The sequence below is a fragment of the Phragmites australis genome, chromosome 10 (genome assembly GCF_958298935.1).
Source record: "Phragmites australis chromosome 10, lpPhrAust1.1, whole genome shotgun sequence".
Classification (NCBI taxonomy): domain Eukaryota; kingdom Viridiplantae; phylum Streptophyta; class Magnoliopsida; order Poales; family Poaceae; genus Phragmites; species Phragmites australis.
Genome location: NC_084930.1, coordinates 29,775,423 through 29,844,163, shown reverse-complemented (window position 1 = coordinate 29,844,163; position 68,741 = coordinate 29,775,423). Strand labels below are relative to the sequence as shown.

The following is a 68,741-nucleotide window of genomic DNA, read 5'->3' as shown; positions in this document are numbered from 1 at the left end:
CAAAAGTCGTGCTTTTCTGCAATTACGACTATGATCAACAATGGACTATACTAGAAAAGAAACAATTAACACTAAATGGAAATAAAAATGAGTTCTAATGGATATCATAATGTGACAGATGAGTATATGTCAATTTTAGAAGAATTTTGGCGAAAGAATCACTGAAATCAGAACCAAAACGGAGAAGTTATGACTCTCGAAAATTTAAATCAAAATTGAATCAGAAAATTACCAAAAGTTACTATTCATAGTGGGATCCATGGCAACAGTAAATGGGGCCCGATGAACAGTATATCAAGGGGCCCACATGAACAGTGATCGGATGGGCCGAGTTGGGCTTAAATGGGTATGAATGGGTTGGATCCGAGCTTAGATGGGCCTGGGTCGGGCTTGGATGCACAGTACTGGCCCGCTCGGGTCTTGGGCTGGTGGCTAATGGGCTAAGGAAGCTGGGCTGGCCCATGGACACACAGTCTTTGGTAGCCGGGCTGGCCTGGCAGCCGGCCATTGGGCCGAGCCATGGCCCAATCGGCCAGGCCGAGCCACAGCCGGAGGCCGCTTCAAGCGCACGCGCGGGCACTGACGCTGGGCGAGCGACGGAGGGGAGGGGGAAGTTGGCCGGACGCGAGGAATCGACGATGGCACACACTGGGAAGCTCACCGAAGAAGTGCTCCGACCGGGGTTTCACAAGAACGAATGCACGCTGGCCTACTACGTGATACGGTGGACTCGATGGGAAGCTCATTGACGGCGACCGGCGACGAGAACGGCGCCAAATCACAGCCGGAGAGGGGCAACGACACAGGGAAAAATGGGCAGCACCTCTCCTGCACGGGGAGGGGGCAACTTGCAAAGAAAAGAGGCTTAGCGCCTCCAGGCATCACAGCACGATGACCGGATCACACCATAGAGCAGAATCACACCGTCGGCAAGCGCAAGCATGGCGGCGGAGACAAATACACGGTGACGCGCGACAACAAGCTAAGAGAGACACGAGGGGGGGGGGGGGCTGGGAGGCTCACCAACGTCTAGGTCGAAGGAATGGGAAGGCAGCTGGCGGCGAGAAGCACCAGCAGTGACAGTGTTGGCTTGGCTCTGTGCGCGGACGGCTCCCGTCAGGCTTCCGGCAGACAAGCGGTGTTACAGGGATGACGATGACTCCCCGGTGCTCCTTGGCAGCACGTCAACAGCAGGTTAATGATGGCGAAGTCGTAGCGGTGACAATGGCGATGATGGTAGCGCTGCAGCCTGGCGAAAGGGAGAAAGAGGGAGAGCGAGAGAGACTCGGGCTCTATTTATAGAGGGGAGAGGGATGGAGAGATGAGCGAGGCGGTGCGGGTTGCTGGTGTCACGGGAGGTCAGCGGTGAGGTGGCGGCCGACACCCACCTTATTTTCCGGAGCATGGGCATGCTCTGCGCCGGCCAAGCACGTGGGCCGCGAAGTCACGGCACAGAGGCATGGGCAACAGAGAGAGAGAGAGAGAGAGGGAGGGAGAGCGAAGAGAGAGAGCAGAGAAGGGGGAGCCTATTGGGAGATCTTCCCAGAGGGAAACGGTGGCTGGCGTGGCGTGGTGCACTGGAAAGGAAAGGAGGGAGAGGAGGCACGTGGAACGGAGGCCAGATCAGTGATGCATGGACGACTGAGGGCGCGCGGGCGTGCGCGAGCGAGCTGGGCCGTCCAGCGTGGCTAGGCTGGGTGCGGCGTGCGGGACAGATTGAACGGATGGGTGGGCCACATGGCTGGGCTGCATGGAAGGAAGAAGGGAAAAGAGCCGGGCCAAGAATGGGAGAGGAAAAAAAGAAAACCGGCCCGGGAGAAAATTAGGAGAAAAAGAAAGAGAGAAAGAAAAAGGTTTTGGAATAATTCAAATTGGAGAATTTGAATTTAGATCAACTTCATTTGGAATATTTGAACTTGGATATCGAGACCTTCTAAGATGATTTGCAACAAAGGATTCGAACTCAAATTGGATTGGAGATGAATATAATCTAAGAGTAGATTTGAAATTGAGAGACATTCAATTTCAAACCTCCACACAAAGAACCATAGAAATCTTAAACTAATGCATATGAACCTACTTAATGCAGAGACTATTTTGAAATTTATTCTAGTGCACCTTGAAATACTTATGCAACTTAGCACTACTCATAAATATGAATATATATATATATATATATATACTGGTATATATACATCCACATACCTATTTTCTTAACCCTTAGCTAGCTTAATTAATCCTAAAAAGTTTTAATTTGGAGAAAATTTTATAATTAATTGGCATGCTTAAACTCAGGATGTTACAATAGGCATCGGACATAGCCTGCCACAACTACACGCACGTTGACCGCATGCTCCCCTTGTTGATGCTCTCCAGCTCGCCCTTGTTCGTAATCACCGCTCCACCTATGCCACCCCACCATAGCTTCTCAAATCACTCGATGCCAGAGAGGCGTACAGGGCTACATAGGCACGCAAGGAAAAGGAGGCATGCCGCGACAGAGGGTGTGAGAGAGCACCTAGCTTGATGATGCAGCGGACCGAACGGGAGGTCGTGGGGCTCGGTTGCTTAGACGAAACCTCCTCCGCCATGAAAGCTTCACTCCTGGGGTATGCAACGACCGAAGCAGAGGGGACATGAAGGCTATATTTTGATGAAAATGTAGGATCATTATACAATTACAATATGATACTGTTTTTATAGTAACTGACCTATCTTATGGATCGTAACTATACTGTTTTGGGATCGTAACTAAGGATATGCGCAAGGTGAACAAGCTACGATCACATGAAAAAAAGCACATAATTATGACTAGGGAAGGTACCGAGTTATAACCAGAGAAGGTGTCGAGTTACGACCATATATTTTTTAAGTAATTAACATATCTTGTGGATCACAACTATGTTGTTTTTGGATCGTAACTGCGAGTACGCGCAGAGGTGAACAAGTTATGATCACATGACAAAAAGTATATAATTACGGTTACAAAATGTACCAAATTACGATCATTTATATTTATAGTAACTAGCATATCTTGTGGATCGTAACTATACTGTTTTTGTGATCATAACTAGGGGTGACATAATAGTGAATTACAGTGTGACTAACTACATAATAGATATAGAATATATATATTACATATGACATTATATTTTTTGGACTTATTTTTTTACTTTACATCATTGCTAATCTCTGTTTAGTGATATTTGATACCTCTTTGTGCTGTTTGAAACTCATACAGAGTGCATCTCTATGGAGAAACTGATAATAAAATACAATATAGCATTATTTCCTTCTTACACAATTTGGTTGTGTTGAACAACTTATGACATAGAGCCAATGGATTCTTCTCAACGCAACAAATGACTCCAGGTCCAAGAGAGGCCTATTTGCAGAGACACCGTGAATATAAAAGGATGAGATGAGATGGCACTGCACCTGCAAGAAGTAGCACTGCAGAAGCCAACCAGGGTTCAGCTTACCGACCGGAGCGCGATTACCGCTGTAACCGGTCGAATTTTTTAAAAAAATCAAACAAAATTCATTTGGAAAAATTTGAAATTTTGGGAAAAATCACGATTTTAGCCGCTCAGTAACCGGTCGAATTGGACCGGTTACCGAGCGGTTTTTGCGATTTATTGAGCGGTTTTTGCGATTTATCGAGCGGTTTTCTCGAATTTTCCGCATTGTTGGTAACTGCTCGGTTTTGTCGGTAACCGCTCGGTTTTCTCGATTTATCGAGCGGTTTTCTCGATTTTCAGTGAAGTTCAACAAAAAACCCAAAAATTATCTCAATCTTGTAACATCAATAACTAATTCATCTGAGCTTCAAATGAAGTGAAACAAATTTTGTTGATTTACTTGTAACATGATCTACATGATAAAAGTATTTATACTCATAAAAAATTCAAAATTTTCTGTGAGAAAATGTATTTGTTAAACCAAGTTAAATGCAGTTTACTCTTTGCTAATTCAAAAATCACGAAACTAATTTTGTTAGTCTTCTTATATGATCCTATGTCTTTTTAAAAATACATGAACTCATGAATTAGTTATTGTAACATGCAGGATTGTGTAAATATGTTGCGACTAGATTAATTCATAACTGACCCATCGCACCTCAAAAATTAGTGAAACCACTTTTATTAGTTTATTTATACTATGATTTACGTAGTAAAAATAATAGTAGACATGAAAAAATTAATTACAATGCTATTTCTTATCATATTTGCTTTATTCTTGTGAACTTTGTAAAAATCATAGAGAAATTAATAAAACGCTAAATAAAGTGAAATCAATTTTAAAGATCCTCTTAAGATACGTTCTACACAAGAAAAATATGTGTTTGGATGTTAAACTTTTTCTTAACATGAGTTAATAACTGAGCCGCACGCTTCAATTTTTTTTATTTTTTCAAACTTCCTCCCTATAAAATATGATGCAAACGACATTATTTTTGATTTTTTTTTCACAGAAGGTCTTAGAATCGTGTCTAGTTTTTTTAAAGATTTTTGTTTGAATTTTTTTTATTTTTTCTAATTTTTTGAATTCAAATTCGGTTACCGTTTGGTTTCTGAAACCGAGCCGGACCGAGATGGCCGGTTATTGCGATTTTTGATCGGTTACCGTCAGGTTTTTAACCCTGAACCCAACACAACAAAGTATATTCAAGTGGAAGTACATGAGGGCCTTACTTCTTTTCATTTTTCTATTTGTCTTTTAAAAAAAACAGTGACAAATGATGCTGACTTGTGCTCTCCTCTGACTGAACCTGGAGGTGCTGCATCGGTTAACCCTTTTGAACATAGAACTGTAGTGATCGGGAAGGACACATGCAAATAACTCCTAGCCATATAGACTGGTTTAGACTAGTTAGATAAGTTTACATTAGGTTCTAAACGAGTCTAGACTAGTTTAGACTAAGATACTAGATCAGTTTCTAATCAACTCCGATCAATCTAGATTAGTTTTAAAATTATTTAGACCAGTTCCTAGACTATATTGCCCTAATTTTGACCTATACTAGTTTCAAGATCAGTTAGACTAGACTAGACTAGACCAACTCTTAAACCAGTTTAGATCAGTTCCTAGATCAGTCTAGACTGGATCCTAGACCAGACTATACTGGTCTAATTTCGACCAGTTAGATCAGTCTAGACCAGTTTAGATTAGTTTCTAGATCATTCTATATTAGTTTGGACTAGGTCCTAGATCAGTTTAGATCAGGTTCTAAATCCGTCTAGACTAGTTTAGATCAGGTTCTAAATCCGTCTAGACTAGTTTAGATCAGGTCTTAAACTAGTCTAGACCAGTTTCTAGACCAGTTTCAACCAATCTAGACTAGTTTCAAAATCAGTTAGACCAGTTTAGATCAAGTCATAGATCAATTTAGACCAGTTAGGATAGTTCCTAATGACTAAACCTGTATAAAATGCAGAACCTCGAATGTTCAGGCTCAAATAGATGACTGCACCAATAACCTCGGAGCCTAGTCACCGAGTATTGCCAAGGTCAACTGAAGGTAGTTTTATAGTAATAAACAAAATTGTTGAGGGATAGTTAGCAGTAGAGATAACATGTTTGTTGTTTATGTATATACTCGTCAGGCATATATGTTCATGACCACATCTCTTAATTTTCTATATAAATACATATGTGCCACCTTTTGGCAGATTATGGAATAGGATCTCTATGATCACCTATTTTACTATAGCTCAACACAATACGTCACCATTTCTTTTTTGTTTAAATGAATTAGTTTGAAGATGTTCACCGTATGTCTCCACGTAAAAGGCATGTTAAACTTACATGTATAGAACCATCACCAGTATTTTCCACCTAGCTTGTTGACGGTTGATGATAAGATTTTATACCTATAGTGGTCGTTGCAATAATGACTGGTTTAATAGATGATTAGGGATCAGTATATCTATTGATGTACAATATTCCGACCACTATAAATAGTGTTCTAACCACAATGAACAGTGTTCCGACCATGATGAACAGTGTTTCGACCACGGTAAAATAGTACTCAGCTAGATAAACAGTAACTCTGACCAGTGAACAGTGCTCCATGAGCATGACCAGTGACTACGATTAATGGTCACGACCAGTGAGGCGATCAATAATCACGGTTTGTTTCAGCAGTTGGTCTCCAGATAAGTGGAAGAACGGGTCAGAATGAAGTACATGGATACGTCAAGCATGTAGTCGAGTCCAAAAAGGATAAGCTGCAATAAAAGATACTTAGGTAAATATATAGAAGTTTACGTGGTCGATTAGGAAATATATGTTAGTTATAGAAAGTTTGTAGATCAAAAGTCATAGCTGAATCATATATGTAAGTCTTTTTTGATTTGAATTAGGGATCATGATATCTTATGGCTAAGACCTGTCGTCTTTTAAATATGAGAGGGCCATGACTGATTGAGAAAATCAACTAATAGATCAAATCAATCTACTTTACCTTTTGTCTTTTGCCTAGTTCCCATAATCTTGTTCTCTTTCCCAATCTATATTGCTACCTGTTCTTGATCCCAATGACCAAGGACAAGTCACCTATCATCTGCGCTCCAACGGGGTCCCTCCCGAGCGTGATTGACGACGAAGGTCTGACGATGTAGTGCCACGATCGGGGTATCTTGGATGCTGCTCGCTGGATATTGCACACGATGTGCTCAGTGTGTTGGCGTGTTATCTTTTCGTGTCAACACACTTTGGTGACTCTGTTGGGGATTGAGTTATTCGGCTTTCTCCTAGCCGAATTCTTAAGCCCTAGTGTCGGTGACACAGGAACCAGGGGTCCCCGAGTCCCGAGGTCAGAACAGCAGAGTGCCACGTTGCGCCCTCCCGCGGGATCCCCTCCGCAAGGTATGAGAAGACTAAGTCCCGAGAGAGGGTGCTCGGGGCCATGAACAGTGGTCCCCGAGTACCCGAGTTCCCCGATGACCCGAGAAGACCAAGTGCCGGGAAGAGAGTGCTCGGACTGCGAACAGTGGCCCTCGAGCACTCAAGTCCCCCGATGACCAGAAAAGCCGAGTACCGGGAATGGGGTGCTCGGGGCTGCGAACAGTGGCCCCCGAGCACCCGAGTACCCCGATAACCCAAGGGAAGTCAGTTCCGGGAGAGAGTGCTCGGGGCCGTGAACAGTAGCCCCCGAGCACTCGATTCTCTGAGGACCCGAACAGTCAGTTCTAGAAGAGAGTGCTTGGGGCCGTGAACTGTGGCCCCCGAGCACTCGGTTCCCCGAGGACCAAGAAAGGGCATATCCGGGAGAGAGTGCTCGGGGCTGTGAACAGTGGTCCCCGAGCACTCGGTTCCTCGAGGGCCTAAGAAGTCCTTCGCCGGTGGCCCCCACAGAGGTCTAGTGGTGAGGTGTCAACCAGTGAAAGGCCCGATACTGTATTTAAGAGGGCACGTGGCCTACCACCTCCAACTGCTCCCCCACGCTTGCTGTCAGTCGCTACCACGTTCTGGCAGGGGGGCGTGGGGATATTTAATGCACGGGTCCCATCGCGTGACATCCGATGCGCCTCGGGATAATATCGCGAGGCCCAAGGCGCCCCGCCTGCCACCCTACTGCGTCAGACTCACTCCGACCGAGCGGGCGTGCCGGGCTGCTCGGTGGCTACTCTGTGGGCCCTCCTTGCTGCGCCCGCTAAAGAACGGTATGATGACGAATAAGACCGGATGGGGGTGCATTTTCAACCCTCCCCGTCACCTCGCACAGCAGCCCATGATGGTTACTTTCCATTTTTGGTGCCTTGGAACTCACGCCCTTCCTTTCTGGGCACGCTACCGCCCCGACGGGTATTTAAGGCGGGGCGGGCTCCCCGGAGAAGAGAGAGTTAGTTGTAGCCAAGTGAGTGACAACCCAGAGAGTGCAAGCCAGGCAAGACAGAGGTTCAATACAAGCACAGAAGCTCAGATCACCGAAGAACAAGGAGCCCAAAGCTCTAGACTAGACAAACATTCTTGTAACCTAGCAGAACCCCTGAGAGACATTCTCAGAGCATTTACAGTATACACACAGGAGTAGGGTGTTACGCTCAGCGCGGCCCGAACCTGTCTAAAAACCTCCTGAGCATTTACTACTTTCTGCACACGATCCTTCCATTCCACCTGCATCACATTTACGCCTATTTATTTCACCCACAAAACAGATTCAAAATCATCCCCCCGGCCGAATCTCAAAGGGGATCCTTCCGGATCCCTGCTTGAGGAGTTCACCCTCCAACACCTAGCCATGTCTACTTCGGAGATCGGCAAAGAAAACATCATTATGGCATCATACGATGAGTTACCGGAAGAGGCACATTTGGCAATCGATGCCGATATGGAGCAATGTCGTCAATAGATGCTCTTGCACTATGTAAAGAGTCGGTAAGGCATATCAAGAAAGAAGATTCTCCATCGCCTGCTGACCAAAGCCCTAAGGTACAAGCGAATGTGAGTTCTCAGCCCTCTCCTTCTCATTAAGAGGTTGCTATTATGATCGATCAATCTGTTGGCGCAACCATGGCTAATAATGTTATATGGCTAACAATGTTAAAAAGATGGTTGATGATACATTGGCTGAAAAAAATTCAGCCTTTAGTTTTGCAAATTCATGAGAAACAAAATCTAAAAAAAAATTTGCCACTAGTAATATTAATGCTCTAATTTTACCTACGGTTGTTGATGCATTAACTAGTGTTTCTTATGCACATTTAAATAATCCTCATGATGGTCGAACTAACCCGGATAGTGTTGCACCTAATCTTGTTCCTTCTTATGCAATTAAAACTGTTGTGACACAAAAATCATATCAAACACCATATGTTAAGCCTTATGCTTTATCTTTGGCTCAAGCTCATAGAGCCGAAATTTATCCCAATGTGTAAATACCCTATTACTAAACCATAGCATATAGTGTTCCACTTATATCAGCACAAGGATCGAGCATTCCTTATGGCCCGATACCTGAACAAAACTTCACCACACCACCTCCTATCACTTCTTATGTGCCGAACGTACCTACATCACCGCTTGAACCAGTAGCTAATCCAAATCGGCTTATGGCCGATTATACCAAAATCATGCGAGAGCAGGTAGCTACTATTTTGAGATAACAATTTGTCTTAGATGTTAGAAGAAAAGCTCGTGCATATCAAAAGCCATATCCCGAGCACTATGACACAATCTCATATCCCTGTGGTTATAAACTTCCTGATTTTATGAAGTTTATCGGGGAGGATAATAGGACAACTAGGGAGCATGTAGGCAAATTTCTTGCACAATTAGGTGAAACTAGTTTCAATGATGTGCTAAAAATTAGATTATTTCCTTTATCATTTTCTGGAACCGCTTTTACTTAGTTTACATCTCTTGCTTCTAATTCTTTACATCTCAATTAGAAGAGAAATTCCATGAATATTTTTGTAGTGCTAATACTGAATTGAGACTGTCATATTTGACATCAGTTAAGCAAAAATATAATGAACATATCACTGATTATATCAGGAGATTTAGAGATACAAAGAAACCGATATTTTAACTTGACACTTTCTGAAAAAGACTTAGATGAATTAGCTTATTCGAATTTTTTTTGTCTCATCTTAAGAAAAACCTAGAAGGTTATGAATTTCAGGATGTTAGCCAAGTTTTGCAAAGAGCTCTGGTATTAGAAAGCTGGGCTAAAGAGTCTAGGAATTTTTAGAAATCAAATGATAAATTTAGAGTTGATTGTCCTAATATTCATATGCTTGAGTATGAGTCTGAAAATTCAGACGATGATAATGCTGATGTATGTGTAGCCTAATGGGCTTGGTCTTCTAAGTCTAAATCATACGTTTGCTCCACTCTTAAGCCAATTCCTCCCAAGAATCGACAAGAGGAAATTAAGTTTACTTTTGATATAGCAAAGTGTGAAAGAATTTTTTATTATTGCTACAAGAAGGATAGATTAAGCTTCCTTATGGTCATGTGATTCCACCATTAGAAGAATTGAAAAAACGAGCTTATTATAAATGGCATAGCTCTTATTCTCATGCAACTAATCGTTGCAATGTTTTTTGTCAACAGATTCAATCGACGATTAACGAAGGATGATTGAAATTCTTAGAGATGCAAGTCTACAAGCAGTTGTTCTTGGTTAATGTTATTGATCTCCAAGACAAGAGTGTTCTAATTTGGCCAACTCAAGCCAAAATAGTTAAAGGAAAAAAAATATAATCGTTGGTGAAGATAGGCCAAAACCTTTGGTAGAAAACAATAATTTGCTAAGGAAAGTACTACTTGAGAAGACTCCCAAAAGCAATGAATTAATCAAAGTGTGGTGAACACTTCGACCCCCGAGGGGCATGGCAATGCTAGGATGATAAAACCCAAAAATCCGAAGGTTGGCAGGTAGAATATTAATAAAGCAAAGGGATATGATAAGGTTGTGAAATTCAAACCCACTTTCAAGCAACTTCTGTCAAAGTATGAAAAGGATAAGGCTGTACAAACTCATGTAAATCGGCCAAATAATCTCAAGCGACCAAGATCACCTTTTAAGCAAGAAGTGATTGATCATCATCAACCAAATGAGGATTGTGTTGCTGCTACTCACCCACCACTTGGGCTGGAGCCATGGCCATGGATGCCTCCTCCAATGTCTTTTCCTCCTTGCCCAACGTGGGGTTACAATGGTATGTGGATGCCTCCTCCTCTTGCACAATTAAATTATTTTTATTTGGGTTAGACAGCACCACATATGCCAGTTTTTGATATAATATCACGTCCTATTCATGACCGATTGGGGCATACAAATGGGTTCAGTGATATTAGACAAGCTAAGGGTGTAAATAAAATATACTAGGCCAAGGAGAGTGGAGTTTCTACTCAAATTTCAGATTCTTTGCTGAAACAAGGACCATTGTTGCTGATATTATTGAAATTGGTTCGATGAAAGTGACTACTGAAGAGCTTTGCAAGGGACCGATTGTTATTAGCAATAAATCAGTCAAATATGAAAATATATCTACTGTTGTTTATGGTTCTACAAAGGATGATAATTATGAGACAAGTAGCAGCAAGCCGGCCTTCTAAGAATATACAGCCGAGGTGGTGTCCCTCTGGCTTATCTCACACGAAAAAGAGAAGATTTCAATGGTTACGCAAGAAGGAATTAATGGAGCAGCAAGCTGAAAAGTGTGGGATGATACTTTCAATGAAGTTAAACCAATGTAACCCACGCATCAAGTGTGGAGACCAAAGGTAAATGCAATGACAACTCCTACAACAACCCCTTTGTCAGCAACAACACCGATGCTTATACAAGAAGATAAGGAAGATGATGATTTGCTTAATTATGATGATTCGCCGGGCCATAATAATGATGCTTCACCGATCGAAGGTATGGATATAAATATGATTTTTTTGTTACATTTGAAATTTCGTGCTATGGATGAAGGTGAAGTAGCTCAATTGGACTTAGTGCCAAAGGAGGCTATTTTTGAGAAGCCAAAGGAGGTAGATCGTATTTGAAGCCATTATATGTGAAGGGTCATATTAATGGGAAGCTGATTTTTAGGATGCTTGTTGATAGTGGAGCTGTTGTAAATTTGATGCCATGCTTAATTTTCAAGAAGCTTGGTAGAGATGATAGCGAATTAATGAAAACTAATTTGGTGTTCAATAGATTTGCGGGTGATTCTAATGAGCCCAAAGGGGTTATCTCTATGGAGCTCAATATTGAAAGTAAGACATTATCCACTATCTTCTTTGTTGTCGAGGTGTAAGGTAACTATAGTGTTATTATTAGGTTTGATTGGATTCATGCAAATGGTTGTGTGCCTTTCACCTTGCATCAATTTTTAATTCAATGGGTGGATGATGAGGTAGAAATAATTCATGCGGATACTTCGGCCTATGTTGCTTTGGTCAATGCTTTAGCTGATTGGAGATACGGTAATGCTGAGTGCTTGTCGGGTCTTGACTTCTCAAATTATGATTTTCTTAATGTCTCCAAGGATGAATTTGTACCTATGGTTGTAAAGCCGACTTGTGATAATCGTCTCAATGGCATGATGTATCAATGAATAAAGATAGACATTTAGAATGGCTGCATAAGCGTATGGAGCAATATCGGTCAGATAAGAATGGTATTTATGAGGCCATTGAACATTTAGATGAGTTAGACAAGTTAGGTCAAGGTTTTTCATCGGTTGATCTATTAGAATAAATTGATATAGGTGATGGTAGTATTTCAAGGCTGACGTTTGTAAACAAAAACATGAAAGACTATTAGAAGGCTAAAGTAATCGAGTTGCTTAGAGAGCATATTGATTGTTTTACTTAGGAATATCATGAGATGCTGGTACTTGATCGAGGGTTAGTAGAACATTAGTTGCCTATTAAGACAAGATTTAGGCCTTATAAATAGCAACTAGAAGGTTTAATCCTAATATGTACGATCGGATCAAAGAAGAAATAGATCGATTGTTGAAAGCAGGATTTATTAGGTTATGCAGGTATGCTGATTGGATTTCCAACATCGTCCCGATGGAGAAGAAGAGTATCATTAAGTTACGAGTTTGCATTGATTTTAGAGATTTAAATAAAGCTACTCTTAAAGACGAATATCCTATGCCTGTAGTCGACATGTTAATTAATGATGCTTCATGATATAGGATAATTAGTTTTCTTGATGGTAATGCTGGTTATAATCAAAATTTTATGGTCGAGAGAGATATGTCTAAAATAGCTTTTTGTTATCCTGGTTTTGTTAGTATATTGAGTAGGTGGTTATGATATATAGTTTGAAAAATGCTGGTGCTACTTATCAAAGGGTTATGAATTTAATTTTTTATTATCTACTTGGTGTCATATTAGAAGTATATATTGATGACATAGTTGTTAAATCGGATGGTGATGATTCTCATTTAGCCGATTTGTGTTTAGCTTTTGAAAGAATGCGTCGGTATGGTCTGAAAATGAATCCACTCAAATGTATTTTAATGTGTCGGCTAGGAAGTTTTTAGGCTTTATAATATATGAGAAGAGTATAAAGATAGATACTAATAAAATAAAAGCTATACAAAAAGTTCAGCCCCTACATGCAAAAGAGATATGCAGAAACTTTTATGCAAGGTTAATTACTTGAGAAGGTTCATATCAAACTTATTCGGGAAGGTTAATGCTTTTACACCTATACTTCAGTTGAAGAATGAGACCGAATTCACTTGGGGGGCAAAACAACAATTTGCATTTGGTAAAATCAAGAAATATTTGCTTACTTCGTCGGTGCTTCGGGCGCCTAAAGGAATAGAGATGGGTATAATCGTTGTGGATTATATTTAGTGTGAAAGGAATTTTGCAGATCCTTTCACAAAAGGAATGGCTAGAACGGTCATTCAGGCAGCGTCAAGAGGGATGGGATTACTACCCACTGATAAGGATCACACCGGCAGTAACATATCCTAAGAGATCAGAGATCACATGAACTAGGCTCTAGGAAAACAAGCTGTGTGGATATAAGAGCAAATCAATCTCATATGCTGCTTTGCTCTTCTGTAGGAGAGGGTGAGCCATTGGCTCTTAATGAATTTAGTGTCATATGACAATAGATGTCTTCCTACATGACATCTAGTATAATTCACCTAAGTGAGTGTGATTGTGGTTGCAATCATAGAGAAGTCGGGTACTTCTCTAGGTGACAATCATAAATTAAGGTACATGGATATGACCATAACGTTCAACTCGAGAGCTAAGGCAGAAGCAGCCTAGTATAGGGTGTTGCATATGAGGAGGCTCTTGCACTAAGGCTGATGATCAAGGTTTAGTCCTCCTCATCCCGTGCGAGCCAATTTATATGCGACTAGGTAATTTGTTCAAATCCAAAAGGTACTTTTTACTTAAATCCTATATATCAAACCAATTAACTCCAACATTAAAATTTGGTGAGGATTATTGAAGAAAATATGAATTTTAATGTTCTCTTTTCTTGGGCTCTTTCTATTTGGTTTTGATGGCTCATTGGTGGATATGTGGCCCAAGCCCATGACAGGTTGGTTGCAAAAATGGGGCAACGGCTGTTGCTTGGCTAGGGTTAAGAAAAATCAAGAGAAAATGAGAAAGAGAGAGGAGAGCTGGCAGCAGCTCTGGCGCAGCGACGGCAGCACAACCGCCTTCCTCGATTCATTCGGCGATTGTGGGGGGGGGGGGGGGGCTAGAGAGCGAGGCCACGACTATCAAAGGGTTGGCCGTGCATTTGGTAAGAAAGCATCAATGCACTGAACAGAGCCAAGCAAACAAGAAATGGTAGAATGATGCATGGTTGGCTGCACGTAGATGTAAAACTTCTTTTTTTGAGAGTTGATGTAAAACTTTTTAGCAAGACACACCAGAGTTTTTTTCTAACGGAACAGAAAAGAGAGCTACCGATTATATATTAAAAAAGAGGAAGAACCTGACAGGCTAAAATACAATCAGAACCGAGGAGAGTCCTCTGCGACCAGGTGGTGAACCCTGAAAAAGTGAGGGAAAAAACAGGCAAAAGAGAGAAAGACTAATTTCGCCATATGAAGCACTCTAAATGCCACCCCTCCCAGCCTCATCGAAGATGATGTTCGAAACCACCGACTTCTCCTTATTCTCAAAAGTGTGTCTATTCTTTTCTTACCAAATCTTCCAAAATTACAAGCATTGTAAACGACCTTAAGGCTTTTCTTGACAAGGGATGTATTGTGTTGTGGAAGTCCACTAGCTAATAATCGAGGAGCTATGTGCTCATGTCTCCTGGAGGATGGCAGGCTGCCTCAAGACATACAAGACTTTGTATTTAATCATATAAGTAATGTACTCTCTCTGATTGTAAATATAGGTCGTTTTAACCTTCTCAAATATTCTCTAAATATAAATTATTCTCGAATTTATATGCACTTTTTTTCTTTTTATTCCCTTCTTACCCTTGTTTAATAAATATTACCACTCTCACAAATTAATGAACTATCTTTTTCAATACAGAATAAATAAAGGGTAACAAGATCATTTAATCTACTTTCTTAATCCTTATGTACAAGTTTAAAACTATTTACATTTGCAATCGAAGGGAGTATATACTTAGTACTTGATGCAGATCTCAGTCAACCCTTAAAAGCTTTTGCTATAAATTTAAACAGATTCATACAAGTAGCTCTCACATGGCATGGACACTGAGGCTTAGTTAATTCGGCATTGCGGCACCTTTTCAAAATCATTGCGGAAAGTTTTACATTAAGCTATTATTTCTAAATCGTAACAGCATGATTTTACTGGGATCAGTATAGACTTCCGTAGCAAAGTTGATTCCGCAAAGCCGCATAGCAACCATAAACTAGCCCGGAAGCAGCGAGAGCGTGAGCTCAATACGAGGAAGTAAAAGCTAGCAACTTAATTATATGGCGCTAAACGAGAGTGTCGCCGACTTTGAACTTCTTGCCGGTGGCCCAGGTGGTGTAATCGGCGCAGGTCGTCCAGCCGGACGTGTCGCCGACGGTGTACTTGGTCGCCGCCACCGCCGAGGCGTAGCTCACGAGGAGCAGCGCGGCCAAGGCGAATGACACGCCACCAGAAGCCATTGCAGTAGCTGGGATCGACCAACCAGATCCAGTGAGCTACTCTTTTGAGATGCAGAGTCGATTGCAAGGCAAGGGCCCTTATATACATGCCACTGTGACAGTGAGCGACAGTACGTCGCAGCAGCTGGGAGTTGGTGAAGTGGCTTTCGTTGGAGTTGGTTGGGAGCAGGAAGTAGGAGCTGGCCGGACCATTGCTTTCAACCAGTTCTTTCTTTTTAGACATAAGGGTACTAGCCCAACTTTATACATAAAGCAAAAGTCTTATAAGAAGGAGAGAAAAGGTAAAGGTCGAAAATCAGCAACAACTTTACAGAACACGCACACCACCGGGGGCACCACCCCGTAACAATATCTCTGACGAGTTCTTCCAATACCTCTGACGATCTTTGATGTATAGACACCAAATGCCGTAGAGATGACTCTAGCATCGATCAGTTTTTTGTTAGGTACCTTTTGGAAAACAAGTTTTCCATGGTTGCAAAGCTTTTTGCCGCCTTTTTTCAGTTGTGGCATCTTTCTCATGGTGAACACGCGTTAGACGTTGTTTTTGCAACGACGGAGAAAGGATAACAGCACACTAATGTAACTGGTCGCTTGGCATTGTCACCAGACTGGCCATATATCTCTGTGGTTGGCCATGGATTTCATCTTTGCTGCACAGCTGGATGCCTGAGCCTGATAGCAGTATTGTATACGGTGAGTGGCAGCTTAGACAAGGACGGCAGGCACCTACTCTGTGGACAAGGACTTCTACAGAGAATTTGATGACAAGTTGCAAAGGCTTTGAGGTGGACCAATCCCTCACCTGCTGATCCAATAGACCTGCAGATTTGCAGAAAGGCAACATGTAACATGAAAGTTTGCAGATAAGTTACGTACAATATGATCGATTGGGCCATGATTTGAAGGCACCGGTTGAAGTTTGTGGTGCTTGCGTGTGGGGTTCGTTTCTTATCCAACAAGACCAAACATTATGGAACAAGCTAGCTACCGATGGATGGATGTCAAGATCTGCAACCCGATTGGTCAAGCACCTAGCACGAATGGGACGATTATGTTTGGTATAAGGAGTAGAGCTAAGGATGGCAATGGGTCGGATCAGGATCAGGTGGAGTGAGAATACACCTGATTCGAAACCTGGAACATCAAATCTGATCTGGATCCGAGATTCATATCGGGTGCAAAACCACTTCTGCCCCTGCGGGACTAAGATCCAATATGTCTACAGTTGTGGCTTTTCTCCGAAAGATTTTGCAAGCACGTCATGCTCCCATCACCCTCGCCCTCCTCGTCTCCCAACAGCCACGCACCATGCTCCCGTCGCCCTCCTCGTCTCTACTCCCAGCTAGCGTTGGGGATGGATGGATAGCCAGGCGGCTGGCGTTGGTGAGTGCAACACGGGAGAGGGAGGAGGCCACCGGGGAAGGAGGAGCTTGCCGGTTGGGGTCGTCGGTCTAGGGAGGGTGGAGGTCGCCGGTCCAATTAGGAGCGCAACACCTACAAGTGGCGGCGGCGTCGAATGTGAACTAGGGTAGTGTGGTGAATGTCTGATGCGGGGCTACGAGCTCGGCTACAATGCGGAACATGACCGAACTATGCTCCATGTAACATCTCAGGTAACCCAGAGGCACCCACGGATGAAATTTAAAATTGAATCCGATCTATCTCAGTATCCAACCTATCAAACCTATGGATGAAAAATTAAATCTGAATTCAAACCCGTTAAGCACAGAACTCGTGGGTACCGAACACACATGTCTAATTACCATCCTTAAGTAGAGCAGTGATCTTTTTGTTGCTAGTCCACGTTCCTTTGTCAAAGTAGCATGTGCTGCTACGAGTCTAGTTTAGTCTCATTCAGATTCGGTAATATGCAGGAATTTTGCCAAGGAATTCCGCAAGTAGGAGAGTTCAGAAGATTGGGCCCTAACTTGGAAGAGAGAGAGAGAGAGTAATCTAGTTCATGGGACTATTATACGATATTTTGGCATGTTGTCAGATGCCTTTTGTTTTCAAGCCATATATACAATATATTCAACGTGAAAATAATTACGGGAGCAGTAACTCGAGAAAATAGGAAAGGACCAAACACTGGATAACATTGTTTCCAGGGCTTTTTGTTATAAGCCTTCAATTGGTACTAGTACACTAGTCATTTCACGCTAAAAGAAGTATTTTATGCTCAGCTGCTACCTACATTTGGAGCGTGGATCCTTGACCCTTGACAGAAAGATCCTAGCCCCTACCTGGCTGCGGTAGGTTATTACTGTTATAAGACTATTTCTAACCATATTTTCTTCATTTCGTTCTCTTCCTGATTCCCTTCTTCCTTCCTATTCTCTTTATTTCCTCTCATCTCCAACAGTTTTCCTTTAAAAGGAATCGTGAAGGGAAAGGAGAGAGAATCCCGTCCTGAAAGGAATGACCCTGGGAATCCTGTCGTGAAGGGAACCGTGAAGGGAAACCGTTGGAGCGCTGAAGGGAACGAGAATCCCTTCACGACGGGAATCTCCCCCACGAAGGGAACCCGTTAGGTTCAGTCTAAGCATTTAACGTTGTGGACAAGGTCTAATCAAATTTTAGAAAAATTAGCTATTAATAACTTCTAAACTGATTTGTTTGGAAACATAAAAATCGTATGTGTAAATTTATCTTTAAATATACTTTTATCACTTATAAATTTATTAAATATTATAAATATATTATTATAGAAAAAATATTTAAATGTTTTTTTTCGATAAAGGAAGATTTTATTACTCTCAGAGAATTACATCCAGGTGATACAATAAGTCTGAGAAACCTTCCGGCCTCTGCAAAAAGTGCACACAGCCAAAACAAAAGACAAAGACACTAAAACCAACATAGACTAGAGATGCTATGACGACCCGATTGGCCATCTAGGCCGCCACCCATACACCTGGATAAAACAATCCTTGACCACCCTCTCCAAATACTGACAAGCCTCCATAACCATGGCCCGAGAATCTGGCTTCTGCAAAATTGCCCAGGTACGGAGACAGTGTGTACATTTAAAAATATTTAAATGTATATATTAAAAACCGTGCCATATTAAAATGTCTAATATTTTTTACCGGAGAAAGTAGACGCTTGATATCTTCTTGATGGTAATATATAACCGGGACGTGTCAAGACAAGGTTGTCTCCCTCAGCACCTGTCGTTAGATTGACAGGATTTCGTTTCTCTATCGCTGATACCAACGAAAGAGACCATGTGCCTGTTTAGAACACGGCACTACGGCAGCAATCCAAGAGATTTTGCCGAACTAGCAGCGACACTGTGCGTGGGATCTAAGGCAGAAAGTTCATCAGTTGTTTTCAGAAAACAGGAAGAAAGATTCGACTAGATTTGACGATGGCGACGTAGGATCGTTGGGATCAGAGACACGAACTAATTAAAACACGATCAAAACCACGTAACAAGACATGCAAATCTGACGTCATGGATCGCCACTCTCCATGGGGCTTGAACGATGCTTCGAACATGCAGTTCTCCTGATGCTCGAGGAGAAAAATAGCCTGAGCCATAGGCCGAGAGAGCCCTACGCAGATAGGCTGGCACCCATATATTATGTCTGCACTATTAATTTCACGTCCGATCTTAAATTTATAAATTAAAATAAAATAATTTAAATATCTAATTTTAGATTAAAATATAAATAAATAGCTCATCAAAATATTTTTAGTATATCTATAGTTTCAACTTCATAAATTTTTAAAGCTACAAATACTTAGCTTTAACTTAGAACTAGAGCTCTATCAAATATATATTTACAGTGAAACCTCGCACGTGCAGTCCTTAACAGAAAGAATGGACTAATTATCCTGCAACTGCGGATGAGCTCAACATTTCCTTAATTTGCTAGCTAATTAGAAGCTCTTCTGCGGTGTACATGCCGGCAACGATGTCGTGCACCGCGGCCGCGACGTCGCTGGCCGACGAGAGCTGGCACCCGTCCCCCATCTGCACAACGAAATGACACATCTTTCCTTAAGAAACCCATGCATGCATGTAGCCATGGCTAGCCGCTAGAGTACTAATAATGAGCTCGTCGGCCGGCCGGCCGGCGACACTGCATACGTACCCTTAAAGTGATGGTGTAAAGAACCATCTGATCGGCCGTGGTGGTGACGTTGAGGTGGAGCACGGCGAGGCCGTGGCGTTGCATCTCCATCAGGAACCTGAGCAGCAAGCACTGCCCCGGCCGCCGCGGGGCCAGCACCTTCACGGTCGCGTGGCCGTCCGACACGGCCGCCTCGACGTCGGCCACGCCCGGCCGCGTGTTGCTGGCATCGTCTACGTCGGCCGCCGCAGCCATGGAGTACTGTGGGAACGTGAAGAAGCCAGCGAAAGCCTCGAGGTCGGGGCGCCGGCCGTCGGCAGCGGTGCGGCATCGCTTGTGAGCCTGCAGTGATTGCAGGCGGTGCTCCAGCTCCCTGACGAAATTGATGGCGCCTCCTACTATGGACGCCTGGTCGCCCTGACACATATATACGTCACCAAATGCGGTGTTAGCTATTGCCGTTATGTAGACGTGTCAATTTTTTTCTTTTCGCGATTGTGACCGCACCATATCCTCGTACGGACGAACAGTGTGACGAGAAAGATTTGACGTTTGCGTAGTAACAAGTCACGACTCACAAGGAACAGTGTGATTCGTGAAGCTTTGATGGGAAGTGTAAGTCGTGTACACTGCATGCGTACCCGTCGTCCGTGCGATGGCGGCATGAGGGCGCGGAGCGCGGCGAGGTACTCGTTCATCTGCCGCCGCCGGTTGCGTTCCACGGCGATGTGGTTCAGCCGCTGGCTCTCCGCCTCCTCCACGTTCCTCTCGGCCTTCGCGGTCGTCCTCTTCCGCCGCCGCCTCCAGACCACAGCCTGCTGCACCGGCTGCCGCGCGGACGACGGCACGGGACCAACCCAGCTGGTCGCAGCGCCCGCGACGTCGGCAGTCCAGGCGGCACAGCAGGCGCTCCCGTGGCCGTGCGGCGTTTCCGCCAAGAGCTCTTCGTTGTCCTGCACCACGACGCCCTCGAGCTCACCGGTAACGACGTCGACGCAATAGCCGCAAAGGATGCAGCTTGTGTCGCGCGACCTGCAGCACGGAAGGCGTCGGTGATCTTGAGGGAACACCACAGCTTCGAGCAGCGCCATGTCTCTAGCTAGCCGCTGCTCTTATGGAGTGAAGCAGTCTGCGTCTGCTCGGCATGGCGTTGTCGAGGTGATCGAGCCGGCTTTAAAGAAAGCGGGCTATGGTCAGGATTGCGCAGAGAAGACATTGCCAAAATAAGAGGGCAGACAGCTAGTTGGGTTCCCCGGTACAGCTGAACTGCTGAAAGCTGCATTTGCACAATCATGTTACTGTTGCAACTATTGCAGGGGGGAGTCACAGAAAATAGAAATATTATTATCTCCTGCCACTTACTTCTGCAGGACCAAAAAAATGCTCTAGAGCAGTGCTGCTAGTGACCTACCGTGTGATGATCAACGAAAACCGTAAATTGGTTACACGGAATTAATCCCATCTTTGGCACTTGTTCAGGTCATGTTTGGAGGCTAGATTTCATTTGGTATGCTAGTATATTCTTATGATCGGCCAGGAGCTCTTATGATCGGCTCAGGAACGAAGGCTTGTGGAAGAATATGGGTATACACTCTCGTCACATATGCTCCAGTTCTCTTCAGTTTAGGTGCATTATTACGTGAGTTCGACGTTAATCATTCTTAAGTCTAACTCGATAGGAATTATCTTAAGTCAAGAGAAGAATTAACTGATTGATAGCTCGATTGGTAGAAACTCTAGTCAAGAGGTAGCGCACCCACTGAACTCAGAACCAACGTGTTTGAAAGTCATGTGAGTATTTTACTGAGAACTAATTTTAGCGAGTTCCCTAGCTAATTAGGTTTCGGCACTGCACTCCTTTAAGACGAAGATACGAGGTTGGTCGAGTTTTTTTAAGTCAACAAAAAGGTGAACTGGAATACAATAGTCACTGCAAGATGTCCAATTCTTACTAACAGGGTGAATAAATGGCCGCCAGTTATATGAAAACTCTTGGTAGCAATGTGAAGAATTATAGGTGACTTTGTAAGTTCAAATTCAATTATAAAATTCCGCAGCAATTTTATTGGCTGATGTTGATTAAAAACTCTTGGTAATCTGTTGTTTTTGCCGACTAACCTAATCTGGAAAGCATCATCAACATGCATGATACCCTCGGTCAAACTATATTTACAACCTGTTAGATTCTTTAAATAAAAATTGCTAAAAAAATTGACTATTTTACCATTGTGATTGGGGCCGCTCGAACCGATGATTTTTTCACTCTTGAGAAATGTTAAATATCTTATAGTCCTTTCATGACCGGTGTGAGATGAGTATAGGGCTTGGGCCCTCACCAAGACCGGCCCGGGGAGTGGGGGGCGGCCACCTCGGGATCCTAAAACTCAAGGGCCTATATGTATATGTATATGTATACTACTGTGTATGTGTTCTGTCTGGCCAAAAAGCAAATTGATATTTATACACTATGTACACTGGTATACTATAGTTATTTGTTTGATATAAAAAATATAACACTATTGCTTTGAATCACTGTGCTATATAAATATTTCGAAATTTATATTTAATAGGGGCTCCATTTTTAATCTCACCTCGGGTCACCGAAATGTCAGAACCGGACCTAGCCCCTCACCCCACCAAGACGTGGCCTCCTGTTAAACCACTCATTAACCTTTGTTCTGTCGTAAATCAAATGTTGAAATTTTGACCGGCACATTTGAAGGTGTATAAAAACAAGCCATATACACAATTTATGACTACCAACAACTCCCAGTCGCAATACAGGACATAAAATCAATCCAAGAACTCAACACTATTCATCGAAAACTCATCACTGGTGTGTGTCGGGAAGTTTCAGCTGGTCAGATATCGCTGTCACTGCCCAACAAACTGAGGAATCTTGCAAAACACTCGCCTGTCGTGAAGCCTGTGCGCAAGCCAAGTGGATCAGCTAAAGAACATGGAAAAGATGCGCACCGGCAGAATGGCGCCTTGGATGCCGCCGGCACAGGCTCGCCCCTGGCAGCATGCGGAAACTCGAAGAAATCGGTCAAATTCACTTCTGTTTCGGCGGCACTGTTGCGACCTTTTGCCGCGAGCAGGGTTACGTGCTGATGTTAGTTCCAGGGGTCCTTGCAGATCGCAACGAAGCTGTTGCTCAGCGGATAAGCTGGCGAAAAGGATGTCAGTTCGGATCGTTTGCTGAAAAGATTATACCCAATCCGAAATGCAAGATATTTACAGACAAATCCTCCGAGACGGAACCTAAGCATATTGCTTGTAGTCTCCACGAAAGATGGGGATTTGGATTAAAGTCACTTTTATCCGAATGGGCTCCAAACCATTCACGTTTCACGAGTTCTTTTTATTTTTACATTTTCTAACTCAAAAAATTAAATAAATAGTTTCCGAATGAAAAAATTTACAGAAATAGACGCCTACTATCCCTCTTAAAGGGCTGCAGCATTTTAAGAGAGCGGTAAGGATGCCATAGTAGCAAACACATGCTGAGAGGGCGGTTAGCCCTTGCAGCCAATTGACAGGGCGGGTAGGGTACTCTTCTCGTGATGAACAGTACTCAACGCTCAATTTTATGTTCATATCTCCTCTGTTCAAAATAGTGGTCTTTTATTGCTCTAAAAATCTTAATTTTTTTTATATGTTCCATAATTCATATGCAACTCGTTTTAATTGGATTCATTTAAAATTCATGTGTATAATTTAAACTAAAATTCTCTTAAAAAAAAGTACTTTATAACTTCTAGAAATTGTTAGGCCACCAAATAAATTCTCAAAAATCTAGAAAAAATTACTAATATTCTTCTTATATGATGGAATAATATACTCCACGTTTCACAGCCGGATTTGATGTTACGGCGACATACAAAATCACAAACAGTGCCGGCCGGGCCACAACATTGCGCCCAGCTGCCGCCACTCATCGCCTTTCTCCGAGCCCAAATCATCAAAAAGCACAAACAGTGCCGGCCGGCAGATTGCCGGGCCACACCATTGCGTCCGTGGCGGGAACAGCCCAACTGCACAGTCATGCCGGGATCATCGGCGACAGCTGACAGAACGCCTCCCATCTTTCCGTTACCTTCTCCCCTTTTATCCCAGAGGTGACGCATCGCACGCTCACGATGCCGATCTGCATGCCGTCGATGCACAGCGGCAATAGGAGTTCCCGGCTGCGGCAAGGGGGGCACGAGCTGGAGCACTGTGGCCTCTGGGAAGCTCGTTGGTCGATCACTTCAGTTCCGTCAGTTCTGTCACGACTCCCAAGTGCCAACAGTAAGCAAGCACGGGCGGTAGCGGTACCCACTTGTTCATGATCTCCAATCTAAGAGGAGATTAATGGCAAATTATCTGTTCTTGTCCATACTGTTAAGTGTCATCCCAGGCTACTCATCCAAATCTGGTTTGGTTAGACACGTTTGATAGTATATATGATTTTTTTTTCAGCGTTCAAAAATGTTTTTTTTTTTGCATGATTACAGAAAAAATGTGAACGTTTTATCTCAGACACCCAAGCGGGGTCGCAAACCCCGAATACCCATCTTTCCACAGCAGTTATAGTTAGGGATACAAGTTTTATTTTTTTTGTTGGATCAACCCGAAACTCACTTTTAAACTAAAGGTACACTTCCACCTACTTAAACTAAGTAAATGAACTAAGGTAGTAATACAAAACTACCTATTGCTACTCACTTGCATCCTTAGCTACATAATGCGAACTAGTAACGATTTTGCACTGGCAATCAGCCGTTGTACACAAGATAACTTCTCATTCTAGAATTCGATGGTACGAGAAATCCTCTCATTCTAGAATTCGAATGGCAATGCTGTGTGAGATCTACCCTCGTGCAGTCGCGCATAAAAGTTGGCACCAAAAGATTGCATACAATCAATTCTTCACGTTCCCAAAGGAGGTGAACTGTAGAAGACTACCAAGCGCATGCACAGTAGTGTACAAAAACAGAACAAAAAAGTAAACCTTATCCCGACTAGATCCATGAATATGAGAACTTAAATGAGAAACACCAAAATAGGTAGATAATAGAACATGACGGTACTCAGACAACCAAAAGTACATGCATAATCCCATTACCAGTGTTCAAAGACAGACAACTAAAACCCCATACCAGAAAAATGGTTCAGTCAGCAGTATGCAATCAGATAAATATAGTCATATTGAATGACACAATTTCACTTTCTGAGGCACAGATGGCCTTCTGATGCAGCCTCGTTTATACTGTTCCAGCTTAAGCCTGCGGAATGCTCATAACCTTATCATGAATAGCGAACATTTCTTAAACATGTACATACTCCCCGGGGAAACCATCTCTCAAATTATATATTACAGTTCAAATCTCCCAGCAGACCAAATAGGCATCGAGTACACCTGTGACCGAAAAGTAGGTTCCACATCATTATGTCATATAGCCTACATTCGATACTGCCAATAGCTTGTCCCAAAGGGGTCGAACTTTCATGACCTTAGCCTTTTAACGTCCCTTTCACCACGATCATAGTTCCGGTGCTCATGGACGTCCTTTCTCTTCCAGTTGTCGAGCTCTGGAGAACGGTATTCTTGGCTGTCCATGGACAGCTCACCCTCTTCGGAATTCTCTGCCATGCGAGCAGCGTTCTGCTGATCCTCCCGGTGTGCTGGATGGGGCCAACTCTGCCTTCTATCCTGCTTGGTCTTCTCATCCTCCGCAGCCAACTCCACACCATGTTCCAGCTCCCTCTCAATGAGATCATCATCATCGATGACGTCAACCTTTCTAGAAACATCACCTTTAGATTTCCTCCGCTTCTCCAGGGCCGCTTTCACCTTATCCCTGTCTATCTTCTTCATTGCGTCCATCATTGAGGATGACATATTGGGGCCTTCATTGCTATTGCCATCCCTTGCTTCATTCTGAGGTATCCTCTGTTTTGAGTTTTGCTTCTCAGGATGAGGATGGTCATAGCCATGGTGGCCTGACACGTTTTGCTGGCTCGACTGCCTGGATCCTTGATGATTTTCATGGGTAGGAGGTTCGTCAGCTGTTCCTGGAGCTTTCCCAGGAGCACGTTGATTAGCAACACTAGCAGAACTCCCTTCGGTATCATTCCCTTGCGATGGTGGTGGTGCAACACGGTTTTGCTCATAGAGCTCCAACATTTGGTTGCTAACCTCTGAAAGAGTAATCACAAAAACATAGTGTCAGCATGCATCCTTGACATTATGAGCATAAAAAGTAACAATAGAAGAGAAGAATGGACAATAAAAGAGCATCAAAATGACATTAGAAGAAAAGAAAGGACCAAAAAGGCCATTGATGGTAGCAAACAGATATAACAAAACTGGAGAAGTGACAAGGTTTAACTTAACAAAACAGTTGTACTAAAAGCTATCGCCAACCAAAATATTTCTAGTCCATATAAGTAGTGGCCAACCCAGTACAAGTCCACTCCAGTATGTTCCTGTACATGGCATACCCTTGTGCATTCCAGAATGTCTACTCAAAAAGTCAATAGATTCCCATGTGCGCAGATCCTGAAATTATGTGTCTTTGACCTAACCTAGTTCCACAATCATTTTGAGCAAACCAATAATATCCGGTTGTCCAATTTCCATGAGATCCTAGATAGCTAACCAGTGGTAACAACTGATACTGGCGATGTTGCAAAATGCGAACCCCTATGGAAAATGAATATCACAGTAGTGCAGTAGGCATGCCCTGCTAACTTTGCATCTAGAGACCAACCTTCCAACTGCCGCGGGGTTACATCAAACTCTTGCCACCAGACCTTCTCGCCATCTGATGGAAGCTTGACTTTGAGAAACTTCGCAGCCAGGAAGATTGCTCCAGCCGCAATATGGTGGGGCTTAAATTGCAGGCAAAGTGAAGTGCGGAGCCTGTACACCCCTTTTAAGGCGTAGTAAATAGGCATATTTGGGGATTACTATTTGTAACAAGAAGAGTAATTTTAGCATACCCATCGTTGACAAAATTCCAGGCAACTTGAGCAAGCGCATTTTGAGCAACCTTGAATTTCTTTATTGCTTCAACCAAGGGCTTGTAGGGATGGTGCACGTTCAAGTCAAAACCAAGTGTCACAAGAACAACACGCTCCCCAAGTAAAATAAGTTCCTTCTGTTGTTCATATACTTCCTGAACAAAACAAAACAAAACAAAATACAAACAGCCTCAATTACCATTCTTCTATGTCACAGTAATAAGGAAATAAAATTGCATTGAATAGAGCAGTCCCACCCCAAAAGGAGGGGCATGCAAACGAAAAATGGCTTCAGAAGATCATAGCAGGGGGGAAAACAGTTATATCACTGTCAACTGAAAAGAAAAAGGATTGCCTAGAACATGAATATCAAGATGTATGCTCTCATCAAATTCAAATATCTCACCTTCTGCTTAATTCGCTGAACTGCAGCAGGATCTTTTTTGTGGATGATCTCATAGGAAAGGAGTATGACATCCTTCAGAGGTCTGGGGGTTTCTTCAACTTTTCCCGCCAAGAACATACAAACTGTTGCAATTGTCTGCATGAAATTATAACTTTTAATTAGCAGTTCATGAGAAACACTCCTAGCAAGTAACAATTATGAAGCAGTGTGATGAATGGTGTATGCTACAAAGAAAAAGATATATTGTCAACCAACTTTATTTTACGATGCATATCAGAAACGAATTTTTGTAACATAATAAAACACTAGCAAGGTGCCCGTGCATTGCAACTGATCTCAAAAAGACAATATACTCTAAACACTGCTCTCTGTCCTATTCATCATGCACAGGTAATTATAATAAATCAAGAAATTCATATCATAAGCCACATGATACAGCTGTGTGCTGAAAATCCTATTCTCCACAGGGGATCCTACATGAATATGCACACAAAGATCAATCCACAGAAAATCCCCGAAGATGAATGTTGTATAACCTACCACCATCATCACCACTAACTCCATCTTTTATAGTACGTAAAGATATGAGTGGTAATAGAACAACAAGCATTGATGACTTACCACCTGCTAAGATAGCACTCACTACCATGTACTCATGTACACAAAGTGATTGCAGGTAAAAGGAAAAAATGCTTTGTTTGACATAACTACCACTTTACAATCATGGCAAGGACACAAAGAGGTCAAAAGGTCCTGCAAATATCTGCAAGCGCATACACATTTTCAATCAGACTTACCCGCCTGTCATTTTTTGCATGTGACTGCCGAAGGAAAAAACGATGACAGAACACTATAGCTGTAGCAATTGTAACTTGAGGCCTACATGATAAAGCTATTTGTTATCAGAAAGAAAAGGTAATATATACAGGTATCAAGTGGAACAAGAGAGCATAATCCATGCAACAACATAAAGGGATGTTTGCTGGCTTATCTCACAAAGCAGTTATTCTGTCCTACCTAAAAAATGATGGTATTGCCTTAAGTTGCATGCCTGAAAAGTACTATTCACCATAATGTAACCAATTAAAGGAGCAAAATCACTGCCTCAACTTATATAGGTAATTTCTTACAATCTTGTGTTTGTGAAGCATCATCAAGTCACTTATTAGAAAAAAGGAACAAGAACAAAACTGATGTGCTCAACTTCATATGTACTTAAGTAGCAACTTTCCAAACACAAAAGAGGGTGAACAGGTGTGTACTAGCACATCTATCAAGCAAACAGAAAGAACTATGGCTTGATAATTGAGAGGTTACATTAAGCATCAACATATCAAATCTATTTAGCACCAAATGATCACTAGAACCTGGTACGGAAAACTAAGCCTAGACACAAAGCTCACAAGGCATGATTGTGGATAAAAATGAATCTGAACAAATGAATAAATTGGATAGTTCAATAGCCAGATTTATAAACTACCTAAAAAAGGACATGTGACATGATTAAATAAGAACTAGTATTCAGTATGATTTACTGAAATACCAGGAGAAACCAGACAAGCCCATTCTATGCAATGGAAGCACAAATGATTAAATCGCCACTTGAGTAGTCTACTTCTCTGAATGCTTGGCTACCTACCTCTAGAAATCCATTTTATGTATCCTCAAATCTTTACCTGCTGTGCCTCCTCAAACACTAGGGACATAGATCTTGTAATATATGGAAAATTATGTGACCACCCTAATATTCTAACAAAAATTCTCGATAGTATATGTTTTAGCTATTACTCTCATTTAATCTTCCCACCAAATGTTGTGTCTATTTATAAAGGGCACGGCCTAGGAGACGTAATGTACTTGTTGTGGTGGACCATGCAAGGCACATAGGAAGGCGACAATCCCAGCATCATCTTTAGCCAATTCAGGATCAGACATGATGGATCCTCTTATCCGTATTTTCTTTATAGTTGAGATAAGTTACCTTTTATTAGGATTATATCTTATCGTTTTTCTTTAGTTTTATTGATTGTTAGCAGCCCAACTATATAAGGGGCCGGCTATTGCTGAGTAAACCAGAATTCTATCTCCCTCTTTCTGTCTGCTTCTTCTTCCTGTTTTCTTACTGCCCCCTACCAATCTAACCTATCTCCAATCCACACCCCTAGCTACCCTTCCCCAAAATTCAGTCCATAGCAGTACCCTAGAATACAAAAAAAAAATCATCTACATGTAACTGCCATGTGATTATCATTCATACTGCAGATGTGCACTTGATTTTTCCTCATATTTGTAAAATACAGTGAGCACAGCAACAGTCATAAAATCATTTGAGAAGTTCTTAACAGGAGAAATGAGACAGGAACAAAAGCTTATTAGGAAGAAACTAAGTTGCAGTGAAATAACAGGTCATACAAGCAAACTAGAAAAGAATAAGAGTTAAAAAATAGTACAGATGAGATGGGTGTTATATTTTCAGGAATACAAGTAATGATAAAATATTTGTGGTAGAATATATTCTTACACTTTAAGCCTCATCCCTAAATCCTGCAGAAAAGTGCAGTATGACTTGCGAAGATAAGACTCTTTCTTCAGATCAATGCCATCTCTCCTTGACAGGGAATTCTCCTCTATTTCTTTTCTACTAAAATACCATGAATTACCAAGTTGGCCACCTTCAGCATGTCTATCATATGGAATTCTATATGGGCTGTTTTCTACAATTCCATGATGTGAAGAGTCACTTGTCTGCATGACATCCATGTAGGATGTGCCACTTCTCTTCTCAGCAACCTGAAGTGAGACATATGGTGTTACTTCTTGCAAATTTAAAAGCTACTATGTGAAATGGTTAGAGCAGAAGAAGTGGTAAAGAGCTCAAAAATTAAAAAGAGCATGCGCCCCAACAATATGTTAAAAAGGCATGTGGACTACCTGAGTTATATCAAAACTAAACCTGTGGGACATGATAAGATAGTTGGCATCCGAAGGATGAGCAAAGCTGCTCGAGCATAAACAATAAGGGGAAAAAGACATATGTCTATGAATCTCCTATGAATTGCCAGTGATTCATAGAAGTCCAGGGCTTCAACAATCTTGTGAAACTAGGGTAATAGTAGAAAACTAATGGGTCTTCTTATTCGCACGAGCAAATATCAGAGAACTATACTTTTGTGCTCAAAATTATCGGAAAACTACAGCTTTTGAAGTCCTTATCGCAAAACAACACATACTTTGCACTTATTATTAGGAAACTACATATGTTGGCATGAGCTGACAAGTCAGGCCCACATGCCAGCCACCCTTAAGTCAGAAAAGCCGCATGGGCATGACATGTGGATCCCGGTTGCCAGTAGCTGCTATAATGTTTAGTTTTTTTAATAATACATGCAGTTTTGTGATAAGGGTTTCAAAAGATGTAGTTTTGTGATAATTTTGAGAACAGAAGTGTAGTTCTCTGAAATTCACCTCTATTCGCATTGAATCTTCTTCATTAATTGCACAACAACATGCATATCCTTCATGAAACTACAGTTAAGACCAGCTTACAAGTTGTTATTAGTTACTTACTCAAGGTGTTCTTTGGGGGGGTGGGGTGGGGGGTGTTGTCACGGGTGTACCTCTAAACTACAGTACCCGAGATCATGTAGTTTAAGTGGATGGATAGCTCCTACTGAAAAGTAAGATCATGGCATTGTCAAGCTAACAACAGGACTGACCAGAAAATATTCACAAGATTGCCCTGTTGTGGGCACCCACTTCACCTAAAACAAGTGCATACATTCAAGCAACAACTGAACAACCCCGCAAGCCACAATACGTGAATGCAATACCCGCAAATATTACATTTTAAAAATGATTTGCGAACATCTCTCAAAACTCAGTGATTAATGTGAACATCAAAAGTTCCTAAAGAAGATTCCAACATACAACTACCCAAAAAAGTCACACATTAATCTGAAGCCTAGGCCATAATTGTGAGCTTAAGACGATTTCAGGAGCAGCCATTTCAACTCCAAGGATGATAAATTCTACAAAAACATAGGATACCCCTGTCCAACTACAAAGCTTACTAGAGTCCAATAATTTCACTTTGGATTTCTGTTGTTCGAGGAGATCAAATGATTCAAAAAATTGTTACAGATGGGCAATGGTCACATAAACAAAAGATATCCTATTAACAATAACGCATACTCTTCATTCACTGGATAACTTGCACACCCATACATGAAGGGCAGTTCACCTTACAAGTTAGTATTTGGGTCATGCATATGGCTCTTATGGAAAGTTGAGAGTTGAAGCTCCCTGCAGTAATAAACAAGTAACACCCACAAAGTTGTTGTTCCTGTTAGCTACTTGTTTGACCTAAATCAAGTGAATTGGTTCGAGCTGCGCCAAAGCAAAACCCGATTCACCAAGAATCCATGAGCAATGCAGTAGCCACAACTAAATCGTGCATTATACAAAATCTCCCAAAACTCAGAACTACAAGACATGTGCTTAAGTCCATCTTTATTGCCAAGCCTCGAACCATGGAAAAAACACATTTTTAACGCAAAATCAGCTAACGGTTGCGAGATTAAGTCCATCTTAGTTCAAGGGCAGCAAAATCAGACTCCAGAACCTAGGAACCCTAGATTACTCCTGTCCAACTAAAACAGGCAACATAACCAAGAATTGCTGTCCGCAGCACCCGATCTCCCAACCAGTGAGTCTAATCATGCAACCCAGAACCGCAGAAACAAATCGGATAAGTGGAATCGGATCGGGATCGGAACCTGAGAAGCCGAGACGAATCCTCGCGCAGGGGCGCCGCTGGTGCGCGCGGCAGGGTAGGGCAGCGATGATCCCGGATAAGCGCCGCCGGAGGGGCGCGGCGGAGACGGCGGGCGGCCGCGGCGGGAGGGGGAGGCGACGGAGGCGGCGGCGCGGGGGGGGGGGGGGGATCGGGGACTGCGAGCCTGCGTGCGAGGCGAGGCCGAGTGGGGGCGGAACCCTAGCTGGCTTGGTATGGTTTGGTCGGACTTGCGGACTTGGACCGTTCCAAATCGGACCGAAACAGCTTCTGAGCAAAAGCCCATACCTATCGGGCCTGCAGGCCCTTATGTTACGCCCGAACTCAACTGTTGGCCCACCTCACCCATCATGCCGACCCAACAGAAAAGCTTTTATTTTTAATATTTCGAAAATTAAAAAAATAAAAATAGCTATTTAAAAAAATTAATTTTCAAAATATAAAATAAGAAATTCCCCAAGATGAGCGAGCTCGGCCTTCGACCCAACTTGTTGGCATCACACGTCGTGTTCGAGGAGCATCACACGTAGTTTAAATATGCAATATTTTGAAATAAATATATTTTATAAATATTAAAAGTATATAAAAAATCTCCGAGGAGGCGAGGAGCATCTCCCTCCCCAGACCCCAGTAGCCCACCCCGCCCCCACCTCCACCGCCACGCTCCTCCCTCCGTCCGCCGGCCGCGACCCGCGACTAAAAAATCGCCCAAAGCCTTTCTTTTTCGTGGATCCCTTCCACGGAATCCCGCCGCGGTAAGCAACCAAACCAGGCACAGCTAGCCCCCCTCAGTTCCATTCCTTAATTGCTAATGGCGACCGGCAGCGCCAGTGCGGACTTCGCGCGGTCGCCTTGGGATAAACTCCGAGACAAGGAAGGCATCCGGACCCGCCGCCTTAATATCCTCGTCCTCCCCAGTGGCTTTGGTCCCGCGGGTTGTGGTAGGGCTCCGGCATGGGTGGTCTTCTTGGCTTTAGCTTAGTACTGCTTTCTTGGGTGCTTTTCTCTTCCTGCCACTGTTCAGGTGAGGTGTCTTGATCAGTTGGTCGTGCGCTTTTGATGGCTTTTTGGGGGGCAAGCTTCTGTGGTTAGTGTTGAGATGCAAATTCAGAGGGAAGGCAGTAATTAGTTATCGGGGAAGTAAGTCTAAGTTAATATATTGATTGTAATTCCTCCTTAAATTTTTGGGCCACTTCAGCTATCTTGCCAACTTGTGAGAAGTTGGTTTCAGAATTATCCCTCTTGGCACAATTGCTAATCGGTGTTGAATTAGTTCATGTTCAGTGGCGCAAAATACAAGTGACCCATTATACCATTATGCCATTCATGCACATGTTACCTGCACGGGCATTGATGATTTGAGGAAATTATACTGTATTTACATGCATTTCGTAAGTCTTAGCAGGCTCTGCAGATACCATTTATCAAATGTACAATTTGATTCAGCTGCTTATACACATTGTCCATATATCTTGACTTAATTATGTGTTAACTATACCTTTGTAGTACCAGTGGTAAATTCAAATTTATAGATACAATGTGGGGAGCTCAAATAGTAAATTCCATGAATCTGATTAGAGCATGAATGATTTTCTCATATAAAAAAATGGTAGCTCAGCTTCCAAAGTCTTAGTTTGTATGGTGTTGTCCGTAAAAGTTCCCCCAACAGCATAAGATAGTATGAAATGCCACTATACCACCTTTTGAACATCCTCAATTCTTCTGCAGTGGATGGGCTGTCCAAGGTTAAGGGTGTTAACTTGGGAGGATGGCTGGTGGTTGAAGGGTGGATTAAGCCATCACTTTTTGATGGGATTCCCAATGGTGACATGCTTGTAGGTGGATTGCTCTTAGTTATTCGCTGTGGGTTCTTGGAAAACTGCAATGCTTGCAAGATTTTGATCCTGGGGTCTCATTTGCAGGATGGGACACAGGTGCAGCTCCGCTCAGTTGTATTGAATAAGTATATTAGTGTGGCCAATGGGGGTGGCTCAAATGTGACCGTGGACCGTGATGTGGCCTCAACATGGGAGACATTCAGGGTGAGGAATTTATTCTGTTGGCTTGTGGTTTACAAGGGGATCAGGCTTTGTGTAATTACAGCTATGATAGTATATCAAATATACTAGTCTGTTTTTTTTTAAAAAAAATGTGAAGCATATTGGTCTTACTGTTTTGTTTAGACTTTACAATAGTGCAGAAATGCTAAGTTAGCCCTCTCATGCTAAGACTTAAGTACGTTATAATAGACTAGCCCTTAATTTCACTCCGCGCTCTTCCATTGGGTACAATTGTCCAGTTATGTGATATATTTCTTTCCTGAATTGTTTTGCCCAGTTATCATGCATTGTTCTTGAGTTTTCGTTATGATTAATTTGATGGACATTGTGGTTTCATGTTAGGATCTATGACATGATGAGTTGAACCATTGCAAAGTTTAATTGAACGCTGAATAGTTTAGGTGAAGGATTGGCGATATATTTGTGCTGTGTGGTCAAAATGTTTGTAGGGTCAACAGTGTATTTTTTTTTACATATGTTGGCATATTTTTGCCAGTCCACATGTATGGTTGGTATTGAAGCAACTGCAACTCATCAAAATGGTGCAATGTTGTTATTTGCTTGTGCATTCTGGTATTCTAATTGCCTTTACTGGTTTTTTTCTTTAAACAGCTTTGGAGGGTGTCAGAAAACGAGTTTCAGCTTCGATGCCTTGGAGGTCAATTTTTGTCATCAGACAGTGAAGATGGTCTGATCTTGGCAACTGCAAAGGAACCGCTGTCGAGTGAGACTTTCTACATCGAAAGGAATGATGGAAGGGTTCATATCAAACCTTTGAATGGAGGCTATGTGCAAGTATTGCTTAGTCCTGAGTTTCATTTGGACAATTTTGAAGCGTTATATGTGATTGTCCCTTAGTTGCCTTCATGCATGAGTCCGTGCCATTAATAAGACATTGCAATTTTCTTTTAACTTAGGCAACAAACGATCACCTGCTTATTTCCACTTATCAATTCCAACCAGGATGGGATAATAATTTAGCGACATTTGAATTGGTGATTGTTGCCAATAACTTGCATGGGGACTACCAGCTTGCCAACGGTTATGGTTATGAGAAGGCGAAGATGGTCTTAGAAGTATGCCTGAGGGCCCTCACTTTCTTTTGAACTTTGCTGGACCAATCCATTTTTGTCTTATGCATAACATCCGTTGATTCTTCCTTTTGCTTCTTAAGGAGCACAGAAGAAGTTTCATTACAGCAGGTGACTTTGATTTCCTATCTCAACATGGAATTAATACTGTGAGAATTCCTGTCGGATGGTGGATAACACAAGATCCTTATCCACCTTCTCCCTTTATTGGAGGATCTTTGGCAGCCCTGGACCAAGCATTCTCATGGGCAAAGTATGTCTTATTTCCAAACTGTTCTTTGCGGTATTTGAGATCCCTGATTTTTCTAATGCTATAATATTAGGGTTTGATTAGTGACATGAAATTATTTCTGTTGGATTAGATATTATGGTTTGAAATGCATAATCGACCTTCATGCTGCTCCTGGTTCTCAAAATGGAATGGAACATAGTGCAAGCAGGGATGGTTCTGTGGACTGGCCCTCACCTGAATATATCACGCAAACACTGGAAGTTATTGACTTCATGAGTACAAGGTATTCTTTCGCCTAGCATTTCATCTTAAACCATTGGAATGGTGTCATCTGCATTTCTCCTGGGCTGGTTCTCTATCGTCAAAATATGTCAGCAATGGCATCTCCTCTCATGGAGTAGTTTTCTGATGTTCTTAGATATCCTACTCTATCCTTGAAATGTTATACGTAGTTTTCTTGGACTTATGGTTTGCAGGTATGGAGGCCATCCTTCCCTTTTGGGCATTGAGCTTCTGAATGAACCTTCTGCAGCTACAGTTCCTTTAGATGTTCTAGTGTCCTACTATATGAGGGGCTACCAAATTGTACGAAACCATTCATCAACTGCATATGTTATTTTCTGCCAAAGAATCGGGAATGCAGACCCAATGGAACTCTTTCAAGCTGCTGTTGGTATTTCAAATGTTGTAGTTGATTTACATTATTACAACTTGTTCGATCCAAACTTTGCCAGCATGACTTCCACTCAGAATATTGACTTTATTTACAAGATGAGAGCACCACAATTACAATATCTGAAGAGCTCAAATGGGCCTCTTGTCTTCGTCGGTATGTTTACCTACTTACGGTTCTATAATGTTTCTACAATGCCAACCCTTTTACAAAGTATAGAGAGGTCACATATACCAGTTTTCAAAGTATAGAGAGGTCACATATACCAGTTTTCTATTTTCGATGTTGGTTCCTCCGTTTTTTTAATTGTTGGGAGTTGGGACCTGTTAGTCGTACACATTCTGCATATAGTTTCTTTCTCAGATGTGATGAATAGCAGTTACTTCAAACATTTGTGTCGGAAGACCCTATTTTATGTCCATTCTTCTCTCAAGCATGCTTGATTCTTTCCATTATCCTATGTTTCATCTTGATTTTAGTACTGAATATGGGACTATCTGCCTGTATTGTTCAGGTGAATGGGTTAATGAATGGGACGTGCAAAATGCATCTCAGAGTGAATATCAGATGTTCGGCAGAGCACAGTTGGATGTTTATGAGAATGCCTCCTTTGGTTGGTCATATTGGACACTGAAAAATGACAGGATGCATTGGGACTTCGAGTGGAATATTCAGAATAAATACCTTTTATTCAGTAAGTAATTCTGCTCGTGCTAACCACGCTTGTATTTCTCTTCGCATTCCATAGTTGATCCTACTAGTAGGAAGAACCTGCCTATTGCTATATTTTGTTCCCTTTTTCAATTCTACTGCATAACACCTCAAATTCCATAGAAGTAAAGTTTGTTCAAATTTTCAATTCTGCATCATTTTAGCAGGATATCGCTTGAGAACTTGCCAAGTCATAATCCTATGGATTTTGTTTCGGTTTTCACCATTCTTACCATGGTATGCATTATGCAATTTTGGTCTAGGTGGTTCATCATTGCTGAAGACGCCAGGCTTCCTACTCCTGCTAGCACTAGGATGGGGAACTTACACGATCATCATACCAAGATAACCTGGAAGGTCCCACAGGACGTGTCGCACGTCCCCTCCCCATGCATTCTCTCATTGGCTGGCAAAATATCCATGTGGTCAGCGTGCCGGAAGATTTTTTTCGTCTTGTCAAGTACACTTTGGACGGTGTCATTGTGTTTGGATGCTCGAATTTCTAGCGTGGTTCAGTAGATATATATAATTTTAGGGAGAAATATGTTGGGAGAAACATGTTTACTTGCTCTTTTCTACTATTTTAGTTTGATCCGATAGATGTAAATATATGATTTTATCCTAGCTCAGGAGTTTAGCTTATTTAAGCTTTATTCTGTAGTCTGGCTTGATAGATGTATACTTTTTATCCACTCATACATATAGACTTATTTATCAGTGTCATAAAATCTTTTTTATACGAGCAATCAATCATAATTTTAACTTTTATATTTGTTTATATAATCTTAGATTTAAACAGCTAAACAGAAAATCAACTCAATATCAGTTCAATATATCTAAATAGATATAACCAATTGAACAATTTTTTTAACAAATGTGATTTTGTCTAATCTGTTTATATGATGTAGCTTTACAAAACTTTATTTGGAGAATTAAACAAACCCTAAGTAGCATCGTTCAGGATAGAGACAGTAGCATTTAACGTTTGGACCTCACAGAAAATATACCTAGTGTAGTTGTTGGTAGCAGTCTAGCCTAACCGGCCAGTGTTATGGCGCCGAAGCTGCTCTCAGGGTATGTGGTGGTCAAGATACAACGGTGGTCTGTAAGATTCATCTATGTTTTTTTAGATAGTAATAAAAACAACACGTATAATGTATTATTTATAAAAGTTGTATGTAAGATCCATATGGCCAATAACAGCTTATATAATTGTTTAGACAGTAGTAAGTTGTTTAATAGTCTGTCTGTTAAATACTAAATATCATTTCTCTCTACACATCACTCAACCTCGTGTGGAATCTCAACAACTGACATTGGCCTCATACATGCACTTAGGGTGTCTCCAACAATCTATATCAACTAGCTATAAAGATATTCACATCATATTTTTATCTATACAAAGGAGAGTTAATGCGAAGAGAGAGCGAAGCTAGTTATTAACGTGTAGTTAGTCTATAGCGCATTCTAATTAACATACATGTAAACTTTTAATACTTATTACATGTGGACTCAAATTAAATTAGAAGAAAATTATATAGCTAGTTTATTAGAACGGTTATTCATTGTGTTATCTATAGATTCTTATAAGTAGTGATTGACTATATTATTGGAGACACTCTTAAGGTATCTTCAACAATCCATGCCAACTAACTATAAGGATGTACACATATTTTTGTCTAGGTGGAGGAGAGTTAATGCAATGAAAGAGAAAAATTAACTATTAACGTATAGTCAATCTATAGCGTAATTCAAAATACATACAGACTTTTAATACCCTATTACATGTGAATTCATAATAAATTAGGAGAAATAATATAGTTAGATCATTAAAAATGTTATCTATAGATTGGGCTAGTGACATGTGTTGCCAGAACAGGAACGGAACGACTCCGACGGCCGTGACGCGCCAGTTGGACCGGGTCACAAACAGAATTCGCCGTCCGGTGCCTGCCCTGGTGCGGTCTCGGCACGCTGCCTTGACTGCAAAATGGCAGCTGAACTGTCTGTTATTGTATTTTTTTTTCTGGAAAAGAGCAGAGTGGTTGGCAGGTTCGATTGTTACGCTGCTAAGATAAACGATAATGAGATCACGCCATATCGCCACGCCAATGCTTTGTGAGATTGCCCAGTCGCACCGTGTGAGCAAAGTCGGGGTTCGAGAGTTGCTGCAGAACTGGGACTCTGAGTGCATCAGTCTGTGGTCTTGCATTCCTCCGGAGATCAAGAACAGACGGCCGTGGCAACCTCTTTGCTTTTGACCTCCGCGAATGCCACTGCCACTCGAACCGCGCAGTTTTCTCACGATCTCATCTGAAACGCAGGAAAAATCCAGCAGCGCAAGAATAATCTTATTGCTCCTCACCAATCGCATTACTACTCGTATATGCAGTATCCAGTTAGGTCGTCATCGATCGTACCAGTTCGTACTTGCAATTCAATAGCCTATAGTTCGTTCTCAACGTCCAACCAAATTCCAAAAGCAACAAAGACATCGTAGCACTTTTGTCTACAACCACACATCTCGAACATCTCGTCTGGTATTTATGCTTTCAATGCGTTTTTTTCCCAGCCGTGGGCGGCAAAATTTTAAAAATAGATAACAAATGTCACCGTATTATTAAAATAGATAATATATTGATGTATTTATAAATCTAACACTTGTGTTTGGTATTTCAAACACTGAAAAATCGATTCCAATATCTGAGCACCAAAAACGATAGGCTCAGCCTGTATTCAGCATCCGAGGTGCCGAAAACTCCCTGTATTCGACATCTTAAGTCGAGCATAGTGCTCGCGTCGCATCATGTCCCTGCTTTCGGCGTGCCTAGTTACATCGTGTCGCGTCGTTTTGCTTTGTCGGTTTTTAACCCACGCGATGTTGTCCCTACGTTAATTAGTTAGACCCTGCGCAGCCGTTGTATCATCTAGGTCTCTAGGTAAGTGGTAAGTGTTTTGGTGATTAATGACAACAGTATCATTGTGATTAATGTGTATGTTTTGAAAGGAATTAAATTTTTTAGTTCGCAATAATTGAATGGGTTTTCTTGGCCCTCATGGAATTTTATTGGTCGATCAAAAGGATATTTGCGTCAAGATTAAGAATCTTCTAGTTCTAAGTGTCACAAGTATTGGAGTATAACGGTATTAACACGTCATCCATCCTTGACAGCGTACAGCACGCCACCATGACTCCAACTACTCCAGGAGATTCGGTCCTCATCTGCATGCGGTGTTGGTCCTCCACCTTTCCTTAATTGTAGACTTCCTTGACTAGCGGATGATTTGGATCACCGCTCTTGTAACAAACCGATGTACATGTATTGCCTATATATAGGCTCTTGAGATTGCAATACAGGACCAAGGCGAATTGCCATTCTTCATGGTAATCAGAGCACACCGATCCTGAGCCTTCCAATTTTTTTTCTCTTTCCGTTTTGCTCCTGCGCGCAATCATGAGCTCCGCCGCTATTTCCACCGATTCCACGGCCGCGCTCATATCCGAGGTCGCCAGCGCCGCCGTCTCTGCCGCAGCAGCCTCTTCTTCGTTTTCCAATCCCACCCAGAGCGTTAACATCAAGAGCCTTGTTCCTATTACTCTTGACATGCAATCCACTTCTTTTCGGCGCTGGCGGAATACGTTCCGCATCGTTCTCGGGCGTTTCGATCTGCTCTCGCACATCGACGTCAACAATCCGCGCCCCAACGACGCCGCCTGGGTGCAGGCGGATCTCACCGTCCTCATGTGGATTCATGCCACGCTCGCCGATGACCTCATGGACATGGTCATGGAGGACAACCCGACGGCGTACTCCGTCTGGAAGCAAATCGGTGATTTCTTCAACACCAACAAAGCAAGCCGCGCCGTTCAACTGGAAGCTGAGTTCCATAGCCTTCAGCAAGGTGACCTTTCTGCCTCTGAATATTGTCACCGCCTCAAGACCCTTGCCGATGCTCTCGCCGACTGCGACCAACCGCTTCGTGGTCGCGCCCTTGTTCATCAGTTGGTTGCGGGTCTCAATCCTCGCTACCACACATTGAAGACTATGTTGCCGGCGCTTCCCCAATTTCCCAGCTTCCTTCAAGCCCGCACCATGCTGCTGGCCGAGGAGGCCTCCCAGAACAAGTCCAAGCCGCCGGCTACAACAACTGAGACCGCCCTTATCGCATCTGAGGGCGCGGTTTCTTCGGGTGCGCAATCTGGTGCTCGCCCTGAATCTGGTGACCGCTACAACAACGCTGGTGGCCGTGGTGGTGGCCGCTCCAACGCCAACACTGGTGGGCGCAACGGTGGACGCGGTCGCGGCCGCGGTCGTGGCGGCGGTCGCGGTAACTACTACAACAACGGCAACTCTGGCCGTGCGCCGTACCAGCAGCAGCAGCCCAACTGGGCGGCTTTCTTCCCTCCATGGGGTGCTCCGTGGTGGCGCGCGCCATGGACTGGTGCTACAGGTCCTGGCGTGAACCATCGTCCTCCTCACCAGGCGTACAATGTGTTCTCTCAGCCGACTACTACATCTGCGCCACCGAGTTGGGATACCTCCGGCCTCATGCAAGCTCTACACGCTGCTTCTCTTCAGCAACCCTCCACCGGCGAGTGGTTCATGGACACCGGCGCCAGCACCCATATGACAAGCGACCAAGGTAACTTGCCTATGTATTGTCCTTCATCATTGCATAATTCATCTCATATAGTTGTTGGCAATGGATCTATTCTTCCTGTTCTTGGCACGGGCACCACATCCATAAATTCGCCTAATGCACGATTCATATTATCCAATGTCCTCCACACGCCACAACTCATCAAAAACCTTGTTTCCGTTCGTAAGTTCACCAAAGATAATTCTTTTTCTGTTGAATTTGATCCCTTTGGTTTCTCTGTTAAGGATCTTCACAGCAGGAAAGAAATCATGAGGTCCAGTAGTGGTGGAGATCTCTACTCCTTCAGCCCAAGCAAGATCACAGCTCCTTTGGCTCTCACGGCCTCCTCTCCAAGTGCTGATGTTTGGCACCGGCGCCTTGGACATCCTGGCCATCAGTCTTTGACACGTTTGATTTCTGAATTTTCCCTTCCTTGTACTCATAAAACCACATCTTCTAGTGTGTGTGATGCATGTCAACGCGGACGTCATGTTCGTCTTCCATTTTCTAGTTCCAATACTTTTACTTATTTTCCATTCCAAATAATACACTGTGATCTTTGGACATCTCCCATTGTGAGCTTTACTGGTTACAAGTATTATCTTGTCCTTGTTGATGATTACAGCCACTACATGTGGACTTTTCCATTACGTAGTAAATCTGATGCCACATCCACCATCAAACACTTTTATGCTCATATTCTGAATCAATTTCACCTTTCCATACAATGTCTTCAGTGTGATAATGGTGGTGAATTTGTCAACAACGAGCTCCGTGAATTCTTTCTCACACACGGTATTGCATATCGCCTTTCTTGCCCATACACGTCCTCTCAAAATGGCAAAGCTGAACGTGCCATCCGCACCACTAATGACGTCATCCGCACACTCCTTTTGCAAGCCCACATGACTCCACAATATTGGGTAGAAGCTCTTCATACGTCCACTTATCTTTTAAACCGACGACCATCCAAACCAATACATCAACTCACCCCATACCAGCTCCTATTCCATCAACCACCGGATTATTCCCATCTCAAGGTCTTTGGATGTCTTTGCTATCCCAATATTCTTCCTACCACGCCTCACAAGCTTGCACCAAGGTCATGCAAATGTGCCTTCCTGGGATACTCAGCTGAACACAAAGGATACCGGTGCTTGGATCTAGTCTCAGGCAAAATAATCATCTCACGCCATGTCACTTTTGATGAAACTCAATTTCCTTTTGAACACCAGCCGGCCACACACGTCCAGGCCACACCGGATCCGCCTCTATCCGTTTGGGATCTGCTGCCTGCGCCTCCCCCAACAACCTCGTCCACTCCGAACCCGCAGGATTCGCCCCCGGCCAACAATTCTCTGCCACGTACACCAGACACGCAGGCGCCCGCATCTTCCTCGAACCCCACGCCGCAGCCGGCCACTCAACCAACGCCACCTAGCACGCAATCTCCCTTGCGTTCCCCGCCTACGGCGCCCACGCGTCCCCGCGTTCTGCCCCGCTACATGCACCCCACACAATCTACCCAGCATCATATGCAAACTCGAGGTAGGAGCGGAATTGTTGTGCCTAAGCGCCATTTTAATCTCTCTGTCACCACTACTCCTTCTCCCCTTCCGCACACATATCGCCAGGCTCTCAAAGATCCAAATTGGCACAATGCTATGACTGATGAGTATAATGCTTTGATGAAAAACAATACATGGTGTCTTGTTCCAAAGCCTGCAGGTGTCAATGTGGTGACCGGGAAATGGATCTTTTGCTACAAGTATAATCCAGATGGTTCACTGTCTCGCTACAAGGCACGGTGGGTGGTGCGAGGCTGTTCTCAACAACCGGGTGTCGATTATGGTGAAACTTTTAGCCCGGTCATTAAACCGGCTACGATCAAGACTGTTTTGAGCATTGCTACTTCTTCGAATTGGCCAATCCACCAATTGGACGTCAAAAACGCCTTTCTCCACGGTAATTTGTCTGAAACTGTCTATTGTGCACAACCTTCTGGTTTTGTCGATGCTTCCAAACCCTCTCATGTGTGCAAATTGAACAAGTCCCTTTATGGTTTGAAACAAGCACCTCGCACATGGTTCCTTCGTTTCAAAGCATTTCTTTTGTCCATTGGTTATCATGCATCCAAGGCTGACTCTTCGCTATTCATTCTTCATACGCCTACAGCCACATCATATATTCTGCTTTATGTCGATGACATTATTCTTACAGCTAGCTCCACAATTTTTTTACATTCTGTCATCAACAAATTGCATAGCGAATTTGCAATGAAAGACCTTGGACCTTTGAGTCATTTCCTTGGTATACATGTCACACCATGTTCCTCTGGCCTCTTTTTGTCCCAAGAACAATATGTTCATGACCTTCTTGACCGTGCTCACATGCTCAACTGCAATCCCTGCACTACACCTATAGACACCAAACCCAAACTTTCTTCCACCGTTGGTCGTTCAGTCAGCAATGCAACCGAGTTTAGGAGTTTGGCTGGGGCACTTCAATACCTTACCATCACAAGGCCAGATATTTCGTATGCTGTACAGCAGAATTGCTTGTTTATGCATGATCCCAAGGAACCACATCTCCAGCTCCTTAAGCGTGTCTTGCGCTACCTTCGAGGAACTATGTCATACGGCCTACACATCACCAAGTCTTCTTCGGTTGATATCATTGCATACTCAGATGCTGATTGGGCCGGTTGTCCGGATACACGGCGTTCTACTTCAGGCTATTGTGTATATCTTGGAGAGAATCTGGTAGCATGGTCTTCAAAACGACAAACCACCGTGTCTCGATCCAGTGCAGAAGCGGAATATCGGGCGATCGCAAATGCAGTTTCTGAAACATGTTGGCTTCGTCAACTATTACAGGAGCTACATCGTCCTACAAAGAAGGCTACTTTGGTATTTTGTGATAATGTCAGCGCTCAATACTTAGCAAGTAATCCTGTGCAGCATCAAAGAACAAAGCACATTGAGATTGACCTGCATTTTGTCCGTGACAAGGTATCTATTGGTGAGGTCAAGGTCCTGCACGTTCCATCCAAGTCACAGTTTGCTGACATTTTTACAAAGGGCCTTCCACGCGTGTTGCATGAAGAGTTTCGTGACAGCCTGAACATTGTCCCACGTCCAGGCTGAGGGGGGCTATTGGAGTATAACGGTATTAACACGTCATCCATCCTTGACAGCGTACAGCACGCCACCATGACTCCAACTACTCCAGGAGATTCGGTCCTCATCTGCATGCGGTGTTGGTCCTCCACCTTTCCTTAATTGTAGACTTCCTTGACTAGCGGATGATTTGGATCACCGCTCTTGTAACAAACCGATGTACATGTACTGCCTATATATAGGCTCTTGAGATTGCAATACAGGACCAAGGCGAATTGCCATTCTTCAACAAGGTGGTGAAGGACACTCAAAGTAGACATAAGTCTCTTTTCGTCTTTTTAATTATACTATAAAGGAAAGCTAAATATTGTAGCTTAACCTAGTTGAGTCTCACTGCAATATATGCGATTTTCGCCAACAGCTATAATGATTGTTAACAGCCTTGACGAACATTGAATTTAGATGCTTGACAATCTTGTCATGGTAGCGTTGTTGACAATACTGTTACCGTTAGGATATTCATGGCCAACAGCCGTGTCAAGCATCTGTTGTATATCTAACATCACTGTCAAGGCTGGATTCATCTGCGCCGAAGGTCACACTGTCGGGGATTAATGTCACATATATAATAGCCTTGTCAGCACTTTTCTTTGTTTAACCGCTCACTTATTTGATTATTGGCTGCAATTATCTCATATACATAATGTAGGAGAGTCCTATCGTGAATGTTGACTTCCAATATTCTCTCATGTTGATTTCAAATTCTCCTCTCGTGGTGGAATATAGGATATGGTAATTTATATTTAGTAATAAAATATTTTTTTGCAGCAACATCTAGAATAGTAGTTTTCATGAAATTAACCACTAATTTTTTTTCTTTGTATTTGTAATCAAGTAAAACTATAATTCCTTGAAAAAATGTCTCAAGGCATGTAATCACGTAATTTCCTTATTTTCCAAAAATACATATGTTCTATCAGAGTAAATTTTAAGAACCTTTAAGTATTCTAACATAGGTTGCAAAGAAATCATAACTTCTATGTTTTATGACAGAAACGTATAAATATTTTGACATCTTATTGTATAAAACTATAACTTTCACACTATATCCGTTGTTGACACTTTGGACCCACCCGTTAGCCTGTGTGACAAGTAACGCTTCCGTTTCCAAGCTGACTACCTCGTGTGGCGCTGTGCAACAAAAGCATTCCTTGCCACAACAGCTGATAGGTGGGCCTATGATGTTAGAAATGGGTCTTGCGAGAAAATTATAGTTTTTTTTCAATAAGATGTCAAAATAGTTGTATGTTTCTGCAATAGGCTTCAGAAGTAGTTTTCTACAACTCATGTCAAAATACTTATAGGTATTTTAAATTTACGTGTTCTATTAAGATCTTGATAATCAGAATTAAAAAGTACGATGGGTATATCTACGAGCCTATATTGAGGAACACTGAGGAACTCACAGCTCTGACTTGGATCTAATGTTGAGATTAGGTTTGTGCACACTAAACTTCCTCCTAAGAATTAATTGCAAGTAGTAGGTGATTTAGCGAAGTGACAAAATTTTACTTCCATTGGAAAAATATAGGCATATTCTACATATTAAAATGTCATGAAATTAATTATCCAATTTTATAGTATATACATATATGCATATTTTTTCTTTTTAAGTTTGTCCATTCCATACATAAAAAAATTACATAAAGATATGCCGATTATAAGGGTCGAACCAGGCACCTGTTAAAAAAATAATGCCTACTACTTATAACCATCTAAATCGTGGTCCTTAAGCTTTATAAATAGTTGAAAATTTGTCTTATACATTAGGCTCAGAGGCCCAGCGAAGGTGACCTCTCACGTCCATCTAAAGTCTAGAAAATAACTACTCCTAAAATACGGCACCAAGCCGCCAAAATTTTCGTTTCTCTCGTAGAATCTCAATGTTTTGTTTCCCCCTTATAATCCTAACCGCCAACAACCCTGAAGCTAGCATATCGATCGGCACCTCCATAGCTGGCCTCCTCCACGTCTCTAGTGGATCAAATTCTACAATAGCCATTCCTCTTTCCAATTGTCAAGCTCTGCCGTCGCTGCCGCTTTCATGCTTCCATCACGCTGCTGGCATTCAACTACAACAAGCCACAAGTGATATTTGCTCTCGCCTCTCCCATCTCATCTATGCCCTTCCTACACCAAGGAATTTGTCTCTTGCATCCAAAATATATATCCTCTAGTCTAATGATGTCTCATGAGTATGGATCCATGGTGCTCTGTTTTCTCTTTCGAGAATACTATGTACTTGTACAAAGTTAACTAGGGTCATTATAGGGGAACTAGATCAATCTGGTTTAATCAAAATAAATCTGATACCACAGTAGAGTTGATTCCATAGGGAGCCGATGTTTTCTGATGGGCTACACTTTTTATGTTTTGCTCGCCATTGTTTTTATTTTAGGCTTTTCAGTACATCTTGAATTTTGCTTGTCTTCAATTGGTATAGCCATGAGATATCATACTTGTTTTTTGGTCAGTCAAATCCTCCTTCGTTGATCATTTTTTTGTTAGAAAGAGTCTGAAAGCCAAGCCTTGTAGTGGTACGGCCATGATCATACTACACATGTGACTTATTATCTTCTTGATACACACTACTCTAAATTTCTATTATATTTTCTGTTATTGTTTCAAAATATTTCTCATGGACTGGGACATAATTTTTATATCAATGAACTACATCTGTAATCATTAGTTCTCATTTCTGTCAATAGGGAGAGGACATAGTTGTCCACCTTGATACTTCAGCAAGCTGTTCCAAGGTTACAAATCAACATGTAAGTTACTCTGCTCTTGTAATTCTTCCAAAAAGTCATATCCATTCATATCATTATTTACATGAATTTTTGACAACCTTTTGCTTTGATGAATTTGTGGCATTCTTGAACTGCTGAAATGTCTACTTGTAGAAATTTTATTACTTAACCAAACATGTAGCTACTTGTCACAATAACCATTGGATAAAAACATATTTTCAAATATTTACAGAACATCAACAATGGACGATAACCGTAGATGGATGTATGATGATTGGAGAAAAACCGGTCCTAATGCTAATTGGTGCAAAAGAACACAAGAATTTGTTAGAATGCTTTTTCCGTAAAGACCACAAGGACAAGATTGATGTGTGCTATAATGGATGCATGTTGTTCCGTAAAGACCACAAGGACAAGATAGCTTGCAACAAATGCGGGGAACCAAGATATTATGAAAGAAATTCTAGTGATTGAAATAAACAACTGAAGCCAATTGCACGGAAAGTACTTAGGTATTTACCAATTATTCCTAGGCTTAAAAGATTATTCATGTCCGAGGAGATTGCAAATCATATCGGGTCACACAAAGAAACATGTTGGAAGAAACCAGGGATTATGATGCATCCATCAGATGGTGAGGCCTAGAAATCATTTGACCGGGTGTTCCCTAATTTTGCTAAGGAACCACGGAATGTTCGACTGGGTCTTTGTACAGATGGCTTTACTCCATTTAGTTTCAGTGCTGCTTCTTACTCTTGCTGGCCTGTTTTTCTTGTTCCTTACAATCTACCTCCAATGTGCATGAAAAAGGAAAACATATTTTTGACACTTGTGATACCTGGTCCACAACATCCTGGTAAGAATCTAGATGTCTATATGGAACCATTGTATGATGGTCTAAAATTATTATGGAGTGAAGGAGTACTTTTATATGATAGATCTGTACATAGCACATTCAGAGTTAGAGCATGCTACTTTTATTCAATAAATGATTTACCCGCACTAGGAATGGTTTCTGGACATAGTACTCATGGAAAGTTTGCATGTTCTATGTGCTTACATACTGTTAGTTCTGTTTGGCTAGTCAATAGCTAGAAGTATTGTTGGTTTGATTGTCATAGGCAGTTTCTACCCATTGATCACCCTTTTCGAAAAAGCTTGAAAGGCTTTAAAAAGCGAACCCAAGTGCGCAATCCTCCACCTAGTCCCTTGACCGGGGAGCAAATCCATGAAGAATTAAAATCATTGGTTTTGGATAAAGGTAACAACACAAATAAGTTTGTAGGATTCGGGGAGACACACAACTGGACACACATCTCCGGATTGTGGAAATTGCCTTATTTTGAGAAGCTTCTTATTCGTCATAACATCAATAAAACGTGGCAGAAGCTCTGTTAGCCACAATCTTAGATATAACTGATAAAACTAAGGACAATGTGAAGGCAAGGTTGGATCTTGTCATGATTTGTGATAGACCTCAATATCACTTGCGTGAGAAATCAAATGGAAGTTGGGAGAAACCAAGGGCACTTTTTTTGTCTTAGTCGTGATCAGAAGGTTGCAGTGTTACAGTGGTTAAAGGGTTTGAAATTTCCAGACATGTATGCGGCAAATATTAGGAGGGGTGTTAATTTATCTGAGCTTTGAATTACAGGAATGAAAAAGCCATGACTATCATATTTTCATGGAGCGCCTATTACCTGTAGCATTTCGTGGTTTTCTTGATCATAGCATATGGCTTGCCCTAGCAGAGCTCAGTTTCTTTTTTAGACAGTTGTGCTCTATAGAGATAAACATAGAAAAAATAGAGGAGCTAAAAGATAACATTCCAGTCTTAGTATATAAGTTAGAAAAGATCTTTCCACCAGGACTTTTTACTGTTATGCTACATTTGCTGATCCACTTACCATTTGAGGTACTGGTGGGAGGACCTGTGCAGTACAGATGGATGTACCCCTTTCAAAGGTATGCTACGTATGATGAATATCAACATATATCATAGTCATGTAAAATGCTAACGTTGCTTTGCATTGCTTGTTTTTCTATTGCAGGTTAATGAAAGAACTTAAAAGGATGGTTAAGAACAAAGCACGTGTAGAGGGGTGTATAGTAGAGGCTTACATTGCTCAAGAAATCGTGAATTTTGTGACCTTGTATTTTGCTAGTGATACACCATTCTGGTGTACTAAGAAGCCTAGATACGATGATGGATATGAGAGTCGTAACTGCAATTGTAGCATTAGCACATTTCAAGTACCAGGTCGTGCTCATGGAAGGAGAGGAACAAAAATCCTTACAAGAGAAGAATATGATGCTGCCATGCTATATATTTACACCAACACTCTTGAAATGGATGATTACATAAAAATAAGTAAAAAAAATGGCACATTTATGATGAATTCCAATTACCTTCCCAGCGTCTTAGTAATCTTTTATGGTGTAGGAAGTTTGATGAAGCTAAATGCAAGGGTATACGTGGACCAAACCAGCGGCAATCGATAAAATAAGAAAGGTTGGTGCTGGTAGAGGACGTCCGAACTTATTCGAGTGGTTCAGATCATTGGTAAATCCTTCAAGGAAATGTAAAATATCTCGATCATACTTCTTAGAAGTCTAATGTGTATATTTTGAATTTGTAGTGTATAAATGAAGGGAGAATCAACCAAGATTTGGCTCAAATATCACATGGATGTCGGACTCGAGTGAATGTCTTAACAGGATATGATGTGAACAATTATAGATTTCATTCAGAGAAATATGAAAATTCAAGGACAAACCTAACTACTACTAACACTGGTGTATTCCTCTCTTGCACAGAAGATGACACCACTACCGACTACTATGGTATCATCGAGGATATCATAGAGCTCACTTTTGAGGGTTCAAATCAACTGAAATTAGTTCTATTCCAGTGCCACTGGTTTCATCCAAGAACTGGCATTCGAAAATCTCCAAATATTGGATTAATTGAGATCAATCCTAATACAAGGCTTACTGGATATGAGCCATTTGTTCTGCCTCATAAGTGCAAACAAGTGTACTACACTCCATACCCATGTCAACATGGTGATTTGAGAAATTGGTGGGTTGCTCACCAGGTTCCAAAGCGTGGTGACCTTCAAGTGCATGTAGTTGGCGATGTTGAAGAATCACCAAATCATGTGTTCTAGCAGGAGGATGGTAGCACTGGGAATTTTATTGTTGAAGAGGGTCATGATTTAGATAAAAGTGCAGCGATCGAGGATATTGATTTAATACAAGACCCTTTTGATGTTGAGCTTCTCAATAAGCAGCAAGTTTCTGACACAATGCAACAGCAAAATGGACCTTCGGCTGGTGAAATTACTACTGATGTAGACTGCACAACAGATGATTCTGAGCAAGAAGAGTTCTATGATGATCCCAATGACTTTTGATGTTTCGGACATTGCTCTTTTAGGAAAAAAATATGCTTAGGACTTTCGGATAAGAATTTATATATTTGTTACAGATATAATAATATTTTTCCATCTAATACATCATATGAGTAAATCCATGTTTCTGTTGCATCTAAAAATTATAATACATGTTCTAATTTGTCTTATGCATACAGGGCTGGCCAAAGCAATCTCATAGCAGCAGTACGAGCTTCTCGCAAGTGGCGTGGAGTTCCGGAGCAACAACAGGACGAGGAGCTACCTAGGGATCTCAATTTTGAAGATGACAAGGAAACTGAGGCTGGTACAGATTTTACACAGCCTGGATCCCATATCCAAACTGCTAGTGGAAGGATATGGATGCCTCGTGGGCCGAATAGCATCCCCCTAGCACCACTGTCACATGTTGCCAAGACAATTCTCATACCCTCTGGTGATAGGTATAATTTTAATTGCAATGTTTCTTATTCTTCTTAAGCTAGCTACAACTTTGAGATTCAAGTCTAGACTCATTTTCTTCCTATAATATCTATGTGTTATATCCTTAAATTCAGAAATTGGATGGAGCATCCCTTCAACAAGAAAGCTCATGTTCCAAATACCATCCTTGGTGTTTTGATAAGGCATCATTACCTTCAGACTGTGCTAGATACCTCAAAAAGGCCACCATCTGATGAAGCCGCATCGAAGTGGCATCATTGGTACATGAGAGGACGAGATGCTGATCTTTCCGCTGAGTTGTGTGCTGAGAAGGTCAAGAACGACTTCATGGTAAGTTTGTGTTGTTAGTTGCAGCAAAAATTAATCGATACATACTTCTCTGAATATAAGCTTAAGTTGGATATCTAATATTTGCATTTGATGTTAGGCACGCTACAAATGGCTGGACGAGGAGCCAGAACTCAAAGATAAATGGATGAAAACATTAGAAAATTGCTGTGACAAGTTGGCTCGACAACAGATATACAATGTGAGGATTTAAGCAGTGATGGCCTACTATGCTGAAATTTTATATTAGCCAATTAAATTTAAAGAGGCTAAACTGAAGCATTTGGAGTCACATGACTATAGCCTGGTACCTTTCCATTGGATGAACACTGACCCTTGGTTGAAGTTGAGTGATTGGTGGGGTTCAGAAGAATTCAAAAGAATTAGTGCCTTGAAGAGAAATGCATGACTTAGTGTACAAGATGCACAGAATCATGGGGGTTCAAGGTCCACCGCACGTACACAGCAATACCTGGTAACTATGAAGGTTCACCTCTTCATATATATGTTCATCTTCATTTTGGATCAAATTATTAATTACTTGCAGGAAGAAAAATATGGGAGGCCTTTTAGCCTAATTGAGTCATTTGCGGTTCATATGGGTCCACCAAAGGATACTGTGGCACAAGGAGAGGGCAATGAGCTTCCTCCTATTCCTAATGAACGTGCCCAAAATCATTTGGTAGAAAATATCTCTAATACATTTTTTTTCTTGTGTTAAGTGATGAACTACTAATTTTAGATTTTCACTAGGACAACTATCGTGATGGAATGACAAACACTTATGGACCCGGTGTCCAGTGGGTGAGAGGCCCGTTTGATGCACAAGTTATGTATAACAACACAGGAAGAAAGCCTCATGGGAAGTTTGCAATTGCTGATGGAGCCATTGATAGTTCTACAGTGCAATTTTCCACTATTGCTCATCCATCTCAGCCTCAAAGTTCTATGCCCCAAAGTTCTATGCAGAGAGAGATAGAGCAACAACAGGTGATTCAAGAGCTTAAAAGACAAATGCAGGAGGATCACGAAGCAACACGTCGAGTAGCTCAATACACTCAGCAACTATTTCAGGTTGTTATCCTTGCCTGTGCTAATACTCGCGGTGTACTTCACACATCTCATAAACTTTTTGTCTACCACAATTTGTAACTATGATTTTCTTTTTGCAGTACTTAAGTCAGGGACAGACAAGCACACCTCTACCACAATTCAGTTTGGCTTCATTGTTCCCTACTCATTCATTTGCAAATGCTCACGTAATAATCTGAAATAAAACTTACTATTTCTTGAAGGATTGTACAACAAACTCTTCAAATGGAGGAATACCACAACAAGTTGAAAGGAACTTTGGACACGCATAACAGGATATTCCAAACTCTAATGAGCATGGAAGCAACAATGATGAGATGAGTGACCGTGAGCGTAATAAGCTCCGAACATGGTTCGGACCAAATATATAAGGATCTTACCATCACCATTTAATTCAGTTTTTCAAAACAGAACTCCAATGTCTCTGTTTGGTCATATACATCAAACTTGAGTCAATTATGTTGCTAGGACACTATTATGTTTGAGAGTCCATATTTTGCTTTAGCACTTAATCTTTCTGGAGAGATGTTTAACTTTGTTGCTACTTGGTATTGATCCCCACATTTATATATGTTTGTATTCAGATTTCTATCCTAGCTTTCATTGTGATAAAATATTGAATATGAATTTGGTCATATTTGAATTTGAACTTTCAATACAATCATGTTGGTGCATATATGCACAAAAATTCTACCACTATTTTTGGCATTGATGTCAGTCATTAAAGGACTAACTTGTGGGCATGTCTGTCATATATGTGACATGTTGTATGACATGGTTGTCATTGATCATAAGAGTGATCGCTGACAGGGCTGCCACATATATGGTTATATTTACACAACAATACTATCATTAATACTTAAATTGAACTCCAACAAGGATGTCAGTGAAATAGGGGAAGATAGCTAACATTCGCGCACTGTCGGTAATCAACAATACCAAGAAGGCTGTCAGATATCAGACTTAATTACTGACATAGCAATGCTGACAGGGGATATCTGACAGCTAGCTATCATAAAAATACAAAGCCGACAGTTTTCATACTTTTGCCAACAGTTTTACACTGTCAGCTATACTATGAGTTGTTGTAGTGTCTAGACATAGTTGAATGTACACTTGCAAAAATCTAGTACTAGGTAGCTAATTGAAGCCCATAGGTGAGAAGTTGAGAAGTTAGAACTCAAAATCAATTGAATTGAACAAGTTCCAGAAAATTTGTTCTCACCGGATTATCCGCTGTGAGAAGGTTTAAACTCACCGGACTATTTTCCCTCTCAGTGAAGGGTTCAAATGACCTTACCGGATTATCCGGTGATTGGAGGAATTCTACACCGGAGCATTTAACAGAAGAGTCATTTTTCAGAGAAAATCCGAGTTGAACTGACCGGATTATCCAATGATCAAAAGGACGCATACACCAGACTATTTAACAGAAGCACTGTTTTTCTGGAGAAAATCCAAATTGAACTGGCCGGATTGTTCGGTGACGTAAAGGAAGTTATCACTGGACTATTTAACAGTGACTTTGTATTTTTGGGAAATGATTTATAAGTCACCGGATTGTCCGGTGATACTATGTGAAGGGACATCGGACCATTTTGCAATGGCTACTGACAGATGGCAGACAATACGTGAAAAAAAATAATCTCACCGGATTGTCTAGTGATGACAGAGGCGTGTGCATCGGACCATCCAGTGTTCACAGAAAATGTGAGTAGTTGGGTAACAGCTAGATTTGGACCTCTAGCCTATATATACCCCCTCACTTGACTTCATACGTCTCTCTTGGAACCCAGAAATATTCATACACAGTTGGTGTCATTTAGAAGTAAGGGAGAGCACTTGAGGTGATTTGCAACTTCTTAATTGAAGATTAAGGATTTCATTAGTGCTTCAAGAGTAGCAAGCATCTAGCGGTTGTTTAGGCTTGATAGGTATCAAGTGAACCAGTTAGCTTGTTACTCTTGGTGGTTAACAACACCTAGCTGGTCGTGGAGATTGGAGATGTTCTCGGTGAGCTCTTGGAGGTTTTGTGGGAGCTCCAGGAAGCTCGTGTACTTGGTTTGATGCCCGCCAATCCGGAGATGGAGAAGTGGCAATCACTAGTGAGCACTTGAGTCTTGGTGAGTCAAGGGGGGCGATATACTTGTGTGGATGCTCCAACAAGGATTAGTGGAGAGTGACAACTCTTTGATACCTCGGGAAAAACTCGATGTCCTCTTTCCCTACTCTTGTTACATTCCGCATTTTGCTTCTAGCATTTACTTCATGCAAGTTTCAATTCTGCACTTTTCTTATGTTCTATATGCTTGCATTTTTGTTCTTATCATTCTAGCTTGCTAGGCCATCTAGTTGATTTTATTCATTCTAGGCTAAGGTTGCTCTTTGTTTTAGAATACGATAGTTGTTTAAGTTTTTATAGTGCCCTATTCACCCCCTATCTAGGGACATTAGATCCTTTCAGCCGTGTTTAGCTATAAAATGAGAGCACACTGGTAAGGAGCCACAACGCGAGAGGAGAGGAGAGGAGAAGCGTGGGCAAAAGAGGAGAGGAGAAAAGAAGCAGCAGCGCAGCGCATGGAGCGGAGAAGCAGCGCGAGGTGAGGAGTAGCAGTAGCGTGAGAAGAGGAGAATCAGCCCGATGCGAGGAGGAGCACCAGCGTGAGTTACAGTAAGTACTTAAATTATGTATTTAATTAATACTTGCGCAATAATAGTAATTAGAGTAAGTAGATTGTTTAATCCATTCAATTACATTTGTTTACTTATTTATTTAGTTTGACGACATGAATTTGATTATTTGCTTAGTCAGTGTAATAGTAACTAGCGTGAATTTGTATAATAGTAATTTTTTGCTTAGTCAGTGTAATTAGATTGTATAATAGTAATTAGTGTGAATTTGATTAGTTAGTGTAATTAGATTATTTAATTATTTTAATAACATGATGGTCTAGTGGTGGCACTTTGTGTTAGTAGTGGCGTAGGGTGATAGAGTAGTGCATGCATACTCTCCATAGGTGTAAGTAGGGTGTTGGTGCAATGAGAGAAAGAGAGAAAAAGGAAGGAAGAAAAAAAAATAGAAAAAATAAATTTCAGAAAGATTCAAAAAACTTGTGTTGGACAGAAAGATTTGATTAAAATCATAATGCACAAAAAAATTGACAAATTGAATTTTTAATTAATAGTGGTGTGCGTCTGTTTAATTAGTACTTTAATTCAATCTATTAAAATAGTGGTGCCTACAAAAACTCTTGTACTTAGTTAAAGAAAAAAAACAGCTATAAAGTCAAATAGAGCAATGCTTTTAGTGTCTTCTACTCACCATAGACTACTTTCTTACTCCCTTCAGCTCACTCAGCATAAAGAAATCTACAAATAGATTAATAGTGCATTGTCAAACGTGAGCACGGATATTTTGCTAGGAACTATAGCTATAGTAGTATTCATCGTAAAAAGAGATGATCACCCGGGATGAGAGAGGCATGTTGATGCTTCTGACTTCTGGAAGAGTAAATGTGGTGTAAAAAAAATAGCAAAACTAGCTTACAAAATAGTTTTGAAGTCAACTTATAATGAGATTGAATATTTGCTCAATGTAACTTTCACATTAGTTTAATTAATATTTTACTTCAATATTAAATATTAATTATTTTATTTGAATTTAATATTGATGATTTAATTAGTATTGTTAATTACTTAAATATTTAGCATCGTTAAGTATTGTACTATTTAATTTGTATTGTTAATTTATTTATTATTTATTAAATGATGTAATTATATGTGTAGCGTACATACATCTAAGTAATTATTTTATTAGATGTACCTTTGTTTAGCAGATATGATATGAAAGTTCATATTTATTATGGAAAACATCCCATAGTTTTACACATGAGGCTCGTAACAATTCAGAACTGCCAGGACATAGAGAGTTCGGTTGAGGTACCTAATGACATAGATGGCCTGAAATTACATGTTATGAGTCTTTTGCATATGAACCAGCAATCACATACTATTGTCCTGTATAGTGTATGGTCACGGCTTGTTCCAAGCAGCTCGGTTATTGTTCATATATTATTCGAGATGAGAAGGAACAACGCATGAGCTTTATACTCATGCAAGACATTAGAGGAGAACTTTGATATGGGGTGTACTTAAACATAGAACCATGACTGGTGCAAGGTGATGTAGTAACTACCATGGAAGGATCATGCCAGTAAGTGATGCATGAGGAGGATGGAGGGCATGTCGGGGAGAGCAGTTCCGGAAGAGAGAGAGCTAGAGTGAACCCTTCTGAGGTAGATACAAGATACATAGATGATGAAGCCAGTGGTAGAAAGGATGAAGAAGCTGCTGGCAACGATGATTCGGTGATAGCGATCCAATACTTTTGTGTTGCTGGGTTGCTGGGTTGCTTAATTGTGCCGTCGTTGAGTATAACACCTTATCTAATTGAGGATACTAGAATAGCGACATCCAGGTCGGGCAACAGTTTCATAACAGGGGGAGGTCATCCACTTTATTAGCAACTATGATTTAATGATAAGAAGGGACCACAAGTGGACCCGATCTAACCTTACAGAGATGAGGCCAGGTGTATCAAGCCCTTGAATTGTTCTTACTTCGTATGAGCACATAAATTGAAATGTGAGAACTATTTTATGATCAGTAGACATACCCCACATACATGCAGCGAAAAGGCTATTATGAATGTGAGCAACGCCATTGATGTGAGATTCATAGCCTAACTCCTCATCACTCTTGTTGGCACGGACATTTGTTATCACCAAAATCCATTAAGGAGGAGGTGCAGACTAAGATAGGTATGCTGATTAATTATCACATCGCGTGTCGAGCAAAGCAGAAGACATTGAAGATGTTGTTTGGAAGCTTTGAAAAGTCTTACAACTATGTTCTAAGGCTACTGCAAAAGATTTCCATAACGAATCCAGAGGCTCAATGAGCCATGGCAGATGAGCCGATCAAGCTAGAGGATGGGCCATACATCCTCTTGGTTAAATGGTGGGCATTGGAGAGTTAACTAAATTATTTGAAGATTTTATTGAATTGATTAAAGAGCTAGGTTGTATGGAATTATATTTATTTTCTATTCAATGTCACTCTATGAAGGTAACATTCTATCATAATATTCTTAAATTCATAGTCTTTATCTTTGTGATAGATTTATTATTCTACACAGTCTTCTGGAAATTTCTTGCTCTTTGTATGTATAGGTTTTATATCTATGCTTGTTTAGAGTTTAGGCTTATCCTATCATGTGTAGACTTTATTGCAATCTTGTCATGCTTATGTTTCATATCCATACATGTCTTGATTGCTTGCTAAGTGTGCTATGAATTTATTTCTAGTGCATCTAAGCTTTCTTTTCAACTAGTATGTGTAGGTCATATATCTAGTATGTGTAAGATGTATTACACAATCATATGTTGATTGTGGTTTTTGAGCCTTATTTGATCTTATTCGTTTAATTGAATTTTATTTGGCTCTTTTGGAGATATTAATGGATTATCATATTATGAGAAAATATTATGCTTTGTGCATCTTAAATACTCATAAAGTGTGAATATATGGGCAATATCATTTAGATTTTATATAATTGCTTATCTAGCATCTGTATGGTTTGTTAAGCTCCTATAAAGCTTATCTTTGTAAAGATCCATCAATTGATCCAAATTTGGTTTTAAATTGAAACTTGAGATTCATGGTAATTCTCTACTGATCTATTTAATCTCAAGTTTTTAATTTGAATCTTTTTCTCATTCGGATGTGTTTACTTGTAATAGTTGATTTTGTGAAGAATGCATATAAAGCATGATGTTTAATTTCTAAAATGCTTCTTCCCATGCTTCTTGAAAAAAGTTGATATATATCTTGTTGCAATTACTGACTTGTGAAATCTTACCATTATTTTCTTATAATTGGTAGTAATACAAGTGGTAATACTTGTTGATAATATTTGTTTCAATTTTTTACTTTCAAGTGATTTCTTTTTTTTTTGAAAGACTTTATTTAACTCCTATAATAGGATATTGGTTTCTTCAAAATCTTTCCTTTTGGAGTTTTTTTTAAGCTTACTATCTTAATGCTTGTTTTTTTTAATATTCTTTCTCGAGATAGGTTTTTAAGTTTGAATGCAATTCTATTATTTATATGCTCAAATCTTGCTTAGTTCATTTGTTGAACTTTATGAGTGATCATTTGTTGATTTTTGTCTTAGATATAATTTGGATAACTTTTGATTTTGTACCTTCTTTGATCCAACACATAGAGTAAGCCACTCTCAAGTGTTTTAATTGGCTAAAAAATGCATAGAGTTTTTATTTGATCTCAATTGGTATGATCTTAATTTGTTATCATATCAATATACACATGTTTATGGAAGAGCTTGATATATATGTGAAACCCCACCACATAGGGGTTTCACGAACCTTTTCGAACACAATAGTTTGGGAAATTATATTTAAATGAGTTTTAGTATAATAGAGATGTATTGTATGCTCGAATTAATTATAATGAAGGTCCTTCTAAATAGAAGATTATTTTAATTGGAATTCATGAAAAAGGTCTTCATCTTTCAATTAGTATTTAAAAGAAGACCCTCTCCTTCAACTTAAATTGGAATTATAAAGAAGTACCATAACAAAGTAAAGTCAAACAAGGATGAATAATAATCTACTACATCAATCAAATATCTTCTCACTGGTAACTTGTTCTTAATACATGCATTCAATGTCATAGCATGAAAATAACTTGAGAAAATTTATTTTTCATACAAATGTTTAAAAACCTCTCTATTGCAAATATGAGCAATTTGAAATAGCATATTTTTGTGGGAACTATATAATCATATTTATGATTCATCCAATCCCAACTATGCAAAAAGATTTCATATCAAATGTTTGAGTTGCTCCTATATGCAATATTAATAAAATTTGCAAAATCTTCTGTTTAAGGTTTTTAGTTTGTTTTAAATGGTTTTATTGAACATGTAAGCTTATGAGATATTTAAACACTTTGTGATAAACGATATATTCGTTATAATGTTAACTATTTTGCTATGTTCAACTTGAAGCTTAATCCAAAATATAAGTGCGGTATCCAATTGATATGTTTTAGATATTTATTTTGAACTCATGCTTGACTTTCCTTCGATTGAATTTGTTTCAATTGATATTGTTTTCAATTGGTATCTCTTTCAATGGGTATACAATTGATATTCTTTGAAATTTTAATTGATATCTATGCTATTGCATTTGATATATTTTAATTGGTATTTCTTTTCGAAATCTCATTTGGCACCTCTTTGAACCCCTTTGACCCATTGTATATCATAATCTCCTCACATGAGTCATATTTGGATAAGTGCGTTTGAGTTCACTCAAATTATAAGAAATGCACATATCATAAGGATTTTACACTATACATGGTCATGCACTAGCTTTCGATGATTCCTTTTGTGGGATAGAGCTAATGTGTTTTGAAGAGAATTTCTCCTTTTAGCAAGTCCTCCATAATTATTACCAATTTTATGTCAATTAGGGAAGAATTAGTTTTGATGATTTCATTTTGGCATTGATGTCAATTGGGGGGAAATTTGGATCATATGTTATATTTTGTAAGAGGGTTTTGCTTATGGAGGAGAACTTTTGCTTATGGGGGAGAATTTGTAATCTCTTATGTTTATAGAGAGGATGTCATTTTGGGAGCTTCAAAAGTAAAACCATGCAAACCTTTTTTGAAAAGTTTTTTCTTTGCTTGAGCATATTTATTTTCATACATACTTTGTCATGCTTGCTTCATATTTATATTGGAAATTTTACCTAAAATTTGAGATAGACAATATATGCAATAATATTCAAGATTTATTCACACATGCATAGATTGTGAGGGAGTTTACCATATACATATTGGTTTTTACTTAATATAAAAACCTTTGTAGTGTTTGATGCTAGTAAAACTAGTTTTGGTAATCTCAAATATCTTTGTAACATTTGATGTTTCCAAAACTTGTTCTTTGTATATATTTATCTTCGGATTAAATGTATACTTAGAACTTTAATTTTTTTTCAAATATAACTATCTAGTGAGATTGTCATCAATTACTAATATGGAGGAGATTGAAAGTGCTTCTAACCCCTAGGTGTGGTTTTGGTAATTAATAATAATACACATGACTAACATTGTTGTTGATAATTGTTAGTAGGTTGTTCCACAGGTGATGCATGGAGAAGATATATGCATCAAGATGAATAAGCTCTAAGTGATACTCGGGTAAGTCAATGATAATACATATGGACTAATAATTATATTGATAATTGTTATTATGTTATTCTATAGAAAATGTATAAATGATGAAGCATTGATTAGTTGAGAAATGCCATAAGTTCAAAGAATTGCATCAAAGTTATTGAGATCTTAGTGATGCTCACAAGAAGAAAGAAAAGCTCATTGAAGATTGGTGATAAGTGTGAATGCTAAGTTACTTATGGAAATAAATAACTAAATGTATGCCATTGTCAATTGAGTTTATGGACTACCCCACGTGCTTTATGTTTGAGAGTGAGTTGAGTTTAGGATCCATAACAAGATATAAGTTGAATTAAAATCATATATGCCAAAAGTGAAGAACAAGATTGGACTCTATATATGATAAAGTGAATTTATTGAAGATATCGGATACAAAATAGTTTTCTATGGCAAGAGGGTGAAGCGCTAACAAGCCTCGGCTGCGATGGACCATTTGGTGGTGAAGGGCAAGCAAATGATTTGGCACTGAATGACCAAGGCGGTGATGAAGAGCGAGTGAAGGCTTTGCGCCGATACCATGTGAGTCTATGAGAAGCTACGAGTGATTCACATTAATCACATAAAGAATCAAGAAGAGATGGAGTGATGACGATATAAAAGTTGGCAACCCTCTAAAGTTTGAAGGAAAGAAGCGGTACTTGAAGGTATTCAAAGGCTCAAAATGGTTCAAATGTGTTTTATCTTTGAAATTGAGTATAGATATGTCGCACTATTAAAAGGGATGCAACATTAAACAGCTTGACGTGTCTCATTACTCAAGAGTTTCTAACCAAATCCAAAATGAGAGTTTGCTTTATGAGCCCGGTGGCGAAAGTGTGAAAGTAGCCGAATTGGGTTTCGGAGAGTTCCTAGTTTTATCCTATGGATTTAATATCATGAATTCTATTGGGATATATAGTCCTCTGAATAAGCTTTCCATATAGTCTGAAATCATCGAAATTGGATTTCGGGATCAAAAGTATGATGTTTTCTCTTCGTTGACATGGGCTATTTTGTTAAACTGCAGAGACTCCACACCTTTTTGTGGAGAGTCCGCATTTTTGTGCAAGGTCCACAAATTTCAGGTCTAACAGCTAGTTTTTTTTTTTACAAAAAACAACGGCTTCTTGTGTTAAAGTTCAGAGGGTCTGTAAATTTTTGCGAAGACTCCGCATAGTCTCAGGTGTAACGGCTAATTTTTAGGGGTTGGGTATTTATACCCCCTCACCCCCTCCTTTGGTTGTTGCTGGTGCCTCCATGAAATACCTCAAAGCCAAAGCCATTTGTGCTCTTCCTACTCCATTCTAATGTGAGATTTGAGAAGAAAAATGAGTTGGGTAGAGAAATTGAAAGATTGAGTGCAAGTGAGCTAAATCCCATATTGAGCACTCGAGTTCATCGGCAAGAAGTTCGTCGTCGCGTTTGTTACTCTTTGAGCTTTTAGATCCTAGGCGCATAGGCATCACCGACGAGCACCCAAGATTGTAGTGTACCGCAGGAAAGTTTGTGAATGCTTCGATTTCGCCTCCGCAAGGAAAGAAAACAAGAGTGGAAACCAAGCTCAAGAGTGACCGAGCTTGGAGAGAAAAATGGTTGAGAGAGACCCGACTCAAGGTGACCGAACCCCTCAATGCAGACATAAGAACCTCTAGTGGAGGTGTCTGAACTTCGGGAAATAAATCACATGTCTCCTCCCTTGCTTCTTGTTCTTGAGTTCTTGCTCTCTATTTATGTATATTGCTCGATCTAATTTCTTGTGAAGTTTTAGCTACAGGTACTTGGTGAGATAGGTTGGAATACATTCATTGGTGCTGGGTAATTCGTAGATTTGATCCATGTTGAATTGTATAAGCATCTGCTTAAGTTTTCCCTGAAATCTCTAGAGTATCTGCATATTTCTACGGAACCTCCGTATATCTATGGAGGTTCTGGGAAAATATGTTGTCTGTCCGTATATTGCTAAACCACCATATTTATTTTGTAAAAAAAAATTAGGATACGCCTACTCAACCCCCTCTAGGCGACATCAGATCCCCTTTCACACACCACCAGACGCATACACTTCTGAGGATTACGTGTGACATCATCGTCGTTGAATTGCTAGTGTAGTTGTTTGGTGCACTTGTATTTGTTAATGACATATGTATTATTGATTTTATTGTGGTAGTCATTCATATTATGTATTATTCACTATATTGTTAATTAAATTATATTTATTTTATGTAATGTTTGTCAAATAATTCTGACACATAACTTTATTTGTTAGTTATTTATTAAGCTTTGTTATAATTAGGGATTTGTGCTTTGGTGCAGAGCCATAATATTGCAGTAAAGGATTAATAAATCTATGGCGGGATCTTCGAGTACAAGCTTTCTATAGACACCTACAACGATCCATATAGCACTTAATGTCTCCTTACAGGTTGTGCGTGAAGAAAATGATGATCCCTTCAAGGAGAACAACCTAATCCAAGATATGGCCAAATATTATGAAAGATCATTTTGTTCTACATTAACCACTCCGCTCCAGCATATAACAACTGAGGACATTAGGACAATTTTGCACGAGCAACGTCAAACGTATCTCAGGGTGTGCAAACTAGTCAATTATCCTTCTGTTCTAGGTTTCTCTAGGAGGTAAGAACGATATTGATGTTGCTTGACCAGTATTTATCCCACATTCAAGTTCGTAATTTTCTATGTGCTCACCCTACTTATCTTTTTTTCCATTGATTCGAATGCTCCTCTTTTGCGTTATGCATTCCCAGAAGACGTGACGAATCGACCTGTATTCAGCACCTCAGGTACCGGATACGACATTGTGCACCATATTAGGCACCTTAGATATCAAATACATGAAGTTTTCAGCACCTGAGGTGCCGAATACGGGCACTGTATTCGGCACCTCATGTGCGGAATACAAGCTGAGGTCATCATTTTCGGTGCCTCAGGTACTGGAATTGATTTTTGGTGTTTGAGGTGTCGAATACAAATGTTGGATTTGCAAATACGCCGATATATTATCTATTTTCTCAAATATGATAACGTTTGTTGCCTATTTTTGGATTTCTACCCCGTGGAGCATGCATAATTCGCGCGCGCTCAGAGCGGAAGGAGCAACTTTTCTAGTAGCAAAAAAACTTTCTTTTTTGGAAAGTTTTATCCTCCTGTAATTTTTCTTTTTGGAAAGTTTTCCAAAAAAAACTTGTCTGGTTCAAAAGTTTTGAGAGAGAAGTTGATGAAAAAAGTTTTGAGAAAAAAGTTACCAAGCAAATAGTTTTAGAAAAATTATCGAGAAAAAGTTACGAAGAAAAAGTTATCAAGAAAAAAAATTTATGTAGACCGTGACTTGGTTTTGAGAAAAGTTTAGAATAAAATTCCAGCACAAACTTTTTTAACAAAATTTTTAACACAAACTTTTTTGAACAAAAATTTTCAGCATAAAAGTATCAGCAAAAAAAATTGAACAAAAACTCTAGCACACATTTTTATATAAAAAAGAAAGTACATTGGGCCTCCACGCCCCACCTGAGCCTCCCCTTGCCTCCGCTCACGCGTGACCGTGCACCTCAATAGCCTGCATGCCGCGACAAGCCCATCGTTCGTGACTTCGGGCGAGCGCGGTCACGCGTGAAAGATAAATCCATCCAGCCGTGCAAGGCAACACCGGTCAAGAGTCCAAGAACCATGCATCGGTACGAGTGTGCGACCGACTCTGGACATCTGGACAGTCCCGGACGCCAAATCCCCTGGTGCCGAAGCTCGAACCCGTCAAACCTGACATGCCATGCTCATATCCCACAAGACGTCACAACGATAGATCGGGATCTTTACTTTAATATTTACTTTAATATCATCGTGATTTCGTCACTAACATATGAGTCTAATTTTATTTGTCTGTGATAAACGGTGAAGGCAGATGGTCCTTATTTCATAATGACACTAGGACTTAGCCAGGATCGAACAATAGAGGGCACGTCAAAAAATATTAACAGTCATTAACTCATCTGATAATAAGTTTGATATGATAATATATATTATATATATTGCCTCAACTAAAATATAAATAAGAAGTATAGTAACATATGTTTTGTGATACAAAATAAACCTAATTATTGTGTCTACTAATTAGTTAACAAATATCTTAAATTTAAAATCATTTAACTGTGTTTCTCTTAAATATTGTAGTTATAATTCTTATTTATTGTTCCTATTATGATACAGAAATTTGCATATCAACCGGTCTCCGCCCACCGTTTCCTCCCCGCGCTCCACCCATTTATATGCACCTACGCGCCCCGCGCGCGACTTCGTCCAAGAAACGCAGCCCAGCCACCACCACCAGATGCCGTGGCCTCGCCACCACGCGGCGCCGCTGCTCTCCGCGCTCCCTCTGCTGCTCCTCCTGCTCCTGCTCGCGCCAGCGGCCGCGCAGCCGAACCCATCACGGGACAAGGATAACGATGGCGGCCGCGGAGGCGGGTACGTGCCGACCCAGCCGCCCGGCTTCAGCACGCCCATGGTCGTGCTCCTCGTGGTGCTCATTGCCGCCTTCTTCTTCGTCGGCTTCTTCTCTGTGTACATGCGCCGGTGCGGCCGGGGCGGCTCCTCGGCCGGCCCCGCCATCCCGGTCGCCGCGCTGCTCGCGCTGTCACGGCGGCGGCAGCAGCAGCAGGGCGAGCAGCAGCGCGGGCTCGACCCCGCCGTGGTCGCGTCGTTCCCCACCATGAGGTACGCCGAGGCGAGGGAGCTCCGGGTCGGCGGCAAGGACGCCTCCCTCGAGTGCGCGGTCTGCCTCAGCGAGTTCGAGGACGACGAGGAGCTCCAAATCCTGCCCAGGTGCAGCCACGCCTTCCACCCGGACTGCATCGGGGAGTGGCTCGCCGGCCACGTCACCTGCCCTGTCTGCCGGTGCAGCCTCGACCCCGAGGAGATCGCCGCGGCTGGAGCGAGCAGCTCTGGCGAGGTGGCAGGGGAGCAGCAGCAGGAGGAGGATCAGGTAGCCATCGTTGTGAGCCGGGATGGCGCCGAGGAGGATGAGGAGAGGAGGAGGGAGGCGATGGAACTGGAGCGGATCGGGAGCCAGCGCCGCGCGTTGCGGTCCCGGTCGGGGCGGCCACTCGTCCCGCGGTCGCACTCTACAGGCCACTCCCTCGCCGCGCGGCTGGATGGTGACCTCGAGCGGTTCACGCTGCGTCTGCCGGAGCACGTGCGCAGTAGAATGATCGCCGCCGCGGGCGAGGAGAGCCTGCGCCGCACGGGGGCACGGGATGGCCGCGGTGGCGGCGCCAGGAGCGCGCGGCTCGGGCGGTCGGATCAGTGGCCGTCGTTCATCGCGCGGACGTTCTCCTCGAGGGTGCCGTTCTGGGCGGCCGGTTCGAGGCGGGTGCCAGACGCGGAGGCCGTCGAAGGGTCCACGCCGCCCACGGCGGCCACGAGAGCCAAGCGTGAAAAGACGGCCATCGTCGCGGCGGACTGCTCCGTGACCTCAGCCAAGGGAAGCGTGCGCTTCGACTGCCTCGGCGGCGGGGCAGGCGGTGCGGCCTCGTGCGCGAGAGTTGGCGCCGCGGCCGGCGACAGCGAGACGGACGACGAGGAGAAGGCGATCGCCCGGCAAGTTTGAGCGTGGCAAGTGGGATTCGCGTCGCAACACGCATGTGCTGTCCTGTCCAGTGTCCACGTGCTCCCCCATACGTTGAAACGGCAAACGCACGTCGCACGGACACGGCACGCGCGCGCGTATCAATACGCAGAGGTTGAGAGTTGAGACGAGCTGCTCGAGACTTACCGCTTCTCGGTCCCCATCGCGCCATGTGATCCTCCTCAACGAAGCAGCGCGGCCGCAGATGGGAACGCACCGCTGAAATAATTCCGTTCATTTAGAAATGGTTTCTTTTCTTATTTTTCTCTTTGTATCTAGTACTATTTTATTTTCGGTTGGGGGAGGGGAGGGAAAATAATCTCCCAATTTTCTTTTTCTATCTAGTACTACTTGTTTTTTGTTGGGAGAGGGGAGGGAAAATAATCCATATGGTTCGGATTTAATTCATAGTGTGGTATATCATAAAAATTACTATAAAATTTATGATAAAGCAAGAGAAAAATTATGAAAAGAAACAAAATGTAAATAAATTATCATATATCACAGTATAAATTAAGCTCATACCATAAATACATAAGACTAAACCTCGTACTATTACTTTCCGGAGGGGAGGGTATTTCTATCTGGTTACATCACGTGCTATGTTTTAAGTCTGTAAGATAGGTGACTAGAAGCGTTCAAGATTCATTTTTTTTTCTTAGCCGTTGAAAAAAATGGAGCTGCAGTTGGGTAAGCTGATAGAAAGTATTCTAGGAATCACGAAGTGTTGGCTGATTCTTGTGGTTTTTCCTGCACGCTGGTTCATTGTTTATCCAGGCAGATGGATGGTGGCGAAGTTGTGCAAGAAACCAAGATCACATAGGACTGAAAGATATGGACTCCATTTCAGGTTGAGATAAAGGAAATTTTCCCCAAATCCGTAAAAATATATCGATTCATATAAAAACCATTTGTTTATAAAACATACCCTAATTTTTCCTATAAAAAGCCACAAACTGAATAAATATGGTGCTCTTACTACACGGAGCAAGCGTCAAAACGACATAAATCATTAACCCGATATCACAATCTCGTTGGTGGCGTGATGTGATCTAAATCCTGTGATTTCACTGTAAAGTTAAAGGTGAACAATAATTTATAAGATGGTAAACAATAGTCTTACGTCAAAAATTAAACACTATAATTAACATTACTATTTATAGAACATTGTATCATTAAATCCTATACATTCTTCGAATTCTTTCACGAATTTCTTTGAAAAGAAGCTATTAAAAACAAGATAAGACAAAGAGAATAAGAATGGAGAGTGGAATTAGAAAGAGAATAAAATAAAGGAAATATGATTAGGATGCTCTAACACGCTGATGAAGGCTCGTCAGTCTGTCAGTTGGCGTTTTGGCGATGCCTGTAACCCAGTGTGCAAATACGGCAAGAGAAATGGCGCCGCATCAGGTAATCACAATGTCACAGTGTCTCGTGCCTCATGGAAAAAGATAAGAGCCATGCACCTTGCGTTAATCCATGTAATCCTAAACTGCTCCTTTCTAAGTTCTCTAATTTAGAACAGAAACTACATGTAATGTAAGTAGTTTTGACCTGGCAATACAATACTACATCGTCTAGTAAGATTTGGACTTTGAAGTCAACATCTCTCTAGAAGAGCAGTCGCATTCAGCAAGATCTCATCGACTCCCAAGAGCCCAGAGCAATGCACCTTCTAGAGAAATTGATTGAAGTGTTCAATCTCCGACAACTACAATTCTGAAACACGTGCTTCTCTAGTCAAGACAGATGATCGGACGAGAGCGGCAAGAGCGGCAACAGTGTGTGACATTACTTCTCTGCTATGGGTCTATTTGTTTGAGTTTTTTTTCTGACTTTTTTTAAAAAGTTATATTTTTGGTTTTATTGGAAAACTATTTTTAGATTTTACAATAATTTTCTAGCTTCTCAGCACATTACTTATCTTAAAAACATAAACTAGAAATAGCAACAATGAGATCCTGGGTACCGTAGCACAGTAGCAGATATCCCTTCCCAGCATGCATGCGTTTCGCATTGAAGAACATCAACGGAGTAAATAACTGCTCCGGCATCCTTTTCGAACAGACACTCTGTTGCAATTGCAACAACTTGTGGACAGTTTAGCTGACAAACCAGCCAGAAGCACGTACATGATGCTTTTAATCTCCATGGCAAGGTAGTGTAGAGAGTGTATTTCACGCACATCATGTGGAACTTTGATCTGGGCTGGAAATGCGGAACTTAGCTACAAGTCTGGCCGGCCGATTCCGGAACAGTGGGAGTGGGGGGATTTTATGCTGAAACCGGAAAACAGAACCAAACCAAA

General features: G+C 41.3%; 4 protein-coding genes across 8 annotated transcripts; 2 read left to right on the top strand and 2 right to left on the bottom strand.

Annotated features, from left to right (window-relative positions):
• Window positions 1–19,390: 19,390 nt before the first annotated feature.
• On the bottom strand, window positions 19,391–20,804 carry LOC133883489 (transcription factor bHLH94-like). The gene is made up of 3 exons (XM_062322830.1): window positions 20,305–20,804; window positions 19,685–20,080; window positions 19,391–19,563 (listed from the first exon to the last, which is right to left on the bottom strand). The coding sequence occupies exons 1-3, from the start codon at window positions 20,752–20,754 to the stop codon at window positions 19,462–19,464; spliced, it is 948 nt and encodes a 315-aa protein (XP_062178814.1). The 5' UTR covers window positions 20,755–20,804; the 3' UTR covers window positions 19,391–19,461.
• A 4,014-nt stretch (window positions 20,805–24,818) lies between these two features.
• On the bottom strand, window positions 24,819–32,097 carry LOC133930639 (cyclin-T1-3). The gene is made up of 7 exons (XM_062377327.1): window positions 31,856–32,097; window positions 29,602–29,870; window positions 27,878–27,959; window positions 27,081–27,215; window positions 26,654–26,829; window positions 26,422–26,573; window positions 24,819–25,849 (listed from the first exon to the last, which is right to left on the bottom strand). The coding sequence occupies exons 2-7, from the start codon at window positions 29,838–29,840 to the stop codon at window positions 25,155–25,157; spliced, it is 1,479 nt and encodes a 492-aa protein (XP_062233311.1). The 5' UTR covers window positions 29,841–29,870; window positions 31,856–32,097; the 3' UTR covers window positions 24,819–25,154.
• A 409-nt stretch (window positions 32,098–32,506) lies between these two features.
• LOC133930637 (probable glucan 1,3-beta-glucosidase A) lies at window positions 32,507–37,318 on the top strand. Of its 5 annotated transcripts, none has more exons than XM_062377326.1 (10): window positions 32,507–32,627; window positions 33,601–33,707; window positions 33,795–33,914; window positions 34,545–34,727; window positions 34,850–35,008; window positions 35,107–35,276; window positions 35,386–35,538; window positions 35,732–36,084; window positions 36,443–36,622; window positions 36,903–37,318. In XM_062377326.1, the coding sequence occupies exons 2-10, from the start codon at window positions 33,702–33,704 to the stop codon at window positions 36,986–36,988; spliced, it is 1,410 nt and encodes a 469-aa protein (XP_062233310.1). In that variant the 5' UTR covers window positions 32,507–32,627; window positions 33,601–33,701; the 3' UTR covers window positions 36,989–37,318. The 5 variants fall into 5 exon arrangements, with proteins under 5 accessions (XP_062233310.1, XP_062233306.1, XP_062233308.1 ...); XM_062377322.1 differs by having other exon boundaries at window positions 32,514–32,813; XM_062377323.1 differs by lacking the exon at window positions 32,507–32,627 and adding an exon at window positions 32,676–32,896.
• Window positions 37,319–65,050: 27,732 nt separating this feature from the next.
• LOC133930635 (RING-H2 finger protein ATL32-like) lies at window positions 65,051–66,768 on the top strand. The gene has a single exon (XM_062377320.1). The coding sequence runs from the start codon at window positions 65,135–65,137 to the stop codon at window positions 66,410–66,412; it is 1,278 nt and encodes a 425-aa protein (XP_062233304.1). The 5' UTR covers window positions 65,051–65,134; the 3' UTR covers window positions 66,413–66,768.
• Window positions 66,769–68,741: the final 1,973 nt, after the last annotated feature.

What these genes read in the sequence shown, in the direction of transcription:
- LOC133883489 (XM_062322830.1), bottom strand. Translation starts at nt 20,754, where the DNA reads ATGGCGCTGCTCGAAGCTGTGGTGTTCCCTCAAGATCACCGACGCCTT. An exon ending in CGCCATCGCACGGACGACGG is followed by an intron (nt 20,081 to 20,304) that starts GTACGCATGCAG and finishes TATATGTGTCAG; the next exon opens with GGCGACCAGGCGTCCATAGT. An exon ending in TTTACACCATCACTTTAAGG is followed by an intron (nt 19,564 to 19,684) that starts GTACGTATGCAG and finishes TTCGTTGTGCAG; the next exon opens with ATGGGGGACGGGTGCCAGCT.
- LOC133930639 (XM_062377327.1), bottom strand. Translation starts at nt 29,840, where the DNA reads ATGGATGTCATGCAGACAAGTGACTCTTCACATCATGGAATTGTAGAA. An exon ending in ATGCAAAAAATGACAGGCGG is followed by an intron (nt 27,216 to 27,877) that starts GTAAGTCTGATT and finishes AATTTCATGCAG; the next exon opens with ACAATTGCAACAGTTTGTAT. An exon ending in TGGAATTTTGTCAACGATGG is followed by an intron (nt 26,574 to 26,653) that starts GTATGCTAAAAT and finishes AGGGGTGTACAG; the next exon opens with GCTCCGCACTTCACTTTGCC.
- LOC133930637 (XM_062377322.1), top strand. Translation starts at nt 32,684, where the DNA reads ATGGCGACCGGCAGCGCCAGTGCGGACTTCGCGCGGTCGCCTTGGGAT. An exon ending in CAACATGGGAGACATTCAGG is followed by an intron (nt 33,915 to 34,544) that starts GTGAGGAATTTA and finishes TTCTTTAAACAG; the next exon opens with CTTTGGAGGGTGTCAGAAAA. An exon ending in TGGGCCTCTTGTCTTCGTCG is followed by an intron (nt 36,085 to 36,442) that starts GTATGTTTACCT and finishes TGTATTGTTCAG; the next exon opens with GTGAATGGGTTAATGAATGG.
- LOC133930635 (XM_062377320.1), top strand. Translation starts at nt 65,135, where the DNA reads ATGCCGTGGCCTCGCCACCACGCGGCGCCGCTGCTCTCCGCGCTCCCT.